The sequence below is a fragment of the Hordeum vulgare genome, chromosome 2H (genome assembly GCF_904849725.1).
Source record: "Hordeum vulgare subsp. vulgare chromosome 2H, MorexV3_pseudomolecules_assembly, whole genome shotgun sequence".
NCBI classification, from domain to species: domain Eukaryota; kingdom Viridiplantae; phylum Streptophyta; class Magnoliopsida; order Poales; family Poaceae; genus Hordeum; species Hordeum vulgare.
Window position 1 is genome coordinate 280,678,503 of NC_058519.1, and position 72,089 is coordinate 280,750,591.

Genomic DNA, 72,089 nt, shown 5'->3' on the forward strand with positions numbered 1-72,089 from the left:
TACCCTGCAAAACAAGTTAGACGTCCTCTAATTTTGTTGTTGCATGTTTTACGTGGTGACCATGGGTATCTAGTAGGATCGCATCTTACTTACGCAAACACCACAACGGAGATATATGAGTTGCTATTTAATCTCATCCAAGGACCTCCTCGGTCAAATCCGAGTCAACTAAAGTTGGAGAAACCGACACTTGCCAGTCATCTTTGAGCAAAGGGGGTTACTCGTAACGATGAAACCAGTCTCTCGTAAGCGTACGAGTAATGTCGGTCCAAGCCGCTTCAATCCAACAATACCGCGGAATCAAGAAAAGACTAAGGAGGGCAGCAAAACGCAGATCACCGCCCACAAAAACTTTTGTGTTCTACTCGAGAAGACATCTACGCATGAACCTAGCTCATGATGCCACTGTTGGGGAACGTCGCATGGGAAACAAAAAATTTCCTACGGGCACGAAGACCTATCATGGTGATGTCCATCTACGAGAGGGGATGAGTGATCTACGTACCCTTGTAGACCGTACAGCAGAAGCGTTAGAGAACGCGGTTGATGTAGTGGAACGTCCTCACGTCCCTCGATCCGCCCCGCGAACAATCCCGCGATCAGTCCCACGATCTAGTACCGAACGGACGGCACCTCCGCGTTCAGCACACGTACAGCTCGACGATGATCTCGGCCTTCTTGATCCAGCAAGAGAGACGGAGAGGTAGAAGAGTTCTCCGGCAGCGTGACGGCGCTCCGGAGGTTGGTGATGACCTTGTCTTAGCAGGGCTCCGCCCGAGCTCCGCAGAAACGCGATCTAGAGGAAAAACCGTGGAGGTATGTGGTCGGGCTGCCGTGGAAAAGTCGTCTCAAATCAGCCCTAAAACCTCCGTATATATAGGTGGGAGGGAGGGGGCCTTGCCTTGGGGCTCCAGGAGCCCCAAGGGGGTCGGCCGAGTCCAAGGGGGAGGACTCTCCCCCCCCAAACCGAGTTGGACTAGGTTTGGTGGGAGGGAGTCCCCCTTCCTTCCCACCTCCTCCTTTTTTTTCTCTCTTGATTTTCTTCTCCTTGGCGCATAGGGCACTTGTGGGCTGTCCCACCAGCCCACTAAGGGCTGGTGTGTCTCCCCAAAGGCCTATGGGCTTCCCCGGCGTGGGTTGCCCCCCCCCCCCCGGTGAACTCCCGGAACCCATTCGTCATGCCCGGTACATTCCCGGTAACTCTGAAAACCTTCCGGTAATCAAATGAGGTCATCCTATATATCAATCTTCGTTTTCGGACCATTCCGGAAACCCTCATGACGTCCGTGATCTCATCCGGGACTCCGAACAACATTCGGTAACCAACCATATAACTCAAATACGCATAAAACAACATCAAACCTTAAGTGTGCAGACCCTGCGGGTTCGAGAACTATGTAGACATGACCCGAGAGACTCCTCGGTCAATATCCAATAGCGGGACCTGGATGCCCATATTGGATCCTACATATTCTACGAAGATCTTATCGTTTGAACCTCAGTGCCAAGGATTCGTATAATCCCGTATGTCATTCCCTTTGTCCTTCGGTATGTTACTTGCCCGAGATTCGATCGTCAGTATCCGCATACCTATTTCAATCTCGTTTACCGGCAAGTCTCTTTACTCGTTCCGTAATACAAGATCCCGCAACTTACACTAAGTTACATTGCTTGCAAGGCTTGTGTGTGATGTTGTATTACCGAGTGGGCCCCGAGATACCTCTCCGTCATACGGAGTGACAAATCCCAGTCTTGATCCATACTAACTCAACTAACACCTTCGGAGATACCTGTAGAGCATCTTTATAGTCACCCAGTTACGTTGCGACGTTTGATACACACAAAGCATTCCTCCGGTGTCAGTGAGTTATATGATCTCATGGTCATAAGAACAAATACTTGACACGCAGAAAACAGTAGCAACAAAATGACACGATCAACATGCTACGTCTATTAGTTTGGGTCTAGTCCATCACATGATTCTCCTAATGATGTGATCCCGTTATCAAGTAACAACACTTGCCTATGGCCAGGAAACCTTGGCCATCTTTGATCAACGAGCTAGTCAACTAGAGGCTTACTAGGGACAGTGTTTTGTCTATGTATCCACACAAGTATTGTGTTTCCAATCAATACAATTATAGCATGGATAATAAACGATTATCATGAACAAAGAAATATAATAATAACTAATTTATTATTCCCTCTAGGGCATATTTCCAACAGTTAGGAGTGCTCAATTATGGAACATAACACCGGTAACCAAAACTAAGGCGGCAAAGGTTGAACAAAACACCAGGCTAGAAGGTCGGGCCTTCCACCTTTTACCAAGTATATAGGTGCATTAAATTAAGTGGCAATTATATGGTGATATAACAAGGAACCCATGTTATCACATGGAAGCAACTGCACCTTCAACTAACAACACTATCAAAAGGCTGAGCAAGCAGAAACATAGCCAAATAGTGGTTTGCTAGGTGTGGAAAGGTTAGAGGTTTTCAGGGTAATGTTGGGAGGCTGACATTTAAGTGGTAGGTAGCAAGACATAGCGAATGAAATGGGACAACTACATTGGCATTGATAGTAATGGTATCTAGGGCAATGATCATCTTGCCTGAGATCCCGCTTGGAAGAAGATCAAATCCGTGAAGCAGACAAACCGACATAGTCGAACGGATCCTCACATTCTGACACGCTTGCGGAACACTATTGAGAAGAAGCAAACCGTAAATATGAATCAACACAAAATATTCACGACGGCACATGCACGATATGATGCACAACCTAATGTGATGTATGTCCATTTCAATTATGCAAGGCATGGCATGGAATTCACAATGATCAAACATTACACATTAAGTGAAGCTCAATATGCAACGAGTTGCATATTGATGAAACTCCACATATGAAATATTTAGTTCACTCCTGTTCAGGTACACGGCAATATTAAATGTTGTTAGACATGGCAAGAGGTGCAGCACAAATAAACTACCTATCTAGTTATTTTAAATGAGGTCGAAAATAACATATAGCATTTCTGAAATGACCCCACACATTAACTTTGAAATCTGTCCAAATCTGGCCTAAATACATTTTAAGTTTTTTAAACGGCAAAATAAAGTGTAGCACGTGAAACTACACGTCATTCTAGTCGGTTTATATATATAGCTCATCTCCAACGGAGCTACGGTTAACTAGCTACGAATTAAACCGATTTAGCATGGCATCATGCAAAACGAGGCAAACAACAAAGTTAACAGTTTTAAATATGCATGAGAGCTGGAAAATATTAATCAACACGAAATGCTACACGTTTTATATATCTAACTCATTTTGATGTGACGCACGGTTTAAAAGTTACGGGCGTTGAAAATATGCATCTAATTTGTAATTTTGAAATTCGAGGCTAATTAGACAAATTCGCACACGGGAAAAAACACAACCGGGCCGAATTGCGCCATAGTGCAGCAGCTCGGGAGTGTATCAGGCCCAAGTGGCTGGGTGAGTGCAAAAAAAAACATGGCAAAATAATAGGTCGATGGAACTCAAACCCATGACCTCTCTAAACCAACAGAGCAAATGAACCAGCTCGGCTGCGCTTAGATATTTGGTTAATAATTGATTTCTTCCCTAAATGAAACTGCATGGCGAGCGAACCAAAACCAACAACAAAAGGAAATTCGGGATGCATGGGATTCGAACCCCAAACCCCTTGATGAGCATTCTGCTCTGTTGCCATTCGGACTAGGAGGCACGTTGTGGCCAATGCGTGCTTCTCCTGAAAAAGAAATGGTGCAGGGTAGGGGCTCACCTCGGGCCAGATCGGCCGGTTAGTAGAGCCACACAGGCAAGTAGGCAGTCAACGGCCAAGGGCGTGACGGGGACGGGGCCGTGCCGGGAGGTCCGGCCGGGAACGGGCAGATCAGGTTGAGGGCTACTAGATCCAGGGGTTCCCGGCACCAGAGGGCGACGACGACGGCTAATGGCGGCGAGCGGAGCTCCTGGACAGCCATGGGTGTCCCCTGCAGCTGCTCCATGAGAGGAAAAAGGTCATGGGAGAGACAGAGCAACGAGGAGGGAGGATAAGGGCGGGCTGGAGGAGCTCCGGCGATCGCAAAGATGTGGACCTGCGAGCACGGGACAAGCGGGGCTCTAGATTGGGACTCCTCCTTGATCTGGAGCTCGGATGCGACAGGCACATACGCGGCGGGATATGGGCCAGACGGGCCTCGTTCGGGCTCCACGGGTCGTGGTGGAGTGGGTGTGTGTGGGGAGGCATGGGCGAGGTATGATCTGGATCCAATGATCCAAATCGCGGCGGCCCAGGTGGTGGCTAGTCCTGTTGGGGGAGGACAAGTGGCGGCGGGGCAGTGGAGAAGAAGGTCTATGGCTAGTGTTTCCAAAAATGGAGGGGTAGGGCGTCCATAAATAGTAGGAGGGGGGTTTGGGCCGTTTTCGGACCCTTCGATCTCGATCGGACGGTTCTGGTGGCGCCCTAGGGCTAGGTAGGCTAGTGGAATGTGGAGAGGTGGTGGGGCCAAGAAGATAGGGAGGTTTCCGGCCCGGCAACAAGATTTTTAAACACCAAAAAAGTCCGACGATAAACCGATGACGGTGCCGCCATGGGCGACCGTTCGGGTACCAAACGGACTCCGATTGCAACGAAATTTGGCAGGCGGTCTACCTACATTAATAGAAGACCGCACGCCAAGTTTCAACCCTGTCCAAGAAAGTTTTATACACTTTTAAAAAACAATATTTTAATGATGTCGCGGGCGCGTGCGTGTGTGGTTGGTCTCGAAACGGTCAACGACAAAAACGGAGAGAACCGACAACTATAAACGGATGCAAGTTTTGGCAAACTGGCGGCAACAGGGTGCCGATGCAATGCTGATGATACAAATGATGCAATGATGAATGCGACAAACAAATAATCATAGGGAGGTAACGGAATAAAAGGGGAATCTTCTGGAGCGTCGGTTCCGGGCTATTACAAAATTGCTGCTGCTGAGGAAGAGGAAGAGGAAGAGCAAGTACCAACTAAGGCGCCTCCTGCAAAGAAGAAAAAGAAGTTTATGGCAGATGCTATGAAGCCTTCAGCTCCAAAGCCTTCAGCTCCAAAGAATCATGTAGCTCCCAAGAGGACTACAAAGGACATACATGCAACTTCTAAAGAGAAATGTACTACTTCCAGAGCCTTTGCTGCAGAGGAAGATGTTGAGAATGCACCTATTCTCATGATGTTAAGGCCTCATTTGCCACTTCACAATGAGGCTCATCCAATAGCTGAAGACATGAAGAAGAGAAGAGATGTCGGGTTGAGGAAGTGGAGAGCTATTGATCCTTATGCTGTGAGGAGAAGGACTGCAGTTGATCCCAGGTTTCATACATGAGAACAACAAGACTTCTATGAGACAGTTCTGTATGAAAAATGTGCAGTAGTTAGTGACATGAGATATGTCGAGTGAAATTATAACAAAGCTAATGAAGATTTCTTTCCTCATGTGAGAGAGAACTTCAATCTTGTTGACAGTAAAGAGTTTGTTGGTAGAGATGTGACTGCATGGAATGACGAAATAATTATGCAATTATATTCAACAGTTCATTTCTATGAAGATGCACAATTGTCTGAATGACTAATGGCCATATATATGAAGCCACAATTGAAAAATGGGCTACTATCATTGGTGCTCCAAAGTCATGAGCACATGACTTGGATGTCTATTCAGAACCTAAGAAGAATCACAACTCCATGGCCAATATGTAGTAGCCAGTGCCAAATGACATCCTGCCATCTCACAAGCTTGGGTCTGTCTATTTCTTGCAAGCTGGGATAACCACTACCAACACTATCTTGAGGCATACCCTGATGCCCAAATCAGGTGATGACAAAATGATTAGAGGCTATTCCATCAATATGTTGCATCACTTAGACACCCACACTCGCTTCAAAGTCATAGATTTGATTGTTGAGACTATCAGGAGAACTTCTGCACATCAGAAGAGATCTTGCGGATATGCACCATACATTCAGATGCTCATCAATGCCAAGATTCGCAAGCATGCATATCAGCTTGATCGTCCTCATTTGCAACTTCAGCCAGAGTTCGAGGATAATGAAGTTGTGATGGATGACGCTCATCCAAGCTTAGCTACAGGTAGAGAGGCTGCAGAGGAAGCTACTGCAAAGCTAGCTGCTGTAGAGCTAGCTAAGAATTCTCCAACTCCACCCCCAGAGCTTAAAACCAGAGAGGAACATATGTCGTTCTTGGTCAGCACCATCCGAGGGATGGAGAAGAATATTTCACAGATCTTGCTGAACCAGAAGAGCCTGGAGAGGATTGTGGAAACAAAGATCCATGACCTGGATGTGAAGGTTACGGAGTTGACCACTAGAGTGAGGCAGCTTCAGCATGAAGTTGACTCAGTGCAGATTCCACGCTCAAATCATGAAGATGATGATGATGATGACGATGATGATGATGATTCACCTCTTCGTACTACCAGACGTTTCTCGACCCAGGCCAGGTCAGCAGTTGTGCGGGTACCAGAAGATAGATCATCTTCATCAGTTGAAGCTTCAACTCCTGCTCCACCACCTCCAGTGTCTACACCTCCATCTCGTGTTCCAGCGACATAAACCGAAGCCTTCATCGATGCTCTCTTGTCTACTCCAACATCTTCTACTGGAGGAGATCATGCCCAAAGAGACGCTTAGACTAGACCTTTGAACTTTTTTGGTACTTATTGCCAAAGGGGGGAGAAGTGTATAGATCAATAGGGCTTCGGGAGAGGGAGAGCTTTTGACTTATTTTCTCTCATTTGGTTGGTCTTTTGGATGACATTATCTGCTTAGATGTGTGTTTGATCATACGCCTTGATTGTTTCATGCTAGTATGTTATTACCTTTGAGCTATCTACATCATGATCATTCACTTGTTTTTTGGGCTATGTGCATTGCTATTCATTCTTATCTTTTATGCGCACCACCAAGTTGTATGTGACATGGAAGAGTAACACATGATCCTAATCGATTGTCCATTTGCATTCAAACACAAATTTAATAGGGGGGACCTCTTGTTTTTCACATACTCCTACCGTCCGATAAAGCTTGTCATGGACTTTTTCCAGAAAAAACCCCAGCTAATTCCTGACAAGCCCCTCACTATCAATCGTCTTCCCCGCTCCTCTCCTCCACTCCTCTCCCGCGCCGGAGATCCACTCGCCCGCGTCGGAGCTCCCCTGCTCAGCTCCCTCGCAGTCCCCCCGCGCGTCGTCGGAGCTCATCCGCCCCATCCCTCCCTCGGCCCATCCCTCCACCCTCCAGCCAGCTTCCCTCTCTTGCCCCGTCCTCCTTCCGTGATTCAAGGTGAGGAGAAGGCCGGATTTTTCTTTCGATCTGCTCTCCGACGGCGGCGGCCTTCTCCGAGTTTGATTCCCGGCAAACCCACCTCACACACACAAACACGCGGCCATGTACTGGTCGGCGGCGGCAGCCATTTCTAGGTCATCCTCGATTGTGCGGTAGCAGCTCGCCCGTGGCGGCGCGGGAGTGAGAAGCAGCAGTGAGCGCACGAGTATGCGACGAAGGAGGTCATCTTTGGCGTCGGCGCGAGTATGCGATGCGCCAACGACCTCACGAACGCCGTCGAGGTCACCATGGGCCCCAAGGTTCGTACATGCCCCCTCTAATTCCCATCAGAGCGTGGATCTTTGTTCATCTCATTGAAAGCATCAGTCTTGAGTTATTCATCTCATTGAGCCAATGCAGGTAGTTGTCCAGCGCAGCCGGCAGCTCTTGTCTTTCCTTTGCTTTCAGAGGGGAGGTTTTTTCCTTTGGGATAACCTGAATTAAGCTAACCAGAGATGGTGTGTATGCAGTGAGACTGTTCGTTCCTAATATGGAGATATGTCCTTCCTTTGGTTTGTGGGATTAATGTTATGGGTGATAAAAAAGTTCAGGCTTCTTCTACAATCACCCCCCAATTCAGTTTAAACTAGTTTTGGATCACTAATTTTGGATCACTAATTTAAACTAGTTTACTCGTGTCAAACTGTACTTTTTCATATTCAGTTTAAACTAGTTTTGGATCACTAATTTCTTTGAAAATTCAGTTTAAACTGTCAAACTAGTTTTGGAGATAAATGTGCTGATATTAAGATAATGCAAAGCCTGCTCTTTTTTGCTGCATAGGGCAACAAAGTTCAGTACCTTCACACATCTAAAGGCTGGTGATATTGTAAGTACTCCGGGATAACAACACATTTATCCCTAGATAGAATTGCTTAAAAAGATGTATCCTTGGAGCATCAGGGATTTTCATCAACATTGCTACGACTCGTATGTTGTAAACGATGTATAAGTACACGGTGTTGTCATCTCAACCTTCTTATCCAGCCTGCATCAGTTAGCAGTGGTACATGTGCTGATCCCACTAAAAAAAGTTAAAGGTCTGACATGAAAACATGTTCTTCATGTATCAGACTCGGGTCCTGCCAGTTTAATCTTAGGCTTTGGTTACCCAAGCACTCAAATGTTCTTGGTTTCAGCAGCATAAAATCCTTGCAATATCAGGGATTTTATCAACATTGCTGCACAATTCCTATGCTTTATGGCGGATAAGTACATAATAGTGTGATGAAAATATGATCTCTACTTTCTTATCCATTAATGCCATGAGTTGTACATTATGTGGTGATGTTATGTGGTGATCAACATAGCATAGAATGTGTTCTTTTCATTTGGCAACACTTGGAGTATTTGGCAGCACTTGTTGTAGGAGAACACGATGAACTCAAGATTGATTTTATGTTGATCTCGTTATGGTTGATGTGCACATTTCATTTTCTCATTGGCTTGCAATTTCTCATTGGTGGAGCAGCTGCACAATGTGCTGAGATATGAAACTAAGGAGCAAAAGAAGCAGTGGCTTAATCATCGGTATTGAAGAAGAAGAAGAAGAAGAATATGAAGAAGAACAAGAAGAATAAGAAAAATAAGAAGAATATGAAGAAGAAGAAGAAGGAGAAGAATTTATTCTAATGATCTTGTACAACTTGTAATGACCATTGATGAAGATATTATTTCTCTTCTTCCAACTCCTTGTAATGACCTTGTACATCTTGTAATTACCCTTAATCAAGATATTATTTCTCTCAACTCGAGTTTTGTCTTTATATCTTGTCATAAGATTTTATTGTAAAATTAATTTAAATAATTCAAATAAATCCAAATAAATTCATAAAAATCCAAATAATTCAAATAAATCCAAATAAATTCATATAAATCCAATAATTCAAATAAATTCATAAAAATCCAAATAATTCAAATAAATCCAAATAAATTCATAAAAATCCAAATAATTCAAATAAATCCAAATAAATTCATAAAAATCCGAATAATTTAAATAAATCCAAATAAATCACATGACATACTCCAATCTTATCTCATTGAACACATGACACAAGACATACATATCACACATGGCATACACATGACACATGACACGAATTCCTATCCTTTCTTTTCATTTCCCTATCTACTGCTTTCCTTTTCCTTAGTCTATTATCCTTGTTCAAGAATGGCCACTCTGTCAGTAATTAGCTCGACACTGCAATACACAGCGATTATTTCCTCCCCGGCATTTTGTAAGCGATCTTTGTGCAAATGAGGCATTTTGTAGCTATTTCCTCCTTGATCTTCCATGACTCTTACCATGACTGCTTGGAGTGTGATGAAGCTCTTGAACAGCTTATGAGCCTCATAGTTCTCAAACTCCTCCTCTACACCCTGTATCAGTTCCCGGATATTCATAGGCGCTCTGAAGTCGGTTAGGGATTGGAGAGAGTGTGGAAGCACACGTCTAAAACATTGAACTCGGGGCTGTTTGGAGGTTGTTGTAACAATTGAATGTCCAAACCTGTTTGTTCCACTGCTTCTTGAAAACCTGCATCGTTAGGAAGAACATGAGGCTTTGCATTGTCCTGTTGAATGAAGATTGTGGTGCCCTCGTCATTGTCGGGCCACTTGTCTTTGATTGTCGGGATTACTTTATTGATCAGGTACTCTCTGCATACATGTCTAGTTACCTTCACTCATTTCACCTCAATCGTTCCTCTATCTCTGTTCTGGCTGCTCCGTTGTGCCTCTGTCTCAACAACAAACGCCCAAGTCCCGATCTTTCCATCGAATGTCATTTGTCCTTCATAATTGTACCGAGGCTTTGCCACGGCGGTCAAGAACATGACCTTCCCAATATTGTTAGTGTTTGACACGGTGCGCTCAGGTTCAGGTTCTCCGGGAAGTACATAGTAAGTGTTCTTAACCCTGGTCATGTCATACCATTTCTCGTCTATATGAACCATATTATTCATTGATTTGAAGCTAGGATAGGGGGTTGATATCGAGTGCTCATCCATCATGGATATGCAGAATTTCAGTCTCGCTATCTTGTTGGCTGGCTTGAGGAAGGGTTTGAGAGTGTTAGTGATGTGTTTCAACTCTTTCAACTGAAACCTATCATGTAGCGTCGAGCGGGGAACACCCAAACACCTTGCAAGAGATCTGATTGTCCTTCTTCTGTTTAGTGGGACCGTAGCTGTTCTCGCCAAGTCTAGCTCTTTTCTCTTTCTACCAGCATTCCCCTTCTTGCTTGAAACGTTCACTTCTTGGCCTAAGTTAAGTTGTTCTTTCGCTAGATTCCATATTCTTGAAACTGTTCGTATGCATACATTCATCAGCATTGCGATGAGCACCTTATGATATAGATGAACCTCCCCATCTCTGAGCTCGATTACTCGTAGAGCAAAGTAAACACCAAACCTCTCATTGTCTGACAACTCCTTCTTTTTTGCATTACCTTGTGCATCAGCTTCTTCCTCTCGAGCTTCTTCCTCCTCTTCAGCCATCAAGTTCGTATCCATAGCATGACCATGTCGAGCTCCTTGCTCCTCTTCAGCAATCAAGTTCGTATCCATAGCATGACCATGTCGAGCTCCTTCCTCCTCTTCAGCAATCAAGTTCCAATCAATAGCATGACAATGTCGACCTACTTCCTCCTCTTCAGCAATCAAGTTCAAATCAATAGCATGACCATGTCGAGCTCCTTCCTGCTCTTCAGCAATCAAGTTCAAATCAATAGCATGAGCCTCTCGAGCTCCTTCCTCCTCTTCAGCCATCAAGTTCAAATCAATAGCATGAGCCTCCCGAGCTCCTTCCTCCTCTTCAGCCATCAAGTTCAAATCCATAGCATGACCCTCTCAAGCTCCTTCCTCCTCTTCAACCATCAAGTTCAAATCCATAGTCGTTCCTCTGCTTCTATCTATAATCAATGATAAATGGAAAAAGATGAATCTGGTTAGATGACAAGTTTGTTATGGCCAAAACTAACTAAATTAGCAATAGTTAAAGAGTTAACTGAATTTAGAGCTTGATGTCGGTGCTCTGTTTTGGAATTTAGAATTTAAAGCTCTAAATCCGGGCGATAGCTAAAGAGTTAACTAAATTAGCACTAGCTAAAGAGTTAACTAAAGTTTTTAATGGAACATAAACTTGTCAAATTTCAAATGTCGAGTGACTTGCACCATTTAGAAAAAAATTGCACCAAAAAAATCCAAAAACAACCCCTCACATCAAAGTACTTGTGTGATGTTGATCTGCAAACCTACAGCGGTAGTAGCAACAACAACATCTCAAATTTACCGACCTTACTCTAGACACATTCAGAATGCTTCGGCATCTCGAATGCAAACCATGTGTTTCCTTTGCGCAAAACAATGGCTATAGCGCCCATGATGAAAGCTGGCAAAATCACCCCAATCTCCTGAAAGATCTGAGAGACGCTGCTTGCCCCCGAACCCACTAAAAACAGTTCTCTATCGCCCCTGGGTGCCACATTTCCTGAAAGTAAGTTCAGTTTCTCATTTGGCATCTTGTCAACTCAATGTTTGATTTATTGTCTTCATCTTGAATATACACACTGCTAATTGTTATTGCCCGAGCAACAAAACAGAAAATTACTGATTCGGCTGCCCAAAACAGAACAACTCCTCTGCCTGATTTAGAGCTCTAAATAACTAAACAGTAATAGATTTAGAACATTACTAATTCGGTGTGCAGGAATTCATACAAGGCAAAATATTCTGAAGGTGCAAATTTACAAAGGGAGGCATTACAGCTCACTGGCAGCACGCAGCAACACTGGCCATTCTGGGCGGAGGAGCATCAAAAGCAGCAGGATCGGGACCAAGACCTTCGATGCAGCAGCAGGATCAGGACTAGGACCTTCGATGCAGCAGCAGGAGCATAACCGGGGCGCCAGCGTTGCCCGGGGCGAGGCGCTTATCGGCCAAAGAAAAGAATCATAGCTCCGGATGGGCAAATAAGCTCCTTGTTTCTGCACGCGGCACCGGTGTTGGAGGTGACGTTGCTCGTCTTGCTCATCGGCGTAGCTCTCATCCTCCTCGAGCCCCTTATATTCCTCCCTCCTCCGGAACGCGGCCGTGCTGTTGGGGCTGGGCGGGTCGGCGTCATGTACCCCTCATCCTCATCCTCCTCGAGGATCTAGTGGCCGGCGATGGCGACGTCAACGGGCAGGCCAGGGTCTCTCTGGAGGGGATCTAATTTTTGCCCGATGGAGTCTAAGCAGCAGGAGCTTGAGTAGCCTCTGTGTCGCCAGCGTAGAGGGGCCCGACGGTGGATGGGACGACGGGGGAATCTGGGGAAGGAAGAAGAAGCAGAGGGGGCTGATTAGCAATGGTTTAAAAATTAGAAGGGTCGTTTTGCAAAACTGTAAATGAACAACGGGGTGGACATCTTTTTCCGAACGGAGGGAGTACCTCTCAAAGCGTTGATGCTAATCATTGATTATATCTTTTGTCGAAGCTTTGATCTATATGTTGTCATCAATTACCAAAAGGGGGAGATTGAAAGCACAATTGCTTCCTAAGGTGGTTTTGGTAATTAATCACAACATATGCCTCATTGGACTAATGAGTTTATTCAAGTATATTTCACAAAAGTTCAAAGTTGATTTGGCTATAGGATTGAGTGGAGACGCTCCTTTGATGAAGGAAGGAATAGGATTCGCTAAAGCTTCAAGCAAGAAGACTCTTCATTTTACACTTTGTGAGAAATCACATTTGAGTCCATAGGAAAGCCAATACTATTAAAAAATGATGAGGTGTTATGATGAATTGGTTCCTCAAGTGCTTAGAGTTAGACACCAAAAATACTTGGTCACTCTTCCACAAAAAATATATGTCCCAAGACAAATATCCAAAATCTTTGCCACCAACATTTATCACTCGCCCATACCGATTTTAGACTCACACATATCCCGGCCAAACCCTACCTTTTCGGTGAACCGAATCTGCATCGGTGCTACCGAGTTTAGGTGACCAACTTTCTATTGCCTCGGTACACAAAATCAGAATTTCTGAGTTTAAGTATCAGTGTTACCGAGTTTGGGTACCAGTGTCACCGAGTATCAGTGTCACTATTAGTCACCTTTTCGGTTCTACCGAGTTGTGTATATCGGTTCCACCGAGATTCAACGTTGCCACCTTTTGAGCAAGTCGATACCACCGAGTTTGTAACTTCGGTGTCACCGAGTTGGTCAATTATGGTGTAACAGTTGGATTTCGATGGTTGCCTATATATACCCCTCCACCTACCTCTCACTCATAGAGGAAGCACTCAGAACACACACTTCATCGCCAAATCCATTTTCTGAGAGACAACCACCTACTCATGTGTTGAGATCAAGAGATTCCATTCCAACCATTTGAACCTTGATTTCTAGTCTCCCAAAGTTGCTTTCCACAAGATCAATCTCTCCTACCCCTGCCAAACCTGAGAGAGAGTGATTGAATGTTGAGGAGACTATCTTTAGAAGCACAAGAGCAAGGAGTTCATCATTTTACCACATATATTACCTTTTGGAGGGTGGTGCCTCCTAAATTGGTTAGGTGTCACTTGGGAGCTTCCTACTTCGTGTTGTGGAATTGAACCAAGGTGTATGTAAGGTCAAGGAGATCGCCTACTTCGTGAAGATCTACCATGAGTGAGGCTAGTCTTGTGTGGACGGAAGCCGTGGTGGAATAGACAAGGCCGCTTCTTCGTGGACCCCTTGTGGGTGGAGCCCTCCATGGACTCTCGCAACCGTTACCCATCGTGGGTTGAAGTCTCCACTCACATGGATGTATGATAGCGCCACCTATCAGGACCATGTCAAAAATTGTCATGTCAACCTCTTGCGTTTGATCTCCCTACCCTACCTTACTTTACACTTGCATGTTTTACTTTCCGCTGCTATACTCTGAGATGTGCATGTGTATGGTGTACTTGACTAGCCATAGTTGCTACAACTGACCCACACTAAAAATTGGGAAAAAAGCTAAGTTTTTATCTTGTCAAGTAGTCTAATCACCCCCCCCCCCTCTAAACAAACTTTCGATCCTACAACAATACTGTTAATGCTTACGCGAGTGTACAGAACAACCATATGTCTTCAAAACTTTCTTACATTTAATCTTTATATTCAAATTTCTAGGCCAGTGGTGCGCGACTTGGTGGACGATGCCATCGTCGTGGATGAGAATGCCATTGTGGAGGCCATGAAGATGTGCTATGAGACGCTTAAGGTGGCCGTAGAACTTAGAGGAGCCATTGGCCTTGTCGCTGCCCTCTCCAATGAGTTCATGGAGAGATATGCTTGGCATTAGAGTTGCAACATAGGGATCATTGTTTCCGGAGGCAATGTGGACCTCTACGTGCTATGGGATTCCTTGTATGAATGAAGATCGTGCCACACAAAAATTGTTTGAATTTGAAATGCACGAGCTGAATGGTTACAGACTTGTAAGCCCACTGAGTTCTGACACGGAACTGCCCTTGTTTGCTGGTCTACTCGGTGCAGAGCATTTTACCTTTTTTTTATGGTGCCTGAGTATGGGAGTGGCATATCTCCAGGGTAGACAATAATTGTAGGTCTTGATCATTACATACATCAGGTAATGTGATGGAGTAAAGTCAACAAACTATTTCCGTGTGGTTGCAAGGTTTCAAGTTTTAAGACGCTACTTTAATAGACCAATGATATGGTTGACGAATTTACTCAAATCAATTGTCTCATGGGGAAGACTGGGTACTTCACAATGAAACAAAATCTCTTCCAACTTTTGGTGATTATTTTGTGATTCTGTAAATAAAGAAAAACCGTCGTGAACACTTCGGATACCTGCTCCCTGCACCACACTCATCGTGTAGTTTGATACAGCTAGTGATTATCTTGCACATTTGAAACCATTATATTGTATGTATACCTCTGCAGGTCATTAGGTAGAGTTGGAGTTGGTCATATGTTGTACATCCCTGGTCTGACTTGTAGGTTGGATAAAATAAACATGTGAGCAGCATGTTCGGTAGCCACATTTGCAGTAGTGTCTGACTGTCACATTGATGCTGCTAGCTAGCTATCAGAGATGCATGATGCAAATATTACTCAATAATGTCCTTGCTAAAGTTTTCCTTCTTGGTGATAAACTACCAGGAGGAACGGGCATTGTATATCTTCACCCACCAGAACGAGAGCTTCACGGTCGCCATCACCAACACAAGCAAGCGGGTCGATGAGTAGGCCCAGAACGTCGAGGCCATCCTGATGTGGAGATCAGAGTATTTAACAAAAAGCTACCATGTTTTGTCGAACCGTGCCTACAAACTATCAACCATGTTGACGGTCAAACTTAACGTTGTTGACTTTTTCACACATGTGGGCCCAACCCTGTCATAATCAAGTTTAAACGAGCCGAAACCGGCACTTTCCAGACATGGTAGTTTTTAATCAAGGATTATTAAAAAAGTAGTAGTTTTTGATAGAAAACTGTAAAGTGGTAGTTTGTAGGCTCGGTTCGATGAAATTTGGTAATTTTTTGTTAAATACTCGGGAGATCATGACAGGCCAGAAATGTGAATGAGCCCAGAAAGATTAATTTGTTGGTGTCTTAGAGCATTTTTTGTGTCCCAAAGCATTTTTTGAGTTCCAAAATTAGTTGTGGACCCTGTGTGGGAGGTTTGGGATCATGTGCTTATCCGTACGTGATTTTATCCTGTAAAATGGTGTGAACTCTTTCATATGCTCATGTGTGAATGAATCGCAGGAGATGCCACTATTGTTGCTTGGAACGCGGATGATCATGTATGTGCAATCTGTGGGGTGGAATTGAGCAAGTTATTATTGTATTAATGTGTTTCTATTAATTCTGTATGGTTTTCTGGTTGAGAAGTTTGTTGTCTGCATGCTTGATACGAGATAATTATGTCCTAACTTAGATGACTCAAGAAGTTTTATTCCACGATTATACGCGTGTTGCACGTGTACGCTTAGTAGTCTACCTAAAAGCCTATACTTAATTAAGTGTATGTAATGTTTATATTATTCATTCAAGTATACGATATTTTTTCTAAAATCACGACCTCATTTTGATTTTCGTCCTGGCCCCCTATATTTCTAGAGACAACCCTGTGCTCACGCATCTGCGCTATATCTCTTTGTGTACCTAGGAGGCATCCCACACGGTCCTGTGTGGGCGAGCATTAGAACATTTCACACATCTGGGCGTAGCTAGTTCGTGCCACACGCCCAACAAAAACTACTAATCTCCACCCGGACGTGTGGCACAAAGCAATTCCGCGTTCTGCGCTCACATTTTTATAGCAACTTTAGTTATCCGAGGATGCCAACTTTAGTTACCCGTGAATGGCAACTTTAGTGGTAAAACATGACAACTTCCCTGTTATGGTTAACTATGGTTGCCATGTCTAATTATGGTAGTTGCCACTTATGGTCAATCCATATTTGTCATGTATGATCAACTATAGTTGCCATGTGTGATTAACTAGTTGTCACGTGTGGTTCAACCACAGTTGACATGTATGGTCAATCATATTTGTCATGTGTGATTAACTAGTTGTCACATATGCACAACTGTAGTTGCCATCTATCACTGTACGAGCGTCGTCTGGGCGAAGAACAGTTCATCCACACTGCATGGACTGGATGGTGTCCGTATGGGCGAGGACTCACACGAGGCAACTGGTAAACACACTACATCTACGTAGCTGTCGGTACCCCGATCCTAAGTCATACAGATCTAGCATGTAATACATCATATAGCTTTGCGGTCTGACGCACGGTACACAACGGCTGCCACCTTACCTTGGCCGGACAGTTTGTGCCTTTTGGCTAACATATATGATTGTGTTCCTAGCATCCATATGTCAAAGAACCCGGGTCAACAAGACTAGTTATAGACCCAAGTGGCACAACCGTACATGGACAGGCATACATAACCCAGCAATGCAGGTGTCGGTCATCAACATGTGTAGACGAGTCATAGCAAGCTACATGGACTCCATTACATCGCGTGAAATTTCCCCATGGGGACAGACACAACAACAAAGAAGGATACATGTCGGTCAATCAATGTTTCAGCAGCAGTAGCAAGGTACCAAGGCTCAGTGGGCACAAAGAGGCATTTCCCCGTAAAGAAGGCTACTAAAGGCATATAACTAGGTGTCGAATCCGGCACATATAATGCATTTCAAAACATACACAGAATATGCATGATATGTGTAGATACAACATGGCATCACAACACAACTCTATGACTCAAGCATTTAATAAGGACTCATATGAGTCAACATAGTGTGATATTACAAATAGGGGTCACATGAGCGAACACTCAAGTCATACAAGCATCAAGCGGAAGCACAACATGTGTGTGTACAGACATCTACTAGAAGTGGTTGTAGGAGCCTGAAAAATTACAGCGATGACCCTACCAAAGGAGCGAGACCTCTGTCTGGGATTCCCAAGCTAATCCGATCAACGTCAAACTTCGCGTAGAAACCATTAATGAGACTAAGGTCTTCTCTACAAAAACATAAATAAGCAACCGTGAGTAAAAAGGTACTCAGCAAGCCTTACATCAGAACTATCTACATATGCATCATTGTCAACAAAGGGGGTTGTGGAGTTTAATTGCAGCAAGCCAACTTTGTCTTGGCTAATCTATACTATGACGACGAACAATTTCTTTGAGGTGGAGTAACTCACATGAGTCCACATATTCACCAAATCAATACACCACTATGGACCCACTCTGTCTTCCTACGAGAAGGCCATCCATAGCACTCACACTTATCTTGCGCATTTTAGAGTATCCATTTCAAGTTGTCTATGTACCACACAATGTTTCCAAGTAGTCCATATCCGAGGACGCGGCTATTCGAATAGATTCATAACCCTGTAGAGGTGTACTTCTTCACACACGCTCTCACCACTTATCACCATATGCATGTCATGCATCTCGGCAACCTTCAAGCGGAAGCAATAGCGTGAGCGTCGGCCATGACCGTTAACCAAACAAGACCCTAGTCCAGGTTTATCGCCTATTTGAGACTAAACCTGCAATGAAGTATGGCCGTAGTTTCCTCAATGGCCTCAAATTATGTGCGTAGGGTTCCACAAGCCCACCATCCGGGTGCCACTTGGTACATCGTGCCACTGTGTATCTACCGCACTAAAGCCTACCCCATCGGGCAGAGCTAAACACGGCCGCCAACACTTCTCATATAAACACCAGAAACTAGTTGCAACTCCTCGACAGAGATCTAGGATATTAAGAAGCCGAGAGGGGTCGACTTACCGGAGCCCAATGTGTGGTAGTATCTTGTCTTGGATAACATACACAAAACTCAATTCTTAAGGACGGTCCCAATGTGAAAAATCGCCATGTACTCCTACATGACGTCTCATCGCTACCTTTACCTAATCATGTTCACACACTTAACTCTTACACGGTAGGACATGAGCACAAACATTCCGATTCATCATCCAGATGGATCAGACCCAACATAACTCTAAGCATAGCAGACACAGTAAGCAAACATGGATGAGCACAACAAGGCTCAAGCAGTTGCTACTCATGCTAAGTGGTTTCAACTATTAACTATGGAAAGCACAGATTATGTAAAGGAATGGGTTCAACTACCAAAACATGTAATAGTTGAATCATGATTGTCCTAATGCAATAAAAGAGAATAGGAGCGAGAGAGAGAGAGAGAGAGAGAGAGAGATTGTATCGGTATGCTCAAGGGAGAGTTGCTTGCCTGATAGTTCTGAAGATAACAATGAGTCTTCATCGGTCTCAACGATCACAACATCGGAACCATCGTCTACCGAGAAGGAACAACACCAGCAAACAGAAAAAAGAACAATATTTGCTTCACGAAAATGCAACACTATGATGCATGATCATGACATGGCAATATGATATTGATTGAGCTAATGCATCTAGCTAGAAAATTAAATGAAGTTGGTTTGAACCAAAGGTTCAAATTCAAACTCCATATGTGGTTATTTAAATGTCAATTATTTTATTTGTCCAAAACACGGGACATAAGTTGTTAGAACATGCATCAAGATATCATAAACAGATTCCTTGCATTTTTCTGATAATTTTTCATATATAATTATTTTCATCTAAGCTATGGTTGAATCTATATGAATTTTTGAAGTTTTAACTATTTTTTGGAATTTCCTGAATATTTTAAATAACATAAATGGTTTTACTGCGTCAGCATGAGGTCATCGTGATGTCATCAGGTCAACTAACCTGGTCCATTCAAAACCTGACGAATCGGTCCCACACGTAAGTGACAGGGTGGCTAATTAAACAGTTTAACCTAAACTAAGCCAAAATAACAAGGCATGGGGCCCACTATGAGTGGGTCATTATGTTAGTTAAGCTAATCATTTAGTTTACCAACTAACGACTTAATTAACCAAGCCAGGCCCCACCTGTCACTAACCCAGAGAGGTCAAAGCTCTGGTCAGCAGGGTTAAACCCATCGACGGCTTAACGTCGGCGAGGCCTGAGGCGGAGGAGGGCGTTGAGAATCGCCCTCTGATGACCAATCGAGAGACGGAGGGGCTCTATGTGGAGCTGGGACTCGCCTGCATCCAGCTGTGCAATTAGATCGATCCGGGGGGTCTAGAACGACGACGGCGACATCTTGTGCGGCAGTCGGAGCATGCACAAAGATGGTGACGACGTTGCGGGGAGCTGTTCGAGCATCCGGTGGCACCTACGTGCTCTACACATGCACGCAAAGCCATTGGTCACGGTGGTGCAACCCAACGATCATCTGAGTGATGTCGGCGACGAGCTTCGGCTTCGATGGTGGCGGTGCTTAGAGGGAGCAATCGGGTGCGGGGCTAAGGGGGTCCGATGAAGGAGCTCACAACGGTTCTCTTGGTGCGGTCGGCGAGCTCGGGGCGGTTGGAGCACAGTGAATCCACGACGAGTTTGCCGACGGCCGGAGGTTGAAGTTGACATCGATGGTGGTGATGCAGGGTCCTTGGGGTCGATTCCTTTAGCAAGGAGATGGGGAGGAACACAGCGGAGCTAGGGGACACTACAAGGGGCTCGACGGGGCTGGTGGCCACGGTGGTAGTGACGATGGCGCTCGGCCATGGCCAGGAGAGGTGAGAGGGAGGGAAAGGGGAGGAATGGATGGGTCAGCGAGATGAGGACGGCTCCACGGGGTCTATCCCCAGCATCTACGTGGCTCGGGGCAAGCAGGAGGTGGCGAGGCAGCGTCGGTGCTGCTAGTAAGCCACGTAAGCTTTCCTAGCACGAGGAGGAAGAAGACCCCCTTGCCCCTGGTGGGGTGGGCTGGCTTCTCTAGTGGTCTAGGTAAGCCAGGTAAGCTTTCCTTTTTATTTTATTTATTTTCTTTTCTGTTTTTTGCAATTTGTTTTAATTTGGTTTTGAAACCAAACTATTTTATATACTTCCATGAAATATTGTGGGGGCTAATATAATTATTACCACATCCCACAAAATGTTTCAGAATTATTGGAGCTGTTAAAATAGTTATATCATTTTTTAGCTCCAATTCAAATAGCTTTGAATTAATTCAAAAATCCCGAAATGACTTTAAAAAATGTGCATCACCTCTGGTTGTTGTTTCCAACAGTATCCAAAAATCATGGATATTTTCTAAAGGGCATTTTGGATTCATTGAAAATATTTTAAGTTGAACCTATTTGAATTTTATTTGGTGCTAGGGTTTGATCATCCCTATTTCAAGTTCAAAAGAAAATTTAACATGGTGCAAGATGGTGATGCAATTAATTACAAGCAATTATTTTAGGGTTGTGACAACTCACCCCCACTAAATAAGAATCTCGTCCCGAGATTCAGGCGTAGGGTAAGAGGATAGAGGGGACACTAGCTATCACAATCTTCACAATCCAATTGCCCTTCACGAAGATGTTGATTCATTGCATCATGTTGACCTTGACATATTTATCTTGGAGATCTCCACCAAAACACCATGATAACGGGAATGGAAAAACTCTACAGAAATAGATCTTCACGAATATCAAGCAACTCATGATCAAATCATGCAATGAGATATAAAAATATCTCTCGAGCTAAGACTCAAAACACACATCGAGAATGATGGAATGAGGTAGATAACGGACGTTCAATTGGTAGGCAACAATTCCACGCTAAAACAGATGGTGACAAGGTTTCAAAGTAGCAAGGAATTAGTGGCCATGATTCCATAACGGGGCACCTTAGAGGATGTGACTCATAGAATTATTTCCCTTAAGTGGAAAAAAGAATTAATTTTGATACACAGATCATTGAAAGCCTTCGTACCAGCCGAAGGCAATCAACAAACGATCGTTTGAAAGAATTCGAAAGAATGGCATACTCAGTTGGGAAGGAAACTAGAGTTATAAGACAACTAGGCAAACGGAAGGCACATTCCAATTGATACCGAGGATACAACCTAGTGTGTGAGCGTGCTCGCAAGAACTTGAGAAATTCTATATTCATCAACGTTTTACCAACATCCATGCCAAGGATCCTAGCAGCACATCTACTACCATGATGAATAACAATGGATGATGCAAATGCAAACAAAGACAACACTTTCTGACATTTCACTTTAGCTATGCCAAGGAAAACGAAATCCAGATGATCGACCGAGGGACATTTAGCACTCTGCTTCTAATGTTCTCCTTGATGTACTAGCATAACCCAATTATAGGTAATGTTTGGTAGCTAGAACATCAAGTAAGGGTCAGACTTCTAGGGCTCAAAGGGGGTCCATGAGAAACAACTTCCAGAACAAGTCATACGAAGTCCTCATGGGGAAATGGCTAAGGTTGCTGATACAAGATATTATAATACCAGGTATTCCGGCTAGATGTGTTAGACACCATCACTTTACTAGGTTACAAAGGGACCAACGTTATAATTCTTGGAAATCGTTCCAACTAGCATATCTGCCTGATATTCAGATCTGGTTGGTGTCGAAATATTCCAGACTCAGTATGTCTAGAAAGGAAGGTTTGCAACACAAACTTACGACATAACGTTGTGAGATTCTCGGGAGATGAACTATGGAAGACAACTCCAAAACATGAGCTGGATTGCAGGACACATGTGAACACATTGTCCAAGACAATGATGACCACATGGAAAGTCTTACAAGAAAACACTACCGAGTTCTGAGTGGAAACCATCATTGGAGAATAGCGAAGCCGGGTGCATGTCCGTCTGGTACCTTCACGAATAACACTTAACTTATTTTCCTTGAACAAGTCAGCAAGTGGCTTGGTGTGCTAGGATATACATATGGAATGGAGGTTGCAAAGCTATCAAACCACAACATACTTCGCACATGCATGACTGACTTAAGATGATTCTACAAGAAGCAAAATAACTTTTCTCGAATTCACAGCGGCAACTTGCATCAAATGCTCATGAATTTAGAGTAAGTCACTTCTTACACCACACATATGCTTCATGTACGAGGCATGAAGATAATGCCTACCAAAGTTTGCAACACTAGCTTAATGTCCAACATGAATCATGGAACAAATGAAAATGTTGCCGATGGGCTCAACAACAATTCATCAAGATATCCATATAAATGGAATTCCACAACTATGTGATCAATATAATGACATTGGTCAGATCAAAGAATATAATGATGTAATCTCGAGGGATTAACCATGAGTAAAACAACATCAGGAAGATCTTTGGTTCTGATTTGATTTGACAATAACCCATACTCAAATCAAAGTTGAGCAAGACAATAGAGGCAACAATTGATCACAAGAATCAATCGATGAAGATAACATCATTCTTCAACACACACACACACACACACACAAAGATATCCCTTTGGAATTAACTAAGTCAGACGAAGCTTTTATCTTCCAACTCTCCAAGTTGTTGTTTAGCTTAGCCAACTAGTTCAGGGTATCCAACACAGACTCTTGGAGAAAGGATGGTTTATAGAAAACCCAACTTGATGACGAACTCAACATAACAGGCAGGAATAACCTGGTAATACTTCCAAGAAGATATTCGGAAAATCATGAGCCATCGATATGTTATTAAGATCGGGAACAATCTTGCTCTTCATGGCAAGATGATATGATCAAAGTAACGAAGGATTGACACAATCCTCACTCATTGATCGAAAAGTGCACCATGCAAAATGGACTAGGTAGCATGATCAATCTTTAGAATGGTGAATCAATAGCCAACACATTAAGAATGAAATTATTGCTCATTAACTTCCAAGCAATAGGATTGCTAGAAGTATTGATTTCGTACATCACGGTTCACTTGTCGATATTCCGGTGACAACCACACGAAGACTGAGGAATGCACAATGATGGCGAGAAGTACCAAAATATCAAGAATCCGTAAGAGCTCGTGCAGTTCTCATAATACTCTTGACATAAAGACGACAATACCTCAGGGTGGAATAGAACAAAAGCTGGATTGGCATTTTGATCTGCAAAATACAACTTCTTTGACCCAATCCAATAAATGGATAAGGTACCAGAGTTTTCTTCTCCTAGTCATTCTGGAATAGAATGTCTTGACGAACTACAAGAATAGCAATCATCGATGAACAAGCGTGCACAACTACCCTTGACTATCCACTGATAGTTGAAGGTCAGACTACAACTGAGAGGGGCAACTCACATGATTTTTCTGAGTTGTGGATGCATAGACTAGCATGTCGAACGGGTTCAACATAATTCTTCCAGATAACCCATGTAGAAAGGAAGGATCAACAGTCACAATTAGAATGCAGAGCTCATCAAGCACTCGTTTTGTGATCCTTCATTCACGAAGAACTCCTGCCGAAAATGGTTCATGGTGTTGGAAGATTGATAAACCGGGAACCTCGAAGTCTATAACAAGGTTACTAATCATCTTAAAGGAAGGAGCAAATACCATCAACATGAATACAAAGAACGAATCGTGGGTCCAAAAACCCAGAAGTGGAATACCTACTACTATATAACATCACGTGATGCTTTCGATAATGAGGCCAAAATTATCACACCCGGAACACAACACACAAGTAGACTATTGGGTGGTTTTCCGAGGTAACATGGTTTCTAACACTCCAACAAATACGTCAAGGTAATAGAGTACATCAACACAATAATCAGTGTGCTTTCTCTGGCCCAAAAGACATCAGGAGCAGAAGGAAGGAGTTTGCAATTGCATCACATTTTATAACCCTGGGATAACTCGGAGAGCATAACGGCTGTACGGGCATGAAATATGAGGCAACCTGCAAGAAACTGAGAACATAAAAATTGCATTCTTATGGAGACACTGGTCCTTGAAGACAACAACTTTCCTAGCACTCTCCAACATAGTAACTCGTCATCCTGATAGATATATGAGAGAGCCTAGTTCTTAAACCCCGTAGAATAAAGAAGAGGGTGACTCATATTTAGAATGACATGAGGAAAGGAGTAATAAGAATATTACATTCCCTTCCACAATCAATTCCCTTATATAACTAAAGAATTTCTAGACTCAACATCGACCAGTTTGGCTTGGTTATCCTACACGCAGTCAAGCTGTGATACTAACACTGTCGGGACCCCGATCCTAAGCCATACAGATCTAGCATATAACACATCATATAGCTTTACAGCCTCACGCACGGTACACAACGGCTGCCACCTTACCTTGTCCAGACCGTTTGTGCCTTTTGGCTCACGTATATAATTGTGTCGCTAGAATCCATATGTCAAAGAAAACGGGTCGACAAGACTAGTTATAGACCCCAGTGGCACAACCATATAGGGACAGACATACGTAACCCAGTAATGCAGGTGTCGGTCATCAGCGTGTGTAGATGAGTCATAGCAGGCTACATGGACTCCATTACACCACATGACATTTCCTCGTGGGGACAGACACATCAGCAAAGAAGGATACATGCCAGTCAATCAATGTTTCCAGAGCAGTAGCAAGCTACCAAGGCTCATTGGGCACAAAGAGGCATTTCCCCATAAAGAAGGCTACTAAAGGCATACAACTAGGTGTCGAATCCCACACATACAATGCATTTCAAAACATACACAGAATATGCATGATATGTTTGGATACAACATGGTATCACAACACAACTCTATGACTCAAGCGTTTATTAAGGACTCATACGAGTCAACATAGTGTGATATTACAAATGGGGGTCACATGACCCAACACTCAAGTCATACAAGCATTAAGAGGAAGCACAACATGTCTGAGTACATACATCTACTAAAAGTGGCTAGAGGAGCCTGAAAATCTACAACGAGCCTACCAAAGGAGCCAGACCTCTGTCTGGGGTTCCCAAGCTAATTCGATCAACGTTAAACTTCATGTAGAAACCCTTAACGAGACTAAGGTCTTCTCTACAAAAACATAAATAAGCAACCGTGAGTACAAAGGTACTCAACAAGACTTACATCAGAACTATCTACATATGCATCATTGTCAACAAAGGGGTTGTGGAGTTTAATTGCAGCAAGCCAGCTTTGACTCTTGGCTAACGTGTACTATGATCACGAACACTTTATTTGAGGTGGGGTAGTGCACACGAGTCCACATATTCACCAAATCAACACACCACTATAGATCCACTCCCGTCTTCCTATGAGAAGGCCATCCATAGCACTCACACATATCTTGCGCATTTTAGAGTATCCATTTCAAGTTGAACCTAAACTAAAGCAAAATAACAGGGCATGGAGCCCACTATTAGTGTGTAATTATGTTAGTTAAACTAATCATTTAATTTAGCAACTAACTATTTAATTAACAAGGCCAGGCCCCACGTGTCACCAACCTAGAGAGGTCAAATCGATGGTCGGCAGGGTCAAAACCACCGGTTGCTCAACACCGACGAGGCCCGAGGCGACGAAGGCCGTCGGAAATCGTCTTCCGACGACCAATCGAGCGGCGGAGAGGCTCTACGTGGAGACGGGACTCGCCCGCATCCAACGGTGTAATCAGATCGAGCCGGGGGGGTTCTAGAACGACGGCAACTTGCACGGTGGCTGGAGCACAGACGGAGATGGTGACGATGTTGTGGGGAGCGGTTCGATCATCCGGTGGTACCTACATGCTCTACACCTGCACACAAAGCCGTTGGGCACGATGGTGCGACCCAACGATCACCGGAGTGACGTCGACGACAACATAAGTCGGCGGCGAGCTTTCGCTTCGATGGTGGCAGTGCTTAGAGGAAGAAATCGAGCGCGGGGCTAGGGGGGTTCAACGCAGGAGCTCAAAATGGCTCTCTTGGTGCGGTCGGCAAGCTTGGGGGCGGTCGGAGCCCATCGAATCGACGACGAGGTTACCGGCGGCCGGAGGTTGAAGATGACGTCGATGGCGGTGATGCGGGTCCTCGGGGTCGATTCCTTAAGTGAGGAGATGGGGAGGAACACATCGGAGCTTGGGGACACTATAGGGGGCCTCGGCGAAGCTGGTGGCCGCGGTATTGGCGAGTGGCAGTGACAATGGCGCTCGGCCATGCCCGGGAGAGGGTAGAGAGAGGGAATGGGCAGGAATGGATGGGTCAGCGAGATGCGGACGACTCCACGAGGTCTATCCCTAGCGTCAATGTGGCTCGAGGCAAGGACGAGGTGGCCAGGCAGCATCGGCGCTCGCCACGCACCTGCATGTCCTCCTAGCACGAGGAAGAAGAAGACCCCCTTGCCCCTGGTAGGTTGGGTTGGCTTCTCTCCTAGGCGAGGTAAGCCAGGTAAGCTTTTTTTTCTTTTCTTTTTTTCTTTTCTTTTTTTCTTTTCGGTTTTCTGCAATTGGTTTAAATTTGGTTTTCAAACCAAACTATTTTATATGCTTGTGAGAATTATTGTGGGGGCTAATATAGTTATTACAATATTCCACAAAATGTTTCAGAATTATTGGAACTGTTAAAATAGTTATATCATTTATTTAGCTCCAATTCAAATAGCTTTAAATTAATACAAAAATCCCAAAATGACTTTTAAAAATGTGCATCACGTCTAGTTGTTATTTCCAACAGTATCCAAAAATCATGGACATTTTTATAAAGGGCATTTTGGATTCATTGAAAATATTTTAAGTTGAACCTATTTGAGTTTTATTTGGTGCTAGGGTTTGATCATCCCCATTGCAAGTTCAATTTTTTTAACATGATGCAAGATGGTGACACAATTAATTACAAGCAATTATTCTAGGGCTCTGCCAGTAGCACTTCCATTTCATCTGAAATTTTTAAGATTCGTGTAAACAAGAACAAACGGAGATTAAGACGTGTGGACCAAGTATAGAGATGCCACACATGTGTGTTATAATTTGGGGAATTTAATGTTTTTGGAGGGAAAACGTTTAGACAACTTTGTAATGCCCCAAGAGTGTACCTTGCCTTTTATGGAACCTTCTCTATGTGGGTCCACCTTGTCATTGCAATGAGAGCCCATGCATGTGTTATTTCATGTGTCACCTTGCCATGTCTCCCTTTGCATGCATGCGTCACTTTCATTTCATGCCTTGTATTTGTTGTCCTTGTGTTCTTATGTATGTGGTGTCATGATGTGAACATGTGATGTTGGATATGGGTAAGGATGTGGAGTGGAGTATGTGTTAGTAGGAAGCATGTGGTTTGCTCTAGGTCTTATAACTTCCCCCCTCTCTTTTATCTCAAGCCAAGATTCTTTTGCTCCTTCTCTATTTCAAAGTCTCCATGTTTTAGTATGTATTGTGGTGATTGTGAGTATGTGAATTTGTTTTTTTGAAAATATGTTTCAAAGGTGCAAATATTCACAAAATAGGTCCAATAAATTCTGTTTGGTAAATATTTAATTGCTCCAAATATTTATTTTCTATTTTATTCAAATAGGTCATAATTCCTTATGAACAGGGGCATTTTTGTTTTGTTTTTAACCCCAACAGATTTGCCTTTGTTTAAATCCTTTTCTTTGTTTGTTTTAATTAGTAAACCACTCAGGTTTTATTCTCTTCTATCTGGCGCCAACTAGTGGGCCTCCTCCCACTAGCAGGCCCAGCTCCCCTCGCGCGTGGCTTACTCCTGTAGACGTCGTTTCCCCTGTCTCCTTCCTCCGTCAGGCTTATTCAGAACACAGAGGAAGAGCAACGGCAGCAGACGCCGTCACGGACGTCGAAGCGCGTCCCTCGCCTCCTCCTCCTTATAAGTTCCCCACTTGGCGTCCGTGCAACCTAGGGTTCCTCCCCTTGCACCGCCACCTCTCTCCCATCTCCTTCTCCCTCTCTGCTCGACAACAGGTAAGGGGGTCGACCTCCTCCGCCATGGCCGCGAGCTGACGAGGTCCTCGCCGTCGCGCCCGTACACCTGCGGCCTCCCCAACACCTCAGCAAGGACGCGGGATCTTCCAGGAGCCCATTCCCGCAGCTACTTCGACGAGATCAGCCCTCCTACAACTATGTCGATGACGGCGGCCTTCCTCCTCGACGATCTGCCCCGAGCGGCTTCTTCCCCTACTTCCTCTACATCATCTCCGGATGACGTGACTACCTCGTCCAGTGGATGAGCGACGACCTTCCCCTCTCTTCCGTGGCACCAGATTTAGCGCTAGGAGCCGTAGCCTCGTCGTGTTTCCCCTTCTGTCGCCGGCGCTGCCGTTCCTCGTCGAGCCGTCACTGTAGCCCCTCTCGAGTAGTGCTAGTAGGTGAAATGGAACCGTGGGAGCCTGTGCTTCCTTCCATTGACAGACCGTAGCTCAATTTTACGTGTAACGCCGGCGAGCACTTCCCCTGTTCCGGCCACCGTCGTGTAGAGGAGACGCAAGAGGGGGTGCTCAAAAGGGTTTACTCCCCTCCTCTGTTAAGTCTCGATGCAGTAGCAGGGCGGTAGGTTTCTTTTGGGTGCAGTGGAAGGTCGTGGGATCGAATCCCCTCGGCGTACCCCCTTTTGTTTTGTGATTTTGGCACAGTAGCATCAGCAGCAGCAGGCAGTGCTTAACCTGTTTCACCTCTCTCTCCTGTCGAGCACATGTGCAATAGCAGGGTGGTGTTGTTGCTGTTGGGGAACCAGGAGATCCTGGGTTCGAATCCCCCCATTCCTTTATTATTTTTTTCCTTTGCTATTTCTTTGGCTGATTTCTTTTGATTTCTAGCAAGTGTTGTGGTGTACTAGGTGACCTTGTGTGGTGTTTTATTTTCCTCTCTATAGTAGGTGTGCCTATCTATGTTGCTAGCATATGTAGAGTGCTTGTGTAGATATATCATGTGTAGGAATGCATGTGTAGGTTGAGTGCATATATGTATGTGTAAGTATCATGATGTGTGTGTGCACTTTGTGGGTGAATGGCCCTAAGGTGGTGAAGCTCATGTGCATGATGTGGGGCTGATGCACTAGTGAGTGCAAGTGTGATACATGTGTGTGTGGGTCCCCCCCCCACATACCTTGTGTGTGTGTTAGTTGATCTTGTGTGTGTGTGCAAGTTGTGAGTGCTTGTGTGTGTCTCACACACATGCCAAGGCATGTTCTGCCTTGGTAGCACATGTGCTAGTTTATATGTGTAGGTGTAGAGAAGCATGATGTGTGTGTAGTTAGTGGAGTGTTCTAACTAGCATGTGTAGGACTTGCTATATGTTGTGCTTGATACATGTGAGTGTGTGGCGGTGTACTAAGGCACATGAGCATGAGGTCTACCCCTCATGTGCACCATTGGTGTTGTGGACATGTGCAAGAGGATGTATAAGTGATGAGCTAGTGGATGCACATGTGATGATGCACTATTCATCTCTATCTGATTCCATGTGATTCTTCTTCTTAGCCTTGTGTTCTTTTGTTCTACGCAAGTGCCTATGTATTATATATGTTTTTGGGGTAGAATCATCCCAGGAATCCAATGGTGGGTTCATATTCCACTTTGGAACACTTTCTGGGAATGTCATATTTCAGTTTTGTTCCATGTTTAGAGGTTGATTCTTTGTTGTGGCAGTAGAGGGTGAACCCCTCTACCACATGATGGTCTTGTTTCATGCTTAGGAGTTCATATGTGAAAGTGGTGCTTAGTCAAAGTAGGCATGTGGCTGAAATTCCAGATTTTCACTAAGTCTGAGAATATGCTTATATTTTCTTCTCCTGTTGTTGTGCTTGTAGAGGTCCATGAGTTGGGAATCAGCCTTTGCTATCAACTGGAAAGTTGTAGCTTTTGTGTTTGTCTAGATCCCAGTAAATTTTCATTCCATTTGTAATCATGTAGATATTCTTTTGGATGCTGTCAAAATGCTTCAGAGCATAAACAACTAGTGAGAATCTGGAATTTTCACTAAGTCCGTGAAAACTGATATTTTTGGCCAAGTTAGCAACTGTGTAACTTCATGTGTGTAACTCCTTTGAATTAGCTTGTTTCTCATGCTTGTAGTACTTTTGAATAGCTACTGCCACATATCTTATTTGGCACATTTGGGTGGCTGTAGGTGCTTTGCATGTAGCCCTCAAACTGCAATGATGCTATTTATGGCAGATTGTGTAGTTTTGATGTTTTGATGCTTGTGAGTGCATAGTTGATGGTGTGGTGATATTCTTTGCACCACCCCATCCATACTTGTTTGTTTTGTGATATGGCAACCTGGGAATACCAGAAGTATGCCATTGGAGTGTGTGGTGGTGATTTTGATACGTAGGACTTCATTTCTTGTTTCGTTGTTTCCCGTTGATCCGTAGCTCCGATCGTTATGTTCTTTATATGTTTTTGCACTATTTTAGAGTGACGCATCTGTTCATGTCATTATCATGCATGTCAAGATAGCTTAGAGAGAAGTATTTTCTAGTAGCTTGTATTTCTTTCTCATGCTTGTGCTAGTGACTAGAATAGAGATGCATGTTCATTTTCATCTCATGCATCATGTGCTTGTTGCATATTGTTGTGTTGTTGTTCATTGGATGCTATTTTTATGTTGGGTAGCACCGGGATCGGAGAACGAGTACGTGGATCCGGGAGAGTACGTGCAGGACGAACAAGAGCAGTTCCAAGCTGAGGACATCACAGGCAAGATGATATGACCTTGATTCCATCTCTAGACTTGTTATGCTAGATTCACATTTCTTCGTCATATGCTCGTTGCCTACCACTGAAATAATTGCCTCCTGATATTGCCATGAAACCCAAACACTTTCCCCTCCTAGCCAATCTTGAATGGCTAAGTAGGCTTTGCTCAGCTACTAATGTTAGCGTTGCTAGTTGCAGGTACAATTGTCTCATGTGATAACATGAGCTTGATATCATTATGTTAAATCTGATATTTAATTAATGCACCTATATACTTGGTAAATAAAGGAAGGCCTAGCCTTTAGTCGGGTGTTTTGTTCCGTTATTGCCACCATAGTTACCGGTTACCGATGTTTGATTCCATAACTAATCGCTCCTAACACGTTCGGGGTTGTTATGGGGACCCCCTTGATAAATCGTGTAGTGTCAAGACTTGTCCGGCAGGACCCAACATTGGTGTTAATTGCTAATCACTTAATAATAAGCTGCATAGGGATAGCTACCCTGAGGAATTAATCAACAACTCTGGCCAGTGCTCCTCATGAGTGTTGGTCCAAACTAGAGTCGTGTGCGGGGCCAACCCGGGGCAACTGGGGAAATGTCTATCAGGCCACTGTACACTGTGCTCATCCGGCATGTCTTGGGACTGAGATACGCGGCTCTTATCAGGGTCATCGACACGTCGGGAGGTCCTGCTAGCCTTGTCTTACCTTAGCGATATATCTTGCGTATGGGAATCCCGGTGAAGCTTTGGTTGTCCCCAGAGTTGAGGTTTTCCTCTAAGGAATCCGACGAGATCACGAGTTTCGTGATAGAGGATTACTTTGCGGCCCGTGACCGTTTGTGATGGACTAGTTGGAGCACCCCTGCAGGGTTTAATCTTTCGGAAAGCCGTGCCCGTGGTTATGTGGCAACTTGGAATATTTGTTAACATCCAGTTATAGATAACTTGACCATAATCTAATAAAATTGCCAAACCTGCAGGTCACATGGCAGGGTCCATCCATGTGGAGCGCTGCTATAGCTGCTAAGAGAGACTTCCACAACCCCTTTTTTGCTGAGGTGGTCTTCACTGCATGTTGGAACATCTGGACTGTCAGAAAGGTCAAGGTTTTTAACCAGGAGCAGCCAAGGTTCAGAAAATGGAGATCTGGTTTCATCCATGACATTTCCGTGTTAGCTCATAGGATTAAGGCTAGTTTCAGGGATGATCTCCTTAAATGGATTTCCTTTTTGCCTCCTTGAGGTTTGTAACCATAGCTACTCATCCCCTTTGTACATTCTAACTTCTTCTTGTACATACTACTCTTGTATATGGGAATAAAAGAAAAAAGACTGTGGGGGGGTCCCTACAGTAGCCGGTCAAAAAAAATTGCCAAATGTGTGCGTAACAGTGATTGTCCCCTTCAAAGAACTCTCTTCGATCGGGAACACGGTGGGGTTATGATTGCCGTAAGTAGGTGTTCAGGATCACTTAGTGATCAGCTAATCATCGACCGCTAGAATAGACCACCTTCAATACATGTTCTACGTAAGTTAGCCACCATATATGCTTAGGATGCTGCAACCTCAACACTGAACCTTCCTTACCTAATAACTTGACTAGTTCTGGCACCGAGGTCAGAGATTGTTGAGTCCCCGTGGCTCGTAGATTCCTTCAACACCCCAACAGGTACAGGTACGCCTGACACAGGTGATCCCGACGGCACGCAGCTGGCGTGGCAGTACGATGAGGAGAACGACCTCATGTACGTGAACTATCCAGAAGACTGAGGCGTGGTCGTGATCGTGGGCAAGCATGCAGGGTAGCATAGCCATTTCTCATGTTTTGTAGTCCGTAGCGGAACTACCTTGTCTGAATATTTGCGTGATGTAAAGTCTGATATTCTGTATGAGATGGCAGTTGAATCTATAATTGTCATTCCATTATTATGTATGTGTTATGTTACCGTGTTTGCGAAACGCTTAAATGCGCTTCTTTCCAATTCGGGGCCTCGTTCCCTAAATCGGAAAGGACCGCATCTTAGTCGTTACAAGTTGGTAATCAGAGCCTTACGACCATAGGAGCCTTTGTGTGATCGTACTTGGCCGAGTTGAGTCTAGTAAAATGTTTTGAGTCTTATTTATATCGGAGAGTAGGATTCTTTTTTCTCCTCTTCCATGCTCTGGTGAGGTTCCCGACTTAGGAAATCTTAATTCTACTCCTCTTCTCGCTCAAAAAAATTTAGGATCACGCGGGTATTTTTGAAATCTATATGATTTCGATGTGACGGAGTTCTGTCTTGGTGCCTCCTGTCTGCCTTGATTTCTTCCGGGGAGTTGAGCTCTAGGGGATTCTTGTGCACATCGCCATCATTCATATTTCTGAGTATCTAAGAACGAAGGATGTTCGTAATTGCTTCAATACTAGTAGTGGCGAGATAACCCCGATGTCCCCAGTACTGGTGCAGATTGTTCGAGAGTACTGCCATACTTTGTATCGTTGTGATCACGAGGGTCTGTTGTGGATGAAGGTCCGAGATTCTGGTTATGTGTTGACGGATGTGATGCAGTGGACAGGTTAGTATAGGAGTTGTGTGAATATTACTCCTTGTATTTGTGTACCAGATTGCATGACCAGATATTTCGGGAATTCATAGGTGGGATATCAAGTAGTGACTTATAGGACAATCTTCCTACAGATGCATGATGTGAGGTTGGGATTCGATATTCAGTGGGTTTGTTTGTTCACAGTCGTCTTACAGCGGTTCTCGTTGTGTCTTAAAGAGTCCTTGTAGCTCGCTACGACTCGGGGATACTTCGTAAGTCGTGTGCACTACCTTGCACAGGATGGCTACTGTAAATTCGACCCCGTGCGATCTTATCCACGAAGATATCGGATGAAATCTCGATCATATGTTTGCTCCGAGCAGTTCTAGCTCATACTTGTTTGCAAGTGATCTTAATCAGAATTTTGTCGACCGTCACTTTGAGGAAGCATTCTTACTATTTTGTTCGGGTGCAATTGTTATATTCCTGTTCAGATATTCCTGCCGTTTTTGATTCAGCTATACCTTCAATTTAATTTGTGGGCTAATGTGTTTTCCGTCTTCAGGATGGCTCCACCGACTCATCAGAATCCTGGGCGTGAGGATGTGCCTCCACCACCTCCTCCTCCGAAGAATCCTCCTCCGCCGCCGCCTCCTCCTGCAGAGGCTTGGCAAGCGGTGATGGCTGCTACAAATGCAAACACTGAGATGCTGTTACAGTTGTTGCAAGAGAGGGCTAATTAGCAGCAAGGCAATTTCCAGCATGGTGGCAATCAGTTTGCTAATCTGAGTCAGTTCTTGTCAAATCATCCGAAGAGTTTCACTTCCTGTGACCAGCCGTTTGATGCTGAGGATTGGATCCGTGACATGAACAAGCATTTTGAATGCAGCAATGTTTGTCCTAAGGATTTCGTCAAGTTTGCTACATTCCAGCTGAAGGGGCAAGCATCTATCTGGTGGCAACAGTTGAAGGATTCCAGGGGTGCTAGAGTGATCACTTGGGATGAGTTCTGTAGTGACTTCAGATCCCACTACATTCCGTCCAACTTCGTGGAGGAAATGCGTGAGAAGTTCAGGCGCTTGAAGCAAGGTGGTAACTCCGTGTACAAGTACAACATCGAGTTCCACGAGCTAGCCCGATACGCCTTGTAGGATATCCTTGATCATAAGAGCAAGATTTATCAGTTCAGAGGTGGCTTGAAAGAAGATTTGCAGTTAGCTCTCACTTTGCACGATCCTGAGGAGTTCGATAAGTTCTACAACTTAGCTCTCAGGGTTGAGGCAGCTTTGCTCAGGGTGGAGAATTCTAAGAAGCCCCAGAGATTCCAGCTCCTCTTCCTCTACTCAGGTGGTTCAGAAGCAACAGAAGTTTTGGTTGTCTCCTCCTCCTCGGCACACACAGCAGTTTAAGCATTCTGGTGGCCGTGGTTCTTCCCACCCACCCAACCCAGCCTTCCAGCAGAGATTCCAGCAACAGAAGCAAGGGCCTCCTCAGACACAGTACCGTCAGCCAGTAGATGTTACTTGTCACAAGTGTGGGCAGAAGGGTCACTATGCCAACAAGTGCACTTCTCAGCTCCGTCTGCCGCCTCCTCCTCCAGGAAAACCTCCAAGCAATGCTCTCGTGAAGTTCAGCCCCAGGTCAGCTCGAGCCAACATGGTGAATGAGGTTGAGGCAGAAAACTCGTCAAATGTGATCACGGGTAACCTCCTCGTCAATGATATTCCTGCTAAAGTGTTATTTGATTCTGGTGCATCGCATTCGTTTATCTCAAGGCCATTCTCATTTAAGCATGGGTTCTCAACTCGTGATTTTCCTAAGCCTCTATCAATTGTGTCTCCTCGCAAGATCATGAATTCCCACATGGTGGTTCCAAATGTTTTTGTCAAGATGGGTAGTTATTCTTTTCTGGCATCTCCTATTGTCTTGGGAAATTCCGTCATTGATTTGATCCTTGGTATGGACTGGTTGGCCATGAACAAGGCATCGATTGATTGTGAAAAAAAGAAGTGAAGCTTACTCACTCTTCGAAGGACGTGATTATATTCGTGGCGCACGATGTCACAATCCGTCTGTTCTCTTTGAATGAAAAGGGTGAGATTAATCCTATTTCGCAAGTCCCAGTGGTCTGCGAATATGAAGATGTGTTTCCAGAAAAGCTGTCGGGTATGCCTCTGCACCGAGAAGTTGAATTTGTCATTGAGGTTGAACCAGGTACTGAGCGTGTGTGCAAACGGCCGTACAAATTGGGTCCAGAAGAGTTGAAGGAACTTAAGAGGCAACTTGATGAGCAGGAGCATTTGGGTTTGATCAGACCGAGCTCGTCTCCATGGGGTTGTGGAGTTCTCTTTGTCAAGAAGAAGGATGGCACGGACCGGCTGTGTGTCGATTACCGTCCATTGAACAAGAAGACAATCAGGAACAAGTATCCACTTCCGAACATAACTGAGTTGTTCGAACAGTTGAAAGGGGCTAAGATCTTCTCCAAGCTCGATCTCAGAATGGGCTATCATCAAATTCGCATTCGCAAAGAGGATATTCCGAAGACTGCTTTAAGACTAGTTTTGGCTCGTATGAGTATACGGTCATGTCTTTTGGTCTGGCAAATGCTCCTCCAACATTTTGTCGATTGATGAACTACATATTCTCTCCGTTCAAGAATGATTTCGTCTTGCTGTATCTCAACGATATTCTAGTCTTTTCTGAAACTGAGGAAGAACATGAAGAACATCTCAGATTGGTGCTTGATAAGCTGAGAGAGTACAAATTATATGCCAATTTTTCCAAGTGTGAGTTCTAGTTGAAAGAAGTGGTCTATCTTGGGCACATCATCTCTGCCGGGGGCATCGAAGTTGATCCGTTGAAGGTGCAGGCCATTGTTGAATGGGAGCCTCCGCGGAATGTGAAGCAGGTTCAAATATTTCTCGGTCTTGCAAGCTATTGCAGAAGGTTCGTTGAGAACTTCTCCAAGATTGCTAAGCCGCTCTCAAATCTTCTTCATAAAGGTGTGAAGTATGCTTGGTCTCTAGAGTGTCAGTTGGCCTTCGACACACTCAAAGAGAAGCTCACCTCTACTCCAGTCTTGGTTCCTCCTGATGATTCCAAGCCTTACCAAGTGTTCTGCGACGCCTCTCTTCAAGGTCTTGGTGCAGTTCTGATGCAAGAGAAGAAAGTGGTTGCTTATACCTCCATGCAGTTGAAGCCAGCGGAGAAGAACTATCATGTGCATGATCTTGAGCTAGCAGCTGTGGTACATGCTCTGATGACTTGGAGACACCTCTTGTTGGAACGAAAGGTTGAAGTGTTCACCGATCACAAGAGTCTCAAGTACATCTTCACCCAGCCTAACCTGAATCTCCGGCAGACTCGTTGGGTGGAAATGCTCCAAGATTTTAATACGAGTGTTGAGTACACGCCATGCAAAGCTAATGTCGTGGCAGATGCTTTGAGCAGGAAGGCTTACTGCAACAGTCTCATTCTGAAGCCTCTCCAGCCTGACCTTTGTGAGTCTTTCAGGAAGCTCAACCTTCAGTTAGTACCTCAGGGATTTCTTGCAAATCTTCAGATCTCTCCTACCTTGGAAGATCAGGTCCGAGCAGCACAGCTTCTTGATGCAATGGTGAAGAAAGTCAAGATTGGCGTGGCAAAGAATCTTCCCAAATATAAGTGCTTTAGTGTTGATGCCAAAGACACATTGTTCTTTGAGGATCGTCTTGTCGTTCCGAAAGGTGATCTCAGAAAGGTAATCATGGAAGAAGCTCATAACTCCTTGCTCTCAATACATCCTGGAAGCTCCAAGATGTATTAGGACTTGAAACAGACCTTCTGGTGGACTCGCATGAAGCGTGAGACTGCTCAGTTCGTAAATGAATGTGATGTATGTCGAAGGGTGAAAGCAGAGCATCAACGTCCAGCAGGTCTTTTGCATCCATTTCCCATTCCCGAGTGGAAGTTCGACCATATTGAGATGGATTTCGTCACCGGGTTTCCGAAGTCCAAGAAGGGTAATGATGCCATCTTCATCGTCATCGACAAGTTGAGTAAAGTGGCTCATTTTCTTCCAGTCAAGGAATCCATCTCCGTAGCTCAGCTTGTAGAGTTGTACACTTCCAAGATAGTGTCTTTGCACGGCGTGCCTATGATGATCTCTTTGGATCGCGAAAGTATCTTCACTTCCAAGTTCTGGGACTCTTTCCAATCTGCGATGGGCACGAAGATACGCTTCAGCACAACTTTTCATCCTCAGACTAGTGGTCAAGTGGAGCGAGTCAATCAAGTTCTTGAGGACATGCTGAGAGTGTGTGTTATCTCTTTTGGCATGAAGTGGGAAGATTGCCTGCCTTTCGCTGAGTTCTCGTATAACAACAGTTATCAAGCTAGTTCTGGCAAAGCTCCATTTGAAATTCTCTATGGAAGGAAGTGTCGCACCCCGCTCAACTGGTCCAAGACCGGCGAGCATCAGATTCTTGGGAATGACTTGATAGAAGAACCTGAAGAGATGTGTCAGGTCATTCGAGATAATCTCAGAGCAGCTCAGTCCCGTCAGAAGAGCTATTATGATAGCAAGCATCGTGACATGTCTTATGAGCTTGATTACTTCGTCTATCTCAAGGTGTCCCCTATGAAGGGTACGCATCGCTTTGGCATCAAAGGCAAGCTTGCGCCTCGTTTCGTGGGTCCGTTCAGAATTGTTGGCAAGAGAGGCGACCTTGCGTACCAGCTCGAGCTCCCGTCAAACTTTGCAGATGTGTGTGACGTGTTCCATGTCTCTCAGCTCTGGAGATGCTTCAAGACTCCCGAGCGCACTGTTCATCCTCAAGACGTCAACCTTCAACCCGACCTATCCTATCGTGAGCATCTAGTTGCGGTTCTCGAGGCGATTGAGCACAACACCCGCAACAAGTCTGTCAAATTTCTCAAAGTGCACTCGTCACACCATTCCGATAAAGAGGCTACTTGGGAACGCGAGGATCACCTCCGTTCTGAATTTCCGGAGTCTTTCAGTCTTAGATCTCGGGGCAAGATCTTTTTGTAGTGTGGGAGAGTTTGTAATACCCCAAGAGTGTACCTTGCCTTTTATGGAACCTTTTCTATGTGGGTCCACCTTGTAATTGCAATGAGAGCCCATGCATGTGTTATTTCATGTGTCACCTTGCCATGTCTCCCTTTGCATGCATGCATCACTTTCATTTCATGCCTTGTATTTGTTGTCCTTGTGTTCTTGTGTATGTGGTGTCATGATGTGAACATGTGATGTTGGATATGGGTAAGGATGTGGAGTGGAGTATGTGTTAGTAGGAAGCATGTGGTTTGCTCTAGGTCTTATAACTTCCCCCCCCCCCTCTCTTTTATCTCAAGCCAAGATTCTTTTGCTCCTTCTCTATTTCAAAAGTGTCCATGTTTTAGTATGTATTGTGGTGATTGTGGTATGTGAATTTGCTATTTTGAAAATATGTTTCAAAGGTGAAAATATTCACAAAATAGGTCCAATAAATTCTGTTTTGTAAATATCTAATTGCTCCAAATATTTCTTTTCTATTTTATTCAAATAGGTCATAATTCCTTATGACGAGGGGCATTTTTGTTTTGTTTTTAACCCCAACGGATTTGCCTTTGTTTTAAATCCTTTTCTTTGTTTGTTTTAATTAGTAAAACCCCTCAGGTTTTACTTCTCTTCTATCTGGCGCCAACTAGTGGGCCTCCTCCCACTAGCAGGCCCAGCTCCACTCGCGCGTGGCTTACTCCTGTAGATGCCGTTTCCCCTGCCTCCTTCCTCCGTCAGGCTTATTCCCAAGAGAGAGGCAGAGCGACGGCAGCAGACGCCGTCACGGACGTCGAGGCGCGTCCCTCGCCTCCTCCTCCTCCTTATAAGTTCCCCCCTTGGCGTCCGTGCAGCCTAGGGTTCCTCCCCTTGCGCCGCCACCTCTCTCCCATCTCCTTCTCCCTCTCTGCTCGACAACAGGTAAGGGTATCGACCTCCTCCGCCATGGCCGCGAGCTAACGAGGTCCTCGCCGTCGCGCCCGTACACCTGCGGCCTCCCCAACACCGTGATGACCCACAAGTATAGGGGATCAATTGTAGTCCTTTCGATAAGTAAGAGTGTCGAACCCAACGAGGAGCAGAAGGCTCTGATAAAACGGTTTTCAGCAAGGTAATAACTGCAAGCACTGAAAGTAGCGGTAACAAGTGATGGTGTAGTGAGGTGAAACGTAGCAGGTGAAAAGTAACAAGTAACAAGTAATAGCAACGGTGCAGCAAAGTAGCCCAATCCCTTTTGTAGCAAGGGACAAGCCTGAACAAAGTCTTATAGGAGGAAAAACGCTCCCGAGGACACACGGGAATTTCTGTCATGCTAGTTTCATCATGTTCATATGATTCGCGTTCGTTACTTTGATAGTTTGACATGTGGGTGGACCGGCGCTTGGGTACTGCCCTTACTTGGACAAGTATCCCAATGATTAACCCCTCTCGCAAGCATCCACAACTGCGAAAGAATAATTAAGACAACATCTAACCATAGCATTAAGCTAGTGGATCCAAATCAGCCCCTTACGAAGCAACGCATATACTCGGATTTAAGCTTCTATCACTCTAGCAACCCATCATCTACTTACTACTCCCTAATGCCTTCCTCTAGGCATAAATAAGGGTGAAGTTTTATGTAGTCGACGTTCACATAACACCACTAGAGGAAAAACAACATACAACATATCAAAATACCGAACGAATACCAAATTCACATGACTATTATTAGCATGACTTATCCCATGTCCTCGGGAACAAAAGTAACTACTCACAAAGCATAATCATAATCATGATCAGAGGTGTAATGAGTAGCATCAAGGATCTGAACATAAACTCTTCCACTAAGTAATCCAACTAGCATCAACTACAAAGAGTAATCAACACTACTAGCAACCTTACAAGTACCAATCGGAGTCGCGAGACGGAGATTGGTTACAAGTGATGAACTAGGGTTTGTAGATGAGATGGTGCTGATGAAGATGTTGATGGAGACGAGTCCTCTCCGATGAGAGGAGTGTTGGTGATGATGATGGCGACGATTTCCCCCTCTGGGAGGGAAGTTTCCCCGGCAGGATCGTCCTGCCGGAGCTCTAGATTGGTTTTGCTCAAGTTCCGCCTCATGGCGGCGGAGAATCCACGAAAAAGCTCCGCCCTGATTTTTTTCCGGACGAAACCCTTGATATAGCAGAAGAGGGGGCCCAGTGGGCCACCAGGGTGCCCACAAGCCCTGTTGCCGCGGCCAGGGGGCACGCAGCGGCCACCACGCTTGTGCGCCCCTGGCAGCTCCCCTCTGGCACTTCTTTCGCCCAGTATTTTTTATAAATTCCCAAACAATTCCACGTTGATTTTCAGGACATTTCGAGTTGCGCAGAATAGAGGAATCAGACTTGCTCCTTTTCCAGTCCAGAATTCCAGCTGTCGGTATGCTCCCTCTTCAAATAAACCTTGCAAAATAAGAGAGAAAAGGCATAAGTATGGTACCACAGGGTAAAATAACAGTCCATAAAGCAATAAATATCAACATGAAAGCATGATGCAAAATGAACGTATCAACTCCCCCAAGCGTAGACCTCGCTTGTCTTCAAGCGAAAACCAAGATCCATAAACATGTCCACATGTTTAGGGATGAAGGTGTCGATAAAACATAATACGGACATGAGGGCATCATGATCACACATAGAACAGCAATATATCATAAAGATTCTTATGGGAAAGTAACAATTCCTTCACAAAGCAAAGTATGAATCAAAAACCTTACCGAGAAGTAGCCAACAACAGTCCATAGTCATTGAAGCAATTGCAATTTATCATAACATCAGAAAGAGTCAAATAAGAGCTTGTAAAGCAAATCCACATACTCAATCATCTCTTTTGTTTCCCACAATTGTTACAACTCACGTGGTACTCATGGTATCAAAGTTTCAGTTGGACACAGAGAAAGATAGGGGCTTATAATTTTGCCTCCCAACCATTTACCTCAAGGGTAAAGTCAATAATAATAAAGCATGAGTACTCATCTCCAAGTTGATATATGAATATAGATCTTTCCCTAGCATATGACGTTCACCCAGATGAAGCCGGAATAGGGAATTGGTGTTGATCACCAAGAGTTTCACAAGGACAAAAGAAAAGGTACAAGATAGGCCCTTCGCAGAGGGAAGCAGAGGTTGTCATGCGCTTTTGAGGTTTGGATGCGTGTCCTCTTAGTGCGGAGGAACGTCACTTTATATTGCCTCATGTGATAAAGAACTTTATTATGCAGTCTGTCGCTTTTATGTCTTCCTCAACACAGGTTCGTATAAAGCTTATTTTCCACACACTAATAGATCATACATATTAGAGAGCAATTTTTATTGCTTGCACCGATGACAACTTACTTGAGGGATCTTATTCAATCCATAGGTAGGTATGGTGGACACTCATGGCACAAATAGTATCTCTACTTGGTGCGGGAGTTTTGGCTAATATGAGGTGGAAGCAATCGTCACATGCTAAAGGATCTCTAATCATATAACATTGTTTGGAATCAAGCAAACACAATTCATTATGTTGTCTTCCTTGTCCAACATCTACTTCTAAGCATGTAATAGTTTGGTGAGTGCTCACAATTGTAAAAAGTGTCTAAGATGATATATTTATATGTGAACCTCTATTTCTTTATTACTTCTTATTAATTGCAACAATGACTGGGGTCTATGTTGGTCTATTCTCAACAAGTTTCAATCATCATACTTGTTATATCTGAAGCTATCACTTTCCATAAGATCATCTCATGATCTTTCATGCTATCGTTCTTTTCATACTTTTGATCACGGCACAAAACAAAGCCCTTGACTAAGATACTCTTTATTATATAGCTCGCAAGCTCGAATACATCGGGGGAGACACAAAGCAAAAGACTCAAACTAAACACTAAAGACTTATTCAACTAAGAGAAGAAATAAAAACTGAAAAGGAAAGAACTAAAACAAAGGTAAAAGCAAAAGTTGTAAAGGTGATACTATACCAGGGCAACTCCCCCAAGCTTGGCAAAAGCCAAGGGGGTTGCCCATACCAATGCTCAGTTGTCTTCCTTTGGTGGTGGTGGAGGATTTGCAACATGAGTCTGATCCTTCGTCTTCCAAGGCATAGGTGCTCCATCATGGTAGGATGAACGAGTCGCCGGAATCCTCAAATCTGCAGCCAACCGTATTGATTTAAATCTATAGTCATACTCACAGTTTTGGTTCTGCAGGTCATAGATCTGGCCCTGGAGTTGATCAACCCTGTCATAGAGCCTGGAGAGGTGCTTCCCAATGTCAATGGCATCCAACTTGTGCTTGTTGGTGAACTCTGTGATCATCATGTGGTTGGCGTTGAGTCCACGCTCCACCATCCCTTGGCACTTGAAGACTTGTTGCTCCATTGCTTCGAGCCTCGTCTCCATGCTTTTGGTCTTCTTAGGCCCCTCAACATCACAGATGCGCAACATCCCCTCACTCATCTTGATAGATTGAGGGTGCTACAACACTTCCGCGAGGTAAGGATTGATAACCTTCTCAAGGACCTTGTCCTTCAGAGCTTTTGGGGACGCCATAGCAGTCTAGATCTGCAGCAGAAACAGGCTCAAAATGAAAACACAGGAAAACTATGTGATACGGAGATCAAAACCCTCGGGCGTATATATAATGATTTCTTTCTGGACCAGAAGGACTGCTCCACAAGAAAACGTAGTCCGGGAGGCACACGAGGTGCCCACAAGCCCTGTCGCCGCGACCAGGGGGGAGGTCGCGGCAACCAAGCTCGTGGCTGCCTCGTGCGCTCTCTGGACCGCTTTTTATTTTTCTAATTTTCCATAAATTCCAAAACGGAGAAAAATTCCAACTGGAAAAGTTTTGGAGTCCAATTACTTACCGAACACATACCTCTTCGTTTTCAGAGTCTGAAACAGGCTGATAAACATCCCTTATGTACTCCTCTGGAGTTATGATATTGATGATATTGCTCTCAACATTTATGGGAGTACCAGAGATATAATGCTTGATTCTTTGCCCATTTACCACTCTAGGAAAATTACCTTCTATGTTATTGATTTTGATGGCACCTGAATGATATACTTCCTCGACAACGTAGGGACCTTCCCATTTAGAGAGAAGTTTTCCTGCGAAGAATCTTAAGCGAGAATTGTATAGCAGGACATAATCACCTACATTGAACTCACGTTTTTGTATTCTTTTATCGTGCCATCTCTTAACCTTTTCCTTGAACAACTTGGCATTCTCATATGCCTGGGCCCTCCATTCATCTAATGAGCTGATATCAAACAACCGCTTCTCACTAGCAAGTTTGAAATCAAAGTTGAGCTCTTTGATTGCCCAATAAGCTTTGTGTTCTAGCTCAAGAGGTAAATGACAGGCCTTACCGTAAACCATTTTACACGACGACATGCCCATGGGATTCTTATAAGCAGTCCTATAAGCCCATAGTGCATCGTCAAGTTTGCTAGACCAATTCTTTCGAGATCTATTAACAGTCTTTTGCAAGATCAATTTGATCTCCCTATTACTCAACTCCACTTGACCACTAGACTGAGGATGATAAGGAGATGCAACTCTATGGTCGACATCATACTTAGCGAGCATCTTGCGGAAAACACCATGAATGAAGTGTGAACCGCCGTCAGTCATCAGATATCTAGGAACTCCAAATCTTGGGAAAATGACTTCTTTAAGCATCTTAATAGAGGTGTGGTGATCAGCATTTCTAGTGGGGATAGCTTCTACCCACTTAGTGACGTAATCAACAGCAACTAAGATGTGAGTATACCCATTGGAACTCGGGAAGGGTCCCATATAATCAAAGCCCCAGACATCAAATGGTTCAATGACAAGCGAATAGTTCATAGGCATTTCCTGACGTTTACTGATGTTCCCTATTCTTTGGCATTCGTTACAAGAAAAGACAAACTTACGGGAATCCTTGAAGAGAGTGGGCCAATAGAAACCTGATTGCAATACCTTATGAGCAGTTCTATCTCCAGCATGGTGTCCTCCGTAGGCTTCGGAATGAAACTTCTGTAGGATCTGTCCCTGTTCATGTTCAGGCACACAACATCTAATAACACCATCTACTCCTTCCTTCTAAAGGTGAGGACCATCCCAAAAGTAGTGTCTCAAATCAAAGAAGAATTTCTTCTTTTGCTGGTAGGTCAACTGGGTGGTATGTATTTGGCTACGATATAGTTTGCGTAATCAGCATACCACGGTGCACTATGTCAAGTACGGATGACATTCAATTGCTCATCAGGAAAGCTGTCATCAATAGGTCGTGGGTCATCAAGGACATTCTCTAGCCTGGACAAGTTATCTGCTACAGGGTTATCAGCATCCTTTCGGTCAACTACGTGCAAATCAAATTCTTGTAGCAGGAGAACCCATCTGATTAGGCTAGGTTTAGCGTCCTTCTTCTCCATAAGGTACTTAATAGCAGCATGATCAGAGTGAATAATGACTTTGGAGTCAACTATATAAGACCTAAACTTTTCACATGCAAATACGACTGCTAAAAATTCCCTCTTCGTAGTAGCATAGTTTCTTTGGGCAGTGTCTAGAGTTTTACTAGCGTAGTGAATGACATTCAACTTCTTGTCAACTCTTTGTCCTAGAACAGCACCAACAGCATAATCACTAGCATCGCACATGATTTCAAAGGGCAAGTTCCAATCAGGTGGTTGAACAATAGGTGCGGTTATCAAGGCCCTCTTAAGTATTTCGAAAGCTTCCTCACAATCCTCATCAAAAACAAAAGGAACTTCCTTATGCAAGAGGTTGGTAAGAGGCCTAGAAATCTTAGAGAAGTCTTTAATGAACCTTCTATAGAAACCAGCATGACCTAGGAAACTTCGTATACCTCTGATATCTGTGGGGCAAGGCATTTTCTCAATTGCATCAACCTTAGCCTTATCAACTTCAATGCCTTTCTCAGAGATTTTGTGTCCTAAGACAATGCCTTCATTAACCATGAAGTGGCACTTCTCCCAGTTCAAGACGAGGTTGGTATCTTTGCATCTCTGTAAGACTCGATCAAGGTTGTTGAGGCAATCGTCAAAGGAAGAACCGTAAACGGAGAAATCATCCATGAAAACCTCAACAATCTTTTCACAAAAGTCAGAGAATATAGCCATCATACATCTTTGAAAGGTGGCACGTGCATTGCACAAGCCAAAAGGTGTACGTCTATAAGCAAAGGTACCGAAGGGGCAGGTGAAAGTGGTTTTCTCCTGATATGATTGTGCAACAGGTATTTGCGAGAAACCTGAATAACCGTCTAGAAAGCAGAAGTGTGTGTGTTTAGATAGCCTTTCTAGCATTTGGTCGATAAACGACAAAGGATAATGGTCTTTCCTGGTTGCCTTGTTCAGTTTCCAGAAGTCTATCACCATCCTATAGCCAGTAATAATCCTCTGTGGGATTAGTTCATTCTTATCATTAGGAACGACGGTGATACCTCCCTTCTTGGGTACGCAATGTATTGGACTTACCCAATCACTATGAGCAACATGATAAATGATTCCTACTTCCAGAAGTTTTAATATTTATTTTCTCATGACCTCTTTCATCCTAGGATTTAATATCCGTTGATGATCAGCAACTGGCTTAGAATCATGATCGGTTTTAATCTTGTGCTGACATAGAGTGGGACTAATACCCTTAAGATCATCAAGAGTATATCCAATAGCAGCACGGTGCTTCCTCAAAGTTTTTAATAACTTCTCTTCGTGATTCGAGAGGTGTGCACCAATAATAACAGGATATATCTCTTTCTCATCAAGATAGGCATACTTAAGTGTATCTGGTAACTGTTTTAGCTCAAACACAGGATCACCCTTTGGTGGGGGAGGATCCCCAAGCAGTTCAACATGCAGATTATTCTTAAGAATAGGATATTGTTCTAAAACAAATTTATCTATCTCATCTCTTTCATCCATATGCATATCATTTTCATGCTCAAGTAGATATTGCTCTAAAGGATCCGTAGGAGGCACGGCAATAGAGGCAAGAGCAATGATTTCATCCCTCCCAGACGACTCTTTTTCATGGGGTTGTCTTCCAAACTTGGAGAAGTTAAATTCATGAGACACACCCTTGAAACTAACAGTGACAATATGTTTAACGCAATCAATATGAGCATTGACAGTGTTGAGAAAGGGTCTACCAAATATGATGGGACAAAAGCTATCTTGTGCAGTAGCAAGGACGAGGAAATCAGTAGGATACTTCGTCTTACCACAAAGGACTTCTACGTCTCTCACAATTTCCACAGGGCAAATAGTGTCTCTATTAGCTAGCGTAATAGTGACATCAATGGGTTCTAACTCAGCAGGTGCAATCTCATCTTTGATTTCATCATAAAGTGACCGGGGTATTGCACTAACACTAGCACCCATATCACATAAACCATGATAACAGTGATCTCCTATCTTGACAAAAACAACGGGCAGGCCAACTACAGGTCCGTATTTGTCTTTCGTGTGAGGTTTAGCAATTCTAGCGGAGTCCTCACAGAATTTGATAACATGCCCGTCTATGTCTTCGGCTAAGAGATCTTTGATAATAGCAACACTAGGTTCAACTCTAATTTCCTCAGGGGGTGCAAGTGGTCTAATGGAACCCCTACGTATCACAGTTGGAGCTTTAGAATAATCCTTTTTCCTAGCAGGGTAAGGTGGTTTCTCAGTGTAGGCACAAGGAACAATAGGATCATTATAGGCAATGACTTTCTCTTCAACTAGATTGGGTTTAACTATGTTGATTTCTACGGGAGGATGATACTTAAACCACTTCTCTTTGGGCAGATCAACATGAGCAGCAAAAGATTCACATAGAGAAGCTACTGTCTCAGAGTCAAGTCCATACTTAGCGCCAAAATCTCTGGAAGTGTTTGTTTCAACAAAAGATTTAACGCAATCAAACTGGAAATTCATACCTGACTCCTTACCTTCTTCAAGCTCCCAATCTTCAGAGTTACGTTTGATTCTTTCCAATAAATTCCACTTGTGGTCAATATCCTTCTTCATAAAAGAGCCGGTACAAGAAGTGTCAAGCATGGTACGATCTTCATGAGAAAGCCGAGCATAAAAGTTTTGAGTGATAATTTCTCTCGAGAGCTCATGATTGGGGCATGAATATAGCATTGATTTAAGCCTCCCCCAAGCTTGAGCTATGCTTTCCCTATCACGAGGCCAAAAGTTATAAATATAATTCTGATCACGATGTACTAAATGCATAGGATAAAACTTTTGATGAAATTCCAATTTCAACCGATTGTAGTCCCATGATCCAGTATCATCACATAGCCTATACCATGTCAACGCCTTATCCTTCAAAGATAAAGGAAAACTTTCTTCTTTACCTCATCCTCGGGCAAACCTGCAAGCTTAAATAAACCACAAACTTCATCTACATAGATTAGATACAAGTCTGGATGTGAAGATCCATCTCTTGTAAAAGGATTAGCGAGCACTTCCTCAAGCATACCCGAAGGAATTTCATAGAAGATATTTTCAGTAGGTACCTTAGGTTGAGGAGAAACTCCTCGTGCTTCCGTTCGTGGTGAAGATACCCCGAACAAATTCCTCAAAGGAACAGTTTCCATAGTGACAAGTGACAATAAATTTCAGCACAGTATATAAATGTTTCCTTACCAAATTCCACTTACCAAAGGCGCTTCACTCCCCGGCAACGGCGCCAGAAAAGAGTCTTGATGACCCACAAGTATAGGGGATCAATCGTAGTCCTTTCGATAAGTAAGAGTGTCGAACCCAACGAGGAGCAGAAGGCTGTGATAAACGGTTTTCAGCAAGGTAATAACTGCAAGCACTGAAAGTAACAAGTGATGGTGTAGTGAGGTGAAACATAGCAGGTGAAAAGTAACAAGTAACAAGTAATAGAAACGGTGCAGCAATGTGGCCCAATCCCTTCTGTAGCAAGGGACAAGCCTGAACAAAGTCTTATAGGAGGAAAAACGCTCCCGAGGACACACGAGAATTTCTGTCATGCTAGTTTCATCACGTTCATATGATTCGCGTTCGTTATTTTGATAGTTTGACATGTGGGTGGACCGGCACTTGGGTACTGCCCTTACTTGGACAAGCATCCCACTTATGATTAACCCCTCTCGCAATCATCCGCAACTAAGAAAGAAGAATTAAGACAACATCTAACCATAGCATTAAACTAGTGGATCCAAATCAGCCCCTTACGAAGCAACGCATAGACTGGGGTTTAAGCTTCTCTCACTCTAGCAACCCATCATCTACTTACTACTCCCCAATGCCTTCCTCTAGGCCCAAATAATGGTGAAGTGTTATTTAGTCGATGCTCACATAATACCACTAGAGGAAAAACAACATACAACATATCAAAATACCAAACGAATACCAAATTCACATGACTATTATTAGCATGACTTATCCCATGTCCTCAGGAACAAAAGTAACTACTCACAAAGCATAATCATAATCATGATCAGAGGTCTAATGAGTAGCATCAAGGATCTGAACATAAACTCTTCCACCAAGTAATCCAACTAGCATCAACTACAAAGAGTAATCAACACTACTAGCAACCTTACAAGTACCAATCGGAGTCGCGAGACGGAGATTGGTTACAAGTGATGAACTAGGGTTTGTAGATGAGATGGTGCTGATGAAGATGTTGATGGAGACGAGTCCTCTCCGATGAGAGGAGTGTTGGTGATGACGATGGCGACGATTTCCCCCTCCGGGGGGGGGGAGTTTCCCAGGCAGGATCGTCCTGCCGGAGCTCTAGATTGGTTGTGCTCAAGTTCCGCCTCTTGGCGGCGGAGAATCCACGAAAAAGCTCCGCCCTGATTTTTTTCAGGACAAAACCCTTGATATAGTAGAAGAGGGGGCCAGTGGGCCACCAGGGTGCCCACAAGCCCTGTTGCCGCGGCGAGGGGGGCAGGCCGCGGCCACGAGGCTTGTGGGCCCCTGGCAGCTCCCCTCTGGCACTTCTTTCGCCCAGTATTTTTTAGAAATGCCCAAAAAATTCCACGTTGATTTTCAGGACATTTGGAGTTGCGCAGAATAGAGGACTCAGACTTGCTCTTACCAGTCCAGAATTCCAGCTGCCGGTATTCTCCCTCTTCAAATAAACCTTGCAAAATAAGAGAGAAAAGGCATAAGTATGGTACCAAAAAGTAAAATAACAGTCAAGCGATAAAATATCAACATGAAAGCATGATGCAAAATGGACGTATCACACCTCGGCGAGCACGTGGGATCTTCCAGGAGCCCATTCCCGCAGCTACTTCGATGAGATCAGCCCTGCTACAACTACCTCGATGACGGCGGCCTTCCTCCCTGACGATCTTCCCCGAGCGGCTTCTTCCCCTGCTTCCTCTACATCCTCTCCGGCCGACGCGACCACCTCGTCCAGTGGGTGAGCGACGACCTTCCCCTCTCTTCCTTGGCACCAGATTTAGCGCTAGGAGCCGTAGCCTCGCCGTGTTTCCCCTTCAGTCGCCGGCGCCGACGTGCCTCGTCGAGCCGTCGTTGTAGGCCCTCTCGAGTAGTGCTAGTAGGTGAAATGGAACCGTGGGAGCCTGTGGTTCTTTCCATCGACAGGCCGTAGCTCAATTTTACGTGTAACGCCGGCGAGCACTTCCCCTGTTCTGGCCACAGTCGGGCAAAGGAGATGCAAGAGGGGGTGCTCAAAAGGGTTTACTCCCCTCCATTGTTAAGTCTCGATGCAGTAGCAGGGCGGTAGGTGTCTTTTGGGTGCAGTGGCAGGTCATGGGATCGAATCCCCTCGGCGCACCCCCCCCCCTTTTGTTTTGTGATTTTGGCACAGTAGCATCAGCAGCAGCAGCAGTGCTTAACCTGTTTCACCTCTCTCTCTCTCTCCTGTCGAGCACATGTGCAGTAGCAGGGTGGTGTTGTTGCTGTTGGGCAACCAGGAGATCCTGGGTTCGAATCCCCCCATTCCTTTTTATTTTTTTCCTTTGCTATTTCTTTGGCTGATTTATTTTGATTTCTAGGAAGTGTTGTGGTGTACTAGGTGACCTTGTGTGGTGTTTTATTTTCCTCTCTACAGTAGGTGTGCCTATCTATGTTGCTAGCATATGTAGATATATCATGTGTAGGAATGCATGTTTAGGTTGAGTGCATATATGTATGTGTAAGTATCATGATGTGTGTGTGCACTTTGTGGGTGAATGGCCCTAAGGTGGTGAAGCTGATGTGCATGATGTGGGGCTGATGCACTAGTGAGTGCAAGTGCGATACATGTGTGTGTGTGGGTCCCCCCCACACATCTTATGTGTGTGTTAGTTGATCTTGTGTGTGTGTGTGCAAGTTGTGAGTGCTTGTGTGTGTGTGTCACACACATGCCAAGGCATGTTGTGCCTTGGTAGCACATGTGCTAGTTTATATGTGTAGGTGTAGAGAGGCATGATGCGTGTCTAGTTAGTGGAGTGTTCTAACTAGTATGTGTAGGACTTGCTATATGTTGTGCTTGATACATGTGAGTGTGTGGTGGTGTGCTAAGGCACATGAGCATGAGGTCTACCCCTCATGTGCACCATTGGTGTTGTGGACATGTGCAAGAGCATGTATAAGTGATGAGCTAGTGATGCACATGTGATGATGCACTATTCATCTCTATGTGATTCCATGTGATTCTTCTTCTTAGCCTTGTGTTATTTTGTTCTATGCAAGTGCCTATGTATTATATATGTTTTTGGGGGTAGAATCATACCAGGAATCCAATGGTGGGTTCTGATTCCACTTTGGAACACTTTCTGGGAATGTCATATTTCAGTTTTGTTCCATGTTTAGAGCTTGGTTCCATGTGATGTGATGAGTCCAAGAGGTTGATTCTTTGTTGTGGCAGTAGAGGGTGAACCCCTCTACCACATGATGGTTTTTTTCATGCTTAGGAGTTCATATGTGCAAGTGGTGCTTAGTCAAAGTAGGCATGTGTCTGAAATTCCAGTTTAGATTTTCACTAAGTCTGAGAATCTGCTTATATTTTCTTCTCGTGTTGTTGTGCTTGTAGAGGACCATGTGTTGGGAATCAATCTTTGCTATCAACTGGAAAGTTGTAGATTTTGTGTTTGTCTAGCTCTATCTAAATTTTCATTCCATTTGGAATCATGTAGATATTGTTTTGGGTGTTGTCAAAATGCTTCAGAGCATAAACAACTAGTGAGAATCTGGAATTTTCACTAAGTCCCTCAAAACTGATATTTTTGGCCAAGTTAGCAACTGTGTAACTTCATGTGTGTAACTCCTTTGAATTAGCTTGTTGCTCATGCTTGTAGTACTTTTGAATAGCTACTGCCACTTATCTTATTTGGCACATTTGGGTGGCTGTAGGTGCTTTGCATGTAGCCCTCAAACTGCTATGATGCTGTTTATGGCAGATTGTGTAGTTTTGATGTTTTGATGCTTGTGAGTGCATAGTTGATGGTGTGGTGATATTCTTTGCACCACCCCATCCATACTTGTTTGTTTTGTGATATGTCAACCTAGGAATACCAGAAGTATGCCATTGGAGTGTGTGGTGATGATTTTGAGACATAGGACTTCATTTCTTGTTTCGTTGTTTCCCGTTGATCCGTAGCTCCGATCGTTACGTTCTTTATATGTTTTTGCATCGTTTTCACGTGACGCATATGTTCATGTCATTCTCATGCATGTCAAGATATCTTAGATAGCAGTTCTGTCCAGTAGCTTGTATTTCTTTCTCATGCTTGTGCTATTGACTAGAATAGAGATGCATGTTCATTTTCATCTCATGCATCATGTGATTGTTGCATATTGTTGTGTTGTTGTTCATTGGATGATATTTTTATGTTGGGTAGCACCGGGATCGGAGAACGAGTACGTGGATCCGGGAGAGTACGTGCAGGACGAACAAGAGGAGTTCCAAGCATCACATGCAAGACGATATGACCTTGATTCCATCTCTAGACTTGTTATGCTAGATTCACGTTTCTTCGTCATATGCTCGCTGCCTACCACTGAAATAATTGCCTCCTGATATTGCCATGAAACCCAAACACTTTCCCCTCCTAGCAAATCTTGAATGGCTAAGTAGGCTTTGCTCAGCTACTAATGTTAGCGTTGCTAGTTGCAGGTACAATTGTCTCATGTGATAACATGAGCTTGATATCATTATGTTAAATCTGATATTTAATTAATGCACCTATATACTTGGTAAATAACGGAAGGCCTAGCCTTTAGCCGGGTGTTTTGTTCCATTGTTGCCACCATAGTTACCGGCTACCGATGTTTGATTCCATAACTGATCGCTCCTAACACGTTCGGGGTTGTTATGGGGACCCCCTTGATAAATCGTGTAGTGTTAAGACTTGTCCGGCAGGACCCAACATTGGTGTTAATTTGCCAATCACTTAATAATAAACTGCATAGGGAATAGCTACCCCGAGGAATTAATCAACAACCCGGGTCAATGCTCCTCATGAGTGTTGGTCCAAACTAGAGTCGTGTGCGGGGCCAACCCGGGGCAACTCGGGAGATGTCTATCAGGCCACTGTGTGCTGTGCTCATCCGGCGTGTCTTGAGACTGAGATAATGGGCTCTTATCAGGGTCGTCGACACGTCGGGAGGTCATGCTTGCCTTGTCTTACCTTAGCGATATATCTTGCGTATGGGAATCCCGGTGAAGCTTTGGTTCTCCCCACGGTTGAGGTTTTCCTCTAAGGAATCCGACGAGATCATGAGTTTCGTGATAGAGGATTACTTTGCGGCCCGTGACCGTTTGTGATGGACTAGTTGGAGCACCCCTGCAGGGTTTAATCTTCCGGAAAGTCGTGCCCGTGGTTATCTGGCAATTTGGAATATTTGTTAAAATCCGGTTACAGATAACTTGAACATAATCTAATAAAATTGCCAACTGTGTGCGTAACCGTGACTGTCCCCTTCGAAGAACTCTCTTCGATCGGGAACACGGTGGGGTTATGATTGTCGTAAGTAGGTGTTCAGGATCACTTAGTGATCATCTAATCATCGACCGCTAGAATAGACCACCTTCAATACATGTTCTACGTAAGTTAGCCACCATATATGCTTAGGATGCTGCAACCCAAACACTGAACCTTCCTTACCTAATAACTTGACTAGTTTTGGCACCGAGGTCATAGATTGCTGAGTCCCCGTGGCTCACAGATTCCTTCAACACCCCAATAGGTACAGGTACGCCCGACACAGGTGATCCCGACGGCACGCAGCTGGCTTGGCAGTACGATGAGGAGAACGACCGCATGTACGTGAACTATCCAGAAGACTGAGGCGTGGTCGTGATCGTGGGCAAGCATGCAGGGTAGCATAGCCATTTCTCATGTTTTGTAGTCCGTAGCGGAACTACCTTGTCTGAATATTTGCGTGATGTAAACTCTGATATTATGTATGAGATGGCAGTTGAATCCCTAATTGTCATTCTATTATTATGTATGTGCTATGTTACCGTGCTTGCGAAACGCTTAGATGCGCTTCTTTCCAATTCAGGGCCTCGTTCCCTAAATCGGAAAGGACCGCATCTTAGTCGTTACAAACTTAGAGCATCTCCAGTCGTTTGTCTCCCAGTGTACCCCGACGATAGCATTTTTGGCGTTGCGCCGACGCTATTCTCGGCCTGGGGGCGAGCAAGTTTCCTGCCGCGCCCCCAGGTTTCGGCCCCCAGATGCCAACGTTCTCAATTTTTTATTCCCCGCTGCCCAAAAACACGTCATGAGTTTGGCGATCGTCATGCCACAAGTCGACGATCAGCGCCATAGTTCGGCGATCAAACACACCAACAATTTGGCGATCAAAAGGAAAGGATAAAATGGATCACACGGCCGACTCGCGCGGGGTGCGGCTCCTGTGCCGCGGGACTAGTCGGGGTCATCATCGGCGTAGTCGGGGTCATCATCGGCGTGGCCGAGTTGTTCGTCGTCGACGTAGTCGGGCTCGCAGTCGGCGTGGTCTCCGCGTTCGGGCTGGGCGCCATTGTGGTCACTGTTGTGGTCGCCATTATGGCCGCCGTTGTGGTCGCTGTTGTGGTCGCCGTTGTGATCGCCGCGAGCGCTCGCATTTGGCTTAAGATGAGGTCGCACTGTACTATGTACCACACCTTTACCTTCTCGCCCATCGTCGACGTGTTTGCCCCCATCAAGAACTCCAGGTCGGTGTTCCTCTTCTTCGCATCGATGTTGATCATCAACGCCGACCACCGCACGTCGGATTTCTCCTTCCTCATGGCAGCGCAGCTCTTGACGTCGGCGATGCATTGCTCGATCGAAGCCTACAGCCGTTGGGCAACAGGTGCCGCATCCCTCGCCGCCCTAGCTTTTTTCATGCCATTTGGGTGGCCGACGGCGCAATGCCCTTGAGACCCCTCCATGCGGCGTGCGGGTTGTGGCCTGGCGGATTCATCAACGCCGCGCGGGACACCTCTTCCTGATCGACCACGGTCGCCGCCGCCTTCGCCGCGTCCGTGATCTTCTTGGCGTCGAGCCTCCTCCGCCGGTCTATTGTGACCGCCTCCCGGCGCTAGACGTCCGCCCTCCACTCGGCGTCCGAAACGGCCGCCGGCCTAGGCATCGACTTCTTCTGCTTTGGCTGGCTGGAATCGACAGCGGTGGCGGGGCGTGGGAAGGTGTACTTCTTCTTCGGCAGCATGGCGATCGGATGGCGGGAGCGGGAGAATAATGGCGGGAGGGGGCGGGAAAATGAAGGGAAAGGGAGGAGGAAGGGGGAGAAAACGGCGAGAATAGCTCGGCTGCGGCCGACAGAGAGGGCCCGCTTGGCTTTTCGCTTCGCCCCGACACTCCCAGGCGCCCCCGGGAGCCGGGTTTGGCTCGGGTTCACCAACTGTTATTTTAGTCCAAATCGACGATAAACGAGGAGTTGAGAACATGCCTATGCCGATTTTGCATCATTGGCGCTAAAAAGTCGTCCGCGAGGGCATCTTGGGGGCGAGTGAAGATGCTCTTACTAGTAGTTCATGAAAGTCATGTGTTTTGCAATACGGTGTTTCAAAAGCTGAAGAAAAAGGCGAAACACACCTCAATTTTCGGGAACAGACAACCTGAGAGCGAAATGCTCTCCCGGCTGATTAAAAAAGAAGCAACACATCAAAAATAGCAGGTGGGAAACCTCGGCGCGTCCTGTCACGCCTTCGCGGCTCCCCCCCCCCCCCCCCCCCCCCCCCGACGAAAAAAGAACGCAACACCCACCCCACCACCACCCTCGCCCCGATCGCCTCCGCGATTCCCAACCCAACCGAAGAGGAAACCACCCCAACCAATCAACCAACTTGCCAGCGAACGAGCGACCACCGACGGCTCCCCGTCGCCGCCGGTGATCGAGGTGGGCCCAGCAGGCCGGATCTCGGGAGGAGGAGGAACAATGTCGCGGGCGTCCTTATCGCCGTCATCGTCGGGGGAAGAGGAGGAGGACGACGAGGGGGTCGACGGGTACCGCAAGGGCGGATACCACGCCGTGCGCCCCGGGGACCAGTTCGCCGCCGGACGCTACGTCACCCAGCGCAAGCTCGGTTGGGGCAACTTCTCCACCGTCTGGCTCGCCTTCGACGTCGAGTCCCAGGTCCGTCGGCCGCTTTCCAACCTTGATTCCACCCTGTTCCGACCAAGATCCTATCTGCTCGTTCCAACCCCCGAACCGGAGATGATCGCGATCCGGTCGTATCCTCCGTCTAATGCACGCATGGTCTAGATCTCGTCCTTTGCCGAATTAGAGGTGAGGGGTGGGTGGGTGGGTTGTTAAAGTCGAAGTCGATTGGATCATAAGGCGGCTGCTGCCGACTCACTGGTCAGCTCCTTGTTGCGTGCGCGCGCCCCTGCGCGTGGTCCCCGGAAAGGAACCGATGGTAGCTGTATGTAGTGCGGATTTAGTTTGTCTTTTTTTTTTCTTTAGCGGGGGATTTGTGTACCCATTTCTGCTGCTACTGGGGGGAAATATCAAATTTTTGATGACTGAATGATTGGGCTGGCTGGTTTTACATGGCCCAAGTTAAATAGCCAAGTATGTTGTAGAAAATTACAGTCGCTCTTTTGACAAATTAAAGGTCTTGGACAGTTCTTTTAATGTTGTGTATAATGCCATAATGGCATTTAATCACAGTTTATGTTGGTTAACATGAAATAAGTTCATGGTATAGTTGTTATGGTTACCATAATGGCATGTACTGAATTCTAAAACGTTTCAGTTTATTGCTTCACTTGTGCATAGGGTGTGCTGATCGTGATAATGCTCCCTTATTTGTAGAAATTTGTTGCTCTTAAGATTCAGAAGAGTGCACCAGAGTTTGCTCAAGCTGCTCTTCATGAAATTGAGTTCCTCTTGGAGATCACTAAGAGAGATCCATCAAACTGTAAATGCACCATCCAGTTGATAGATCATTTCAAGCATGCTGGGCCAAATGGGCAGCATATCTGCCTTGTCTTTGAATTCCTTGGAGACAGCTTACTTAAGCTAGTACAGTACAACCGCTACAAAGGCATTGGACTGGGTAGGGTGAAGGAAATATGTAGGTCCATTTTGGTAGGTCTTGATTACTTGCATGGAGAGCTTGGAATCATCCATTCAGATTTGAAACTTGAAAATGTCCTGCTTGTTTCAACAATTGATCCCTCAAAGGACCCCATTCGCTCCGGACTTAAACCTAATCTTGAGAGGCCTGAGGGGAATCCTAATGGAGAAGCTGTTCTTAACCCGATTGATAAGAAACTGAAGATGAGAGCAAGGAGGGTGCTTGCAAAGCTTGCTGAGAAAAGAAAATCAGCTGCAGAATTTGCACGCGCAGAAAGAAGCTTGGATGGGATTGATATGACATGCAAGATTGTAGATTTTGGAAATGCTTGTTGGGCCGACAAGCAATTTACAGATTTTATTCAGACAAGGCAGTACCGGGCACCAGAGGTCATTCTTGGTGCAGGGTACTCATTTCCTGTTGATATCTGGTCGTTTGCGTGTATTGCTTTTGAGCTCGCAACGGGTGAAATGCTATTTACTCCCAAGGAAGGGCATGGGTACAGCGAAGATGAGGTATTTGTTACATTCTTCATTAACCAACCCGTGTGTCTTTTGAATTGCCTTAAATCATGTGGCGCATTTGCAAGGTAGATTGAATTTGAGGAATGTGAAGAAACTACAATGTTGACACATACTATCATGTTGAAGAGTCAACTGACATGTTTATCCAAAGTATTGTTAATACAATGTACTCAGATTGTATTGATATTCCAAACGGAGGTGGAAGACCTTTCATCAGATAACAAAAGGATGCTTGCTATGTTAACATGTACTACCTCCGTCCTGGTTTATTAGTCCTCATCGTAGTTTGGAGTTTGACCACATATTTGACTAGCAAAATGTTAATGCATGTCATCAAATATTATATCGTTAGATTCACATTTCAATATAGTTTACAATGATATTATTTCTTATACGTATAACTTATATTTTATTAGTTAAAATAATGGTCAAAGTACTCCCTCTGTCCCAAAATAAATGTCTCAACTTTGTACTAGCTCTAGTAAACCAGGACGGAGGTAGTACCTGCTAGTCTGTAGAGGGCTCCATTTCTAATTAGATAAGATGAGACTGATGTACAGTTCTCAGAAATGTCACAGCATAATACTGTATTAGTTGGAATTTTCTGTAGGCTTTGAAACACTTAACGTATATGTACTATAAATTTATTATACGATGTGGGAGGTGGTAATAAATTTTCTACCTGGACTAATATTTGTAGACGTTCCACTACATATCTCCCGCATTTTGTTAATGACCAAGGGTTCATCATTACAGGATCACTTGGCTTTAATGATGGAAGTCTTAGGAAAGATGCCTAGAAAGGTACGCGTACTTTTATTCTGACTAAACACTTCTGTTACAGTCAACAAACTCACCAGTATATTTCTTTGCCATGAATTCAGATTGCTACAATGGGAACAAAATCGAAGGAGTATTTTGACCGCCATGGAGATCTGAAGCGGATAAGAAGACTGAAATTCTCGTCTATTGAACGTGTCCTTGTTGACAAATATAAAATTCCTCAATCAGATGCTCGGGAATTTGCTGAGTTTCTATGCCCTTTACTTGACTTTTCCCCAGAGAAGCGCCCGACAGCTGCACAATGTCTAAAGAATAAATGGCTTCAGCATGATGATGGTAAGAATGTTACCAACATTGCTTCTAAGAGCATTGACGTAACATGCAATATCGGTAGCATGCCTGACAGTTGTGCCCAGAGAATTGATGCAAAGTGGAACACTAATAGCAGTATCAACGTTAACACTGAGAATGCTGATGGGGTACGGCCTACTGAAAGGATTTCCAACAGCAATGTCAAAAGCACTAACGTAAATCCCAACACTGGAACACTCATGTATAAGGATGGAGATAACTCTGATGTAAAGCCCCACCCTGGTAGCATCATCACAAACAAAAATGCCAAAAGCTCCGATGAAAAGCCTTTCACTGGAAGCATCTCCAACAAAGATGACAAAACTGTTGATACAAAGCCCATCACTTGGGGCAGCGCCAGCAGTGTTGACAAGATTGTTGACACAACAAGCAGCATTGGAAGCGTCGTCAACAGAGATGCAAAGAACATTGAAGGGAAACGAAACATTCGAAGCGTTGTAAACAGTTATATGAAGAACTTTGATGCAAATCGGAACACTGGAAGCATAGCCAATAGTGAAGTCAAGGACTTGGATGTTAAGCCCAGCAGCGGAGATATTGCCAGTGTTGATACCAACAGTACTAGCGCAAAGCCCAACACTGGAAGTATTGAAAACAGTGATGTCACGGGTACTAGTGCAATGGCAAACACAGGTCTCGCCAAGAGTGGTTCCAAGTTACAGACTAACACTGACAGTGTTGATGAGGATGACATAGATTCAAAGCCAAATGTAGGACGTGTTGCGGCAAGCATACAGAGGCTGGAGAGCAGCATGAGTAAGGTACAAATCGGGAGATATCGATGAGAAAACCCATGACCAGTAACTTTTTCGTCAAAGCATGGATATGTTTATTGTGAACAGGCATATTCTTTTTCATTAGATTTGTATAATTGATTTGTTACGAGGTTAATAACTACGTATGTGGAGCCAACCTTCATCAAGACTGAGGATCTGGCAATTACCAGCTGGCACTTTATATATCTATATTCCTGCTAACTGTAAAAAGTTTTGTATTTGCCCACAGAAAACACTTGTAGAGGTTCATATTTCTTATATACACCCCTGGACAAATTGTATTAATGCTCACAGATTATTTGGCATTCGAGGTACATAACATTCTTTTGGACTTTGGCTGGGTATCTTACATTTCCCCTGGAATGTATGTATATATGTGCTGTACAGACCAATGATTTATGTTGGTAAATACTCTCTCCTAAAATTCTTATCTTAGATTTGTCTAAATATGGTAGTTACATTTTAGTGTTAGATACATCCACATCTAGATAAATCTAAGAGAAGAATTTTGGGACGGTGGTAATATGTTGAATACACAGGAAGTGAATAAGATATGTATAATCAGACTGGCCCCACAACTTCAATTTCCGCTGATAATCTGCCAAATGGATAAGATTTCAACCTACTTGTGAGGATGATGATCATCTTTTTTTTTTGGCGGAGTGTCTAGCTTGGTATGAAATGTTGATATGCTTTGTAAGAAGTGGGTATTGTTGTGTAAAACTATCATTTGATGTGTTTTTACTTGGTTCTTTCATGATGTTTGAGCAGTGAACAACATTCCGTGTAGAAATCTTGATTAGTGAACAACATTCTGTGTAGAAATCTTGATTTGGCACATAAGCGCGGTACAAACAAGTGTGCTATGACTGTTTGAAGTAATGGAGATTGCCTTCTCCAAATTAATCCACCGTCGATGAGCCATATCTACAATTGAAAAATGAGATCAAGGTATGATGAGGATATGGCTACCTTGAATATTCGATGAGCCATATCTACAGTTGAAAAATGAGATCAAGGTATGATGAGGATATGGCTACCTTGAATATGATCACAAATATTGAAAACTGAGATCAAGGTATGATGAGGATATGGCTACCTTGGATATGATCATAAATATTGAATATGCGTACATATTTGAGGTGATTTCTGATAGAAGTTATGTAATGATTTATTTATACTATAAAGAACAAAAGTACTTAATCTCTTTTTTTATGCCTAATTGCAAAACTATCGGACACTTGTACAATCAATATACGAAGATAAGGGGGAAAAGATGTTTAGGTGTTGTTCAAGAAATTCTCTCACGTCATTTTTAACCCAAAAAAAGATAAGTTAAGTCTTTCATGTTCTGAACTCAGATTCGGACTGCAGAGACATACTTGTCTCAAAACACAAATAATTTTACATCCTTACTCCGAATTGATTGATTCTTTTTTTGTTGGAAAGAGATTTCATGTGCTTTCCAACCAATTAGATTCACCTTGAAATTCGTCTAGAGCTTGAAGATATTGATGAAACAATCTGACGTTGCAGCAGAATCCGAGTCAAACTACATGTCCAAAGGTGTTGCATCACCTCCACTTGGGCCCATAGACGTTATAAGATCTAGGGTTAGTTTTAGGTTGCCTTTGGACGTCCTTCCACCTTCTTGGCCACCATCCTTTGATTTTATATAAATAGATCAACCTAGTAGCTTTTTTGCTTGGGATTTGTTTAGTTAAAAGTTAGACATTGCAACTTCGTGTAATTCGTTTGTGTCGAACGACCAGACCAAGACGTCTTTCGGATCCCCAACATTATCAATACTTCATATATATTTGCCATATTTAGATTGCTTTATCATATTCTTGCTTGTTCTTCGATTTCTTGTAGGAATGGACCTTCGTGGCCAGGCTGATCGTGCTTCCGCATCGTCAGTAACCTCCTTGAGATTGGTTTAGCGACTGCTAGGGCACAACATCGTGCACGTTTGTAGTCGAATCGTCAAAGTCTCTCCATCAAATCGATAGTTATCATCTCATTGAAAGACCGGGACCCTTGCCTCTATCAAGTCGTATCAATTTTTAGGTTGCTCAGTGAGAATTTTCAGTTATTCCTAGATTAGATTTATTTTTCTTCCCTATTGCCCAAGAAAAACCCACAAAAAACAAGTTAGAGCTATTCATCCTATCTCCAAGCGAGTCTGAGCCTTGCAATTTTCTTTTCAGTGTTGCATAGTTGAATCATCGTTGCATCGTCATGTCGAGTTGCTGGTCTTAGTGTCTAGTTCCTTTAGAGTTTCAAGTTCCGTTCACATTAGCCATGCCACCGTTGCATGATCATCCCTTCCGTCGTCCCCCACCACCATCCATCAATTTTCATCACGTGCTCACATTGTTGATTGTTATCATCATACTTGAGGTCGTTCACATCTACCTTGATCCAGTCTGCATCTTATCTGGTTTGTTGGAGAGAAGAGAAAAAAAGTAAGAGCACAACAAAAGAGATAGAAAAAAGAAAGTACAAAAAAGGTTAAAAAAAGAGCAAAGAAAAAAAACAAATTTCAAATCTACCTAGACTCAATCTCATATGGGAATTCAGATTGAAATCTGTTTTGCGTAGTGTTCAGTAAAGCAGACATATCTTCCTCATGCGAAGTTTGTTTCGGCTCCATGAGTACTCAAATTCAAGTTATCATGAGCCAGATCTGAATTGTTCATCAAGCTAGTTCATTATTTTCACCTCTGAATTGGGTCCTAAATAGGACATTTGCCCTCCAAAGTTCGTGAACGCAGATTGTCAATATTTTTCAAGTCCTTCCCAAGAATTTTGACTCCTCGTATGAGCTCGGAATTGAGTGATTCTATTTTGCATTGGCAAGCCTGAGAGAGTAGCATTCTTGAGAAAAGTATCAGAAATTGTACATAATATTTTTTAGAGGAAAGTTGCACAGAGTTTTGGTATATCCTGCTTGGCGGTCATTTATTATCATTATGTTTATTGCCATTGTGATTTTCAATTATATCTCGCTATCCAGAGCTACTTCATATCATCCATTGCCGCAACTTGTGGTACGCCGTGACTCCATTAGTGTTCTAGGCTCGTGTCTCTAGTATGGTCTAGCCTAGGACCAAGACAGTGCCGTCGTTGAGCGTTTATTCAACATTGCATCTCAGAATTGATTATTGCTAATCTTTTGCTACCATATATTATGCTTTCCAAGCTCCACATATTTCTACACCGTGTATATATACGTTCACCTGGTAATCGCTTACTCAATCTTCAGACATATTGACACCGTCGGTTGCCGGTCACCACCTACTGCACGGTAAGAATTTGTAAGACATTGATATTTGCTTTATTGTGAGCGTTTTACCACCACATGCTTGTAGTTCATAAGAACAATATTCTTGGATTTTTGTTTCTTGTTTCTACTAGTATGACAGGATCCAAAGTTATTAGTTCATGGGCTTCTTTGATCGTGGGAGACGTGCCACCACAACAACCGTTACGAGAGGTGCAAAGAGATCCAAATGCACATGATAAGGTCAATGTTTCTATACCACCATTTCATGGCTGTTTTAGACATGCTTTATATATTGAATGGGAGTTTGAAATAAATGATATAATTGCTTCCCATAATTTGCTAAACATAAGGAAGTTAAGGTCGCAGTTGTTTCTTTCACTAGTTATGCTTCAGTTTAGTGGAGCGAATATTGTTGGTTACACCCTGATTATATACCTACTACTCCCTCCGTCCCAAAACATCTGTCGCAATGGCAGTTCTATAAAAAAGTCCTCAACCATTTACATACTGAACCCGCAGTCCTGTCTACATATCCACTCCCAGCCGAAACCGCACTCGCACTCTCTCCACTCTCTACGCCTGAGCGCCCTCGTCACTGCCCTCGCCTCGTCGTCGCCGCCGCCCCCTCGCGTCGCCAGCACACTCTCCTCCACCTTCCCTCCCACTGACTTTCCCTTGCTGCCGCGCTCCTCTCGATCTTACCTCGTTGCCACACTCCCCTCCACCTTACCTCCCCCCATCTTGCAAGAAAGGCTCGATGTTTCGGTCCAAATGACGACGAATCGCCGGATATGGAGTAGGTGAAGCTGGATCCAGTGACCACCTGTAACGCCCAAGATGCAATCCTATCCTTAATTTGACACGAGGGCCTCGTCAGGGATAGAAGCGCATCTCGTCGTTTCGCAAGAATGGATATCGTTACAAGTACATGTACTGAAAAGATGACATATATGGAATTGACTTACACTCTCCACAAGCTACATCAGAGTATCATCAGTACATTACATAAACATTAGGAAGAAGAGCAGGGTCCGACTACGGACGAAAACAAACAAGAAAAGAACGACGTCCATCCTTGCTATCCCAGGCTGCCGGCCTGGACCCCATCCTAGATCGATGATGAAGAAGAGACACTCCAAATGAACAACCAACGCGCTCGCGTCAAGTAAGCCTTTACCTGTACCTGCAACTGGTGTTGTAGTAAGCTGTGAGCCACATGGACTCAGCAATCTCATTTCCAAAGGTATCAAGACTAGCAAAGCTTAATAGGTGAGGTATGGTTAAGTGGTCAGGCTGCAGCAAGCGACTAAGCATTATATGAAGTGGCTAACTTACGAGTACAAGAATAAGAGGGGGATGATCTGCGCATAACAGACGTGAACTATTGATGATCAAATGAATCATCCTGAACACCTACTTACGTCAAACATAACCCCAACGTGTCCTCGATCCGAGAAGGAACTCGCGAATGAGACAATCACGGTTACGCACTCACTTGGCATGTTTTAATTAAGTTAACTTCAAGTTATCTAGAACCAGTGTTAAACAAAGTTTCCACCTTGCCACATAATCGCGGGCACGACTTTCCGAAATATTTAACCCTGCAGGGGTGCTCCAACTAGTCCATCACAAATTACCACAAGCCACATAGAAATCCTCGATCACGAAACTCGCGATCTCGTCGGACTCCTTAGTGGAAAACCTCAACAGTGAGATTACCGAAAGCATCACGAGAATCCCGATGCACAAGATATTTCGTAAAAGGTAAAACTAATCCAGCAAGGCCGCCCAACGTGTCGACGATCCCGACAGGAGCCGCGTATCTCGTTCTGAGAACACGATGGATAAGCGAAGCGTACGGTGGCCTGATAGACATCTCGTGAGTTGCCCCGGGTTGGCCCCGCACGGTGCTCTAGTTTGGACCAACGCTCATGAGGAGCACTGGCCCGGGGATTGATTAATTACTCCGCGGGTGCCGGCGGGTCCCTATGCATTTTTATTAGTTGTTAGGCAAATGTAGTACCAAAGTTGGGCCTTGCCAGACCAGTTTTAATCTAAGACGAATTATCAAGGGGATCCCCATAACAACCCCGATCGTGTTAGGAGCGCTCAGTTATGGAATATAACACCGATAGCCGAAACTAAGGGGGCAAAGGTGGAACAAAACACCAGGATAGAAAGGCTGAGCCTTCCACCTTTTACCAAGTATATAGGTGCATGAAATTAAATAGCATTAATAGGGTGATAAAACAAAGAACCCATGCTATCACATGGAAGCAACTGCACCTGTAACTAGCAACGCTAACACATGGTTAAGCAAGCGGTAACATAGCCAATCAGTGGTTTGCTAGGTTGTGAACAGGTTGAAGGTTTTCATGGCAATGTTGAGAGGCTGACATGTGGTAGGCAGCGAGACATAGCGATAGAAACGATAAAACTAGCATGACAATGATAGTAATGATATCTGGGGAAATGGTCATCTTGCCTGAGATTCCGTTTGGAAGAAGAATGACTCCGTGAAGCAGACGAACCGATGTAGTCAAACGGGTCCTCACTTTCTGACACGCTTGCGGAACTCTATCGAGACGAAGGAAACCGGAAACAAGATTCAACACACGATATTCACCAAGGCACATGCTCGACAATATGCAATCCACATATGATGCATGATCAGCTGAATATATGCAAGACATGGCATGTCAATTCACAACAGTCAAACACTACACATTAAGTGAAGTTCAATATGCAACGAGTTGCATATTGACGAAACTCCACATACGATTTAATTAGTTCTATCCCGATTAGGTACACGACAATATTAAATGTTGGTTAAACATGGCAAAGATGTGAAGCGTAATTAAGCTACCTATCTAGGCATTTTAAATGAGGTCAGAAACGACTTATAGCATCTCCGAGATGACCTCATGCATTAATTTACAATTCTGTCCAGATCTGAATTTATGCAACGAGTTGCATATTGACGAAACTCCACATACGATTTAATTAGTTCTATCCCGATTAGGTACACTACAATATTAAATGTTGGTTAAACATGGCAAGAGGTGAAGCGTAATTAAGCTACCTATCTAGGCATTTTAAATTAGGTCAGAAACGACTTATAGCATCTCTGAGATGACCTCATGCGTTAATTTACAATTCTGTCCAGATCTGAATTAACACGATTAAATATTTGTTAAACAGAAAAAATAGGTTCACGTGATTCTATGTGTCGTTTCAATCAATTTACACATAGAGAACATCTCCAGCGGAGCTACGGTTCAAAAGATATGATCACCGCAAGATATGATGTCATGAATGCAACATGTATGCGAATGTCAGCCACAAGCATTCCAAACCAAGAAGGCAACAACATATTATGAAACTACACGAGATTCTAAGCAAGTTTCATATAGGACACGATCAAAACGGAGCAACGGTTCAACAAATACAAGCTACACAAGAAATAGTCAAAATCTGCCAAAATCAGCCACATAGCATTTTCTACGCCCCAAAACAACAAAGTACATAAATCTAAAATGCTCAAACAAGACATGAGACAGTAGTAGTCAAGATACACTCCAACACCCTACCAATAACATCTAGCATGGCAGCATGGATCACTAGGAAAAGAACTCACAAAATGGCATCTCACACACAGTTTCAGACTTAGTGAAAATATCAGTTTTTGACAGTGCAGTTTACGATCTGAAGGCATGTTGACAGCAGAAAAATTATATGCTACAGGGCATCAAATGGCATGAAAATTTAAAGCATGCTAGAGAATCTTAAGGACTACAACTAACTCCATTGCACGAACCTCAAAAGAGCTACATATCACTAACAAAACTCATGGCAAGACAGCAACAAAATATAACAGATTTCAGACTTAGAAATATTTCAGCATCTCCAAATCAAAACTATTTTCTAGCATGTTGACAACAAGCAAACAACACCTAAACATGGATTTCTAGTGCAACCAAAATTATCAGGGGCTAGCCTACATATCCAATGGCATATCTCTAGTTGACAACTCATTCATATCATGCACGGAATAAATCCCACAAAATAAACAAAAGGGCAACATGGCAAAATATCACGCGCACTAACTTGCTCGAAAGCTAAAACTAAATGCACACTTAAATTCTATGGATTTTTCTACCCCGAAAACATATATAATATGTGGGGTTTGAAAAATAAACTAGCGCCACACGTATATGCGAGATTATGTCCTAAACACGACATGGCAAACTAGCGACGGAACCTACATGCAAAAATGCAAGAAACTACTCTAATATACATGGAAAAGGGTCCCGAACAACACAAACATTTTATATATGGGATTTGAACAATCCGGACACGCGCAAAATTAAATACGGGATAATTCCCTATTAGGACAGCACGCAATTCTAGGCATACGACGGTTCAAACCACTCCAAACATGCATGCAAGTTGCAAAATACTATTCTACGCGAAAAACTACACCAGTTACATATATAAACAATTCCGATCCGACGCACGGATTAAAAGCTACACGCGTTTGAAAATTATGCATTTTTCTAAAATTAATAAATTCGTCGGATAATTAAAAAAAAACCTACGGGCCGAATCTGGAGCTTAACGGTCCTAACAGAGCATGGAGCATAATAACTAAACTGCGCCAGGGCGGGGGATTGAAGCAGCTGCTCACCTCGTGGCTCTTGGGCCAGCCTGGAGGAGAGAAGGCTGGGAGGAGCTAGAGAGGTGGGCCGGGGCGACGAGGCCGGCTGGGCCTCACACGGGGAGGCGGCCCAGGCCGGGCACGACGGCGGCCAACTCCTTGGAGCAAGGTGAGCCGAGCCTATTGGAAATATGCCCTAGAGGCAATGATAAATAGTTATTATTATTTTTTCTGTTTAAAGATAATCGTTTATTATCCATGCTATAATTGTATTAAATGAAAACATAGATACATGTGTGGATACATAGACAAAACAACGTCCCTAGCAAGCCTCTAGTTGGCTGGCTAGTTGATCAATGATAGTCAAGGTTTTCTGACTATATGCAAGTGTTGTCACTTGATAACTGGATCACATCATTAGGAGAATCATGTGATGGACTAGACCCAAACTATGAACGTAGCATATTGATCGTGTCGTTTTATTGCTATGTTTTCTGCGTGTCAAGTATTTATTCCTATGACCATGAGATCATATAACTCACTGGCACCGGAGGAATACCTTGTGTGCATCAAACGTTGCAACGTAACTGGGTGACTATAAAGGTGCTCTACAGGTATCTCCGAAGGTGTCCGTTGAGTTAGTGTGGATCAAGACTGGGATTTCCGTGTGACGGAGAGGTATCTCGGGGCCCACTCGGTAATACAACACCACACACAAGCTTTGGAAGCAATGTGACCAAGTGTAAGTCACGGGATCTTGTATTACGGAACGAGTAAAGAGACTTGCCGGTAACGAGATTGAAATAGGTATGCGGATACCGACGATCAAATCTCGGGCAAGTAACATACCGAAGGACAAATGGAATGGCGTACGAGATTGTATGAATCCTTGACACTGAGGTTCAACCGATAAGATCTTCGGAGAATATGTAGGATCCAATATGGGCATCCAGGTCCCGCTATTGTATATTGACCGAGGAGTGTCTCGGGGCATGTGTGCATAGTTCTCGAACCCGCAGGGTCTGCACACTTAAGGTTCGATGATGTTTTAGTATAGTTGAGTTATATGTGTGGTTACCGAATGTTGTTCGGAGTCCCGGATGAGATCACGGACGTCACGAGGGTTTCTGGAATGGTCTGGAAACGAAGATTGATATATAGGATGGTTTCATTTGGTTACCGGGAAGTTTCGGGCAATTCCGACAGTGTACCGGGGGTGACGAATGGGTTCCGGGAGTTCACCGGGAGGGGCCCACCCACCCAGGAGTGATCCCAAGGCCCTAGGGTGGCGCCACAAGTCCCTAGTGGGCTGGTGGAGTCAGCCCAAGGGGCCCATGGCGCCACATAAGAAAATACCAAAATAAAAGAAAAAGTAAAAGGGAAAGAGGGAGGTGGGAAGGAAGAGGAGGACTCCTCCTTCCCAAACCGAATTGGAGGAGGAGTCCTCCTCCTCCTAGCGCCAGCGCACCCTCAAGGCTAGCCCCTCGCCCTCCCTCCTATATATAGTGGAGGTTTAGGGATTTTTGAGACACAACTTTGCCACGTCCAACTCAACCCTAGACCACATAGTTTTACCTCTAGATCGGATTTCTGTGGAGCTCGGGCGGAGCCCTACAGGAGTAGATCATCACCACCATCGGAGCGCCGTCACGCTGTCGGAGAACTCATCTACTTCTCCGTCTTGCTTGCTGGATCAACAAGGCCGAGATCATCGTCGAGATGTACGTGTGCTGAACGCGGAGGTGTCGTCCGTTCGGCGCTAGATCGGAACGAATCGTGGGACGGATCGAGGGACGGTTCGTGGGACGGTTTGAGGGACGTGAAGAAATTCCACTACATCAACCGCGTTTCTTAACGCTTCCTGCTGTGCAATCTACAAGGGTACGTAGATCCAAATCTCCTCTCGTAGATGGAAATCACCATGATAGGTCTTCGTGTGCGTAGGAAATTTTTTGTTTCCCATGCAACGTTCCCCAACAGTGGCATCATGAGCTAGGTTCATGCGTAGATGTTATCTCGAGCAGAACAAAAAAGGTTTTGTGGACGGTGATGTTCATTTGCTGCCCTCCTTAGTATTTTCTCGATTCGGCGGTATTGTTGGATTGAAGCGACCCGGACCGACATTAATCGTACACTTATGAGAGACTGGTTTCATCAACTAACATGCAACCTCGCTGCATAAAGATGACTGGCGGGTGTTGGTTTCTTTAACTTTAGTTGAATTGGTTTTGACCGAGGCGGTCCTTGGAGAGGTTAAATAGCAATTTGCACATCTCCATTGTGGTTTTTGCGTAAGTAAGATGCGATCATACTACATACCCATAGCAGCCACGTAAAACATGCCACAACAAATTAGAGAACGTCTAACTTTTTTTTGCAGGGTATGCTTGTGATATGATATGGCCAATGACGTGATGTGATATATGTTGGGGAACTTCGCATGGGAAACAAAATTTTTCCTACGCGCACGAAGACCTATCATGGTGATGTCCATCTACGAGAGGGGATGAGTGATCTACGTACCCTTGTAGACCGTACAGCAGAAGCGTTAGAGAACGCGGTTGATGTAGTGGAACGTCCTCACGTCCCTCGATCCGCCCCGCGAACAATCCCGCGATCAGTCCCACGATCTAGTACCGAACGGACGGCACCTCCGCGTTCAGCACACGTACAGCTCGACGATGATCTCGGCCTTCTTGATCCAGCAAGAGAGACGGAGAGGTAGAAGAGTTCTCCGGCAGCGTGACGGCTCTCCGGAGGTTGGTGATGACCTTGTCTCAGCAGGGCTCCGCCCGAGCTCCGCAGAAACGCGATCTAGAGGAAAAACCGTGGAGGTATGTGGTCGGGCTGCCGTGGAAAAATCGTCTCAAATCAGCCTAAAACCTCCGTATATATAGGTGGGAGGGAGGGGGCCTTGCCTTCGGGCTCAAGGAGCCCCAAGGGGGTCGACCGAGTCCAAGGGGGAGGACTCTCCCCCCCCAAACCGAGTTGGACTAGGTTTGGTGGGAGGGAGTCCCCCTTCCTTCCCACCTCCTCCTTTTTTTTCTTTCTCTCTTGATTTTCTTCTCCTTGGCGCATAGGGCACTTGTGGGCTGTCCCACCAGCCCACTAAGGGCTGGTGTGTCTCCCCAAAGGCCTATGAGCTTCCCCGGGGTGGGTTGCCCTCCCCGGTGAACTCCCGGAACCCATTCGTCATTCCCGGTACATTCCCGGTAACTACGAAAAACCTTCCGGTAATCAAATGAGGTCATCCTATATATCAATCTTCGTTTCCGGACCATTCCGGAAACCCTCGTGACGTCCGTGATCTCATCCGGGACTCCAAACAACATTCGGTAACCAACCATATAACTCAAATACGCATAAAACAACGTCGAACCTTAAGTGTGCAGACCCTGCGGGTTCGAGAACTATGTAGACATGACCCGAGAGACTCCTCGGTCAATATCCAATAGCGGGACCTGGATGCCCATATTGGATCCTACATATTCTACGAAGATCTTATCGTTTGAACCTCAGTGCCAAGGATTCGTATAATCCCGTATGTCATTCCCTTTGTCCTTCGGTATGTTACTTGCCCGAGATTCGATCGTCAGTATCCGCATACCTATTTCAATCTCGTTTACCGGCAAGTGTCTTTACTCGTTCCGTAATACAAGATCCCGCAATTTACACTAAGTTACATTGCTTGCAAGGCTTGTGTGTGATGTTGTATTACCGAGTGGGCCCCGAGATACCTCTCCGTCACACGGAGTGACAAATCCCAGTCTTGATCCATACTAACTCAACTAACACCTTCGGAGATACCTGTAGAGCATCTTTATAGTCACCCAGTTACGTTGCGATGTTTGATACACACAAAGCATTCCTCCGGTGTCAGTGAGTTATATGATCTCATGGTCATAGGAACAAATACTTGACACGCAGAAAACAGTAGCAACAAAATGACACGATCAACATGCTACGTCTATTAGTTTGGGTCTAGTCCATCACATGATTCTCCTAATGATGTGATCCCGTTATCAAGTAACAACACTTGCCTATGGCCAGGAAACCTTGGCCATCTTTGATCAACGAGCTAGTCAACTAGAGGCTTACTAGGGACAGTGTTTTGTCTATGTATCCACACAAGTATTGTGTTTCCAATCA

General features: G+C 44.4%; 1 protein-coding gene across 1 annotated transcript; it reads left to right on the forward strand.

The window, feature by feature from the left end:
• Positions 1-56,203: 56,203 nt before the first annotated feature.
• Positions 56,204-60,338, forward strand: LOC123426088 (serine/threonine-protein kinase SRPK-like). Its single transcript, XM_045109864.1, has 4 exons — positions 56,204-56,593; positions 57,275-58,054; positions 58,820-58,867; positions 58,948-60,338. The coding sequence occupies exons 1-4, from the start codon at positions 56,396-56,398 to the stop codon at positions 60,001-60,003; spliced, it is 2,082 nt and encodes a 693-aa protein (XP_044965799.1). The 5' UTR covers positions 56,204-56,395; the 3' UTR covers positions 60,004-60,338.
• The last annotated feature ends 11,751 nt before the right edge of the window (positions 60,339-72,089 follow it).

Excerpts from the sequence above, each read along its gene's own strand:
- LOC123426088 (XM_045109864.1), top strand. The coding sequence starts at position 56,396 with ATGTCGCGGGCGTCCTTATCGCCGTCATCGTCGGGGGAAGAGGAGGAG. Across the intron at positions 58,055-58,819 it reads ATGGGTACAGCGAAGATGAG|GATCACTTGGCTTTAATGAT; the intron begins GTATTTGTTACA and ends TCATCATTACAG. Across the intron at positions 58,868-58,947 it reads TAGGAAAGATGCCTAGAAAG|ATTGCTACAATGGGAACAAA; the intron begins GTACGCGTACTT and ends CCATGAATTCAG.